The sequence below is a fragment of the Bubalus bubalis genome, chromosome 9 (genome assembly GCF_019923935.1).
Source record: "Bubalus bubalis isolate 160015118507 breed Murrah chromosome 9, NDDB_SH_1, whole genome shotgun sequence".
NCBI classification, from domain to species: domain Eukaryota; kingdom Metazoa; phylum Chordata; class Mammalia; order Artiodactyla; family Bovidae; genus Bubalus; species Bubalus bubalis.
The window spans coordinates 34,871,471-34,943,559 of NC_059165.1; the positions used below are offsets into that span (position 1 = coordinate 34,871,471).

Sequence of the window (72,089 nt, forward strand, 5' to 3'; positions counted from 1 at the left end):
CCCCCCTGCCACAAACACAGTTTGTGTTTTTGATGTCATATTTTACAATTTCATGTTTATCCCTTTAGTGAGTAGTTTAGTTATAGTTGGTTTTACATTTTTTGTCTTTTAATGTTCATACTAGTTTATTTACATGGTTACACTAGACTTTACTGTATATTTGCCTTTACTAGTGAGATTTTTCCCTTCCTATAGATGCTTAACTTTTGTTACAGACCTGCCCACTTATAGAAAATCCTTGAACATTTCTTCCAGAATTGGTTTAGTATTGATGAACTCTCGTAATTTTTGCTTGCCTGAGAAGTTCTTGATCTCTCCTTCTACTCTAAATCATAATCGTAGAGGGTGGAGTATCCCCAGGTTGCAGATTTTCCCCTTTCAACACTTGAACTATATCATGCTACTCCCTCTGGCCTGCAAAGTTTCTGAAGAAAAATCAATTTATAATCTCATGGGGGTTCCTTTGTACATGACTTTTTTTTTCCTCGTGCCTTTAGAATAATCTCTTTACATTTGCCATTTTAATTATGATATGTCTTGGTGTTGGTTTGTTTGGGTTCCTCTTGATTGGGACTCTCTGTGCTTCCTGTGCCTGGATATGTTTCCTTCTGTGGAGGTTTATAGCCACAATTCTTTTTCTTTAATCTAGTTTTTAAAATTTTATTTATTAAAAAAAATTATTTAAATTGAAGTATAGTTACTTTACAATGTTGTGTTAGTTTCTATTGTACAGCAAAGTGAGTTAGATATATATGTGTGTGTGTGTGTGTGTGTGTGTGTGTGTGTGTGTGTGTGTGTATATATATATCCCCTCTTTTTTGCATTTCCTTCCCATTTAGGTCAGGAAGGAAGGTTGAGTAGAGAATACAGAGCACTGAGCAGAGTTCCCTGAGCTATATACAGTAGGTTCTCATTAGTCATCTATTTTACACATATACATAGCATTAATACTGTATATATGTCAATTCTTCTTTGTAAATAAGATAATCTATATGAATTTTTCAGATTCCATATATATGCATTACCATGCAATATGTAGTATTTGTTTTTCTCTTTATTTCTTCACCATGTATGACCAACTCTAGTTCCATCCACATCTCTACAAATGACCCAATTTCTTTCCTTTTTATGGTACAGCCATATTTTCATCAAACACATTTTTACTCCTCTCTTCACCTTCTGGGACACTTCTAGTGTGAATTTTGGTATGCTTAATGTTGTTGTAGAGGTCCCTTAAACTGCTCCCATTTTAAAAAATTTGTTTTTCTTTATGCTGTTCTGATTGGGTCCAATATTCTATCTTCTAGATAACTTATGAGTTATTTTGTATCGCCTGCTGCTGCTGCTGCTGCTGCTAAGTCACTTCAGTCGTGTCCAACTCTGTGCGACCCCATAGACGGCAGCCCACCAGGCTCCCCCATCCCTGGGATTCTCCAGGCAAGAACACTGAAGTGGGTTGCCATTTCCTTCTCCAATGCAGGAAAGTGAAAAGTGAAAGTGAAGTCGCTCAGTCGTGTTCAACTCTTAGCGACTCCATGGACTGCAGCCTACCAGGCTCCTCCGTCCATGGGATTTTCCAGGCAAGAGTACTGGAGTGGGGTGCCATTGCCTTCTCCTTTGTATCGCCTAGTCTATGTTAATTCCTTCTAGTGTGCCTTTCATTTCAGTTATGGTATTTTCAGTTCATTGTTAATATTTTCACTCTGTTAATTTTTTCTTTTCCCTAATTCAGTTAGCATTCTTACTTATAATCCTTTGAACTATTTATCAGAATTATTTGTTTCCATTTCATTAGTTGTTTTTTCTGCAATTTTTCTCTTCTTTCAATTGGAACAAATTTTTCTGTCCTCTCATTTTGATTAACTTTGTCTCTGTCAAATGAGGTGAAACAGTTACCTATTGCAGTCTTAAAAGGGTATACTTGTGTGGGAGCATCCTTATATAGTCTGCATGTGCACAGTGGCTTTGGTGGGTGACATGGATCTGACATAAGTGTGAGTCATGTCTTTCCCTAGGTTGCTATCACCTTGGAGGAGGTAGGATTGGAGATGGACTGGCTAGAGCCAGAGCCAGGTATGGGTCAGAGCTTTCCCTGCTCAAGAGGCAGTGCCACTCTATTGGGGGTAGGGGCAAGTACTAAGTTGCTGGGGCTGAAGCCCTGAGAGTGGGTCCAAGCTGGCTCTGTTCCCTTGAAGTGCTTGCTCTCCCTACTCCTAGCACTGGGACCCTTGACCTAGAAGGGATCAGTGCTTGAACAAGAGGGGCTGGTGCAGAGGTTTGGCATACATTTGAGTATGAGTTCTGGTGGCCCTGGCTGCTATCAGTAATGGCTGTCCCTTCCCCCAATGCCAGCTCAGATGCCACTTCAAGCCTGAGTTGCCTTGTCCTCACAATGGAGCTCTCCCCTTGGATGAAGCAAGCACGGCTGGAATGCTGAGGTGCCTGGGCAGTTGCCAGAAACTGGCCAGTGTCTTGTGCAATTTCAATTCACACTCTCCACCTTGTTCCAGGAGAAAGCAAGCATGTGCTCCTCACAGGCAAAGTCTAGGCTTCCCCTAGCCCTTCTGTTAGTCTCACCAGCCCTCCAACTAGCCAAGGGGATTCATCTTCCTGGTGTTGGATTCCAGCGCTGGAGAGCCCAATATTTGGCTCAAATCACTCATTCCCCAGGGAGGATCTCTGCCCATGTAATCTCCCTCCTCTTCTGAGTCCCATTCAAGAGGCTTGACCTGATGGGTATTTTCACCTTGATACCAATTCCATGTGGATATTCCTTACAGCCTTGGTAGAAGAAGAGTCTTTCTGTCAGTCTCCAGTTATTTTTCACTGAGGATTGTTCCAGTGAACAATATAGATGTATTTTTAATGTGTTCCTGGAGGGAGGTGAGTCCTACATCCTCCTGCTCCAACTTGATCTTGCCCCCTATTGTGATACATCACTTTTACTACTCAGGCTCTGTTAAAGCTTTGTTTTCATGTACTTCTGAAAGGCCTGGGAGTAGGGAACAAATACTTCTATAAATTCAAAGAAAAGGATCTTAAAATGTCCCATTTGGGGTTTGCTGTTATAGTGCAAAGCATTCTTTAGTTTGTATGTCCACATAAAATTTGAGGTGCCTTGAAGGAAATCTGGAGCATTGAAATGATGCTCTGTGTGTATCACTCTGTAATACAGATCTCAGAGCTTAGGACCTGGAGAATATGAAACATTTGAGGGAAGTATCTGTACATTGAGCCCTGAGCATAAGGGAAGAAGAATCATGTTGACTAGATAGTCTCCTTTGTCAAGAATCTGGACCATTAACATTTGGTACCAAAGTAAGGCTCTACTATTCACTGTGTGACATGGAGAAGCGTCAAAAATTCTCTGGAAGAGTCTACTGTGGTATCAACTCACAATAACGATACAGGCTTTTCCCTAGGATCAACAGAATCTGAGTATACAGACAACATGGTTTAATGGTTTCGGGCTTCAGCTCTGGAGTTAGACTGGCAAGATTAAAGCCATACTCTATACTTAAGAGTTGTATGACTTTGAGAAAGCAATTTAATCTCTCTGTGGGCCTGGTTTTTCTTATCTAGAAATTGAGGATTGTTTTTATTTTTACAGAGTTATGAAAATGAAATGAGGTAATGCATTTAAAAAGCCAAGGCAAATACTAGGGTATAATGAATGTTCTGTAGATGTATTTCTGTTCATTTTACATAAGAAAATGCTTTATGAAAGGAAGGACTTTATTAGTGAAAAATATTATTAGTTAAGACATTTATTGATTCTTATTCCAGTCAGGAATACAATGTACAATATAATACTATTTGTCACATGCTAAGATTAGAAAATATTTTCTCCAAATACTTGTTTCTTCAAGTACAAAAACGCATTTAGAATGAATTTCAGAGGAAGAGTTTTCATTTAAATTTAATGTGATGCAGCCACATGTTTTCTTGTTGGCAATATCTTATTTTCATTTTTAGGTTCCACCTAATTCGTTATACTTTATTTTGTGGATTCATTACTATGCAAATACATATGAACTATATTCAAGTACATGCTTTGAGGATTATGTTATTTTATATCATTTCACAATTAAATAGCTTACATCCAGTTTTCTCAAATTACAAGTGTTTTATATAGGTTGGTTCAAGTTACTGAGTTCAGCCAATAACCAAGATCTTTTCTGTGAATTAAGAAAGCACTATAATAATTCTCCATGAGTATTAATGATAAAAAGTTTGTAAAAAAAATTGCGTTACTAAAAAGATATATATTGGCTATTTATTTGCATAAAAATATAACTTAAAATCAACTTAAAATATGCTTAAAATTAATATTATCTGATTTTTTTTTGTCAATCATCTAAAATTCTCATTTCTTCATCCTGGTGGTGTTTTTGTGCCATTTTTAATTATTTAGTAATATCCCCAGATTGTATAAAATAGAAAAGAATTAGAAATGAAAGAAATAATGCTAAAAACTATTTCATTTTTACTTTCATCAGGACAGATAAAATGTTGAAAGGAAAGGAGCTTGAAACAAATTGTTTTAAAGACTTAATTATTGATTTCATTTTTCACAGCTTTAGGTAAAAAGGTGTTCAGAATAGATAACTATTCATCCATTTATTCTGAGGCAAAAATTAAGTTATTTTGCCTCCACTGACAAGATTTCAAATACTAAACACCAGCATATTGAGATTTCTTAGATAATTCAAAGTTTATTAGAATAGAATGGAATAGACTACCTGAAGTGAGAATATTTAAGACATGTAGTCTCTTTAGCTAAATAGCAATTAATTTTAATGAATTACTTTTGAAACCAAGACTGGCAACATATTTAAAATTATATGATGTTTCTTTTTAATTCTACCAATATGAAGAAATACCAGCATACACTTAAAAATATGTAGAAGATCTTAATGCATAGGCTTTTATTGACTCCTTTTGCCCATTACTGAAAGCAGCATCAGGCACATAGTAAGTGCCAACTAAATATTTGTCTAATTGAAAGAATAAATATAGACTGTAGCCAAGTGCACATGACTTACTTCCCACCATGGGAAAGTGACTCATGGAAGTTCAGGCTAGGTCTGCACCATACTACGAGACATTACATTTTCTTAGAAATTCAAGACTCATCTCAGCTAGTGGGGGTAAGGCCATCTATTATTATTCCTAATGAACATTATTAGGAGTTGTTTTGTTTGGGTGGATTTTGTTTTGCTGTTGTCATTGTTGCTCTTTTATTTAACCCAGTAAAAAGTTACATTTCAGGGAACAGGAATATCTATAAAACTACATGAGATGATACCACCTATCATTTAAATGTTTCCTCTTTTGGGGCTTCCTTTTCCGTGCACCTCCTCCCTGGTGGCTCAGACAGTAAAAGCGTCTGCCTACAATGCAGGAGACCTGGGTTTGATCCCTGGGTCGGGAAGATCCCTTGGAGAAGGAAATGGCAACCCGCTCCAGTACTCTTGCCTGGAAAATCCCATGGACGGAGGAGCCTGGTAGGCTACAGTCCATGGGGTGGCAGAGAGTCAGACACGGCTGAGCGACTTCACTTTCACTTTCTGTGCACGCAGTATAGCTGTTATTACTACTACTGACCTTTAGTTATCTTTTGCTATATAAGTAGTGAGCTAAGTACTTCACCAGTTACCTGATTTTATGTTCAATCTCAGTTTAGTGGATGTTTATGTACAGTATACATTTTTATATATGCTTGGAAAATTTAAACTTAAGGATGTTATATGCTGGATTGAACCTCTCTTCACAAAATTCCTATGTTGAAATTGTAAATCCTAATACCTCAGACTATAACCATATTTGGACATGGGGTATTGACAGAGTTAAACTTAAATAAGGTCATTAGGGTAGGCCTTAATCCATTATGTCTAATGTAATTAAAAGAAGGCAATTTGGACACGTAGATGCATACAGGGAATACTAAGTGAAGACACAGCAGCCAAGAAGAGGGTTCTAAGGAACAGAACCTTCTTTCATGGCTCTCAGAAAGAACCAACTCTGCTGACACTTTGATCTCAAACTCCTAGCTTCCAGGCCTGTGAGAAAATAAATTTCTGCAGTTTAGCCATCCAGTCTGCAGCACTTTGTTAAAGCACCCCTAGCAAACTAAAATAGAAAAAAAAAGTCATTTTACCTATGAATATATAAATTTATATACATGTACATATATAGATAGATAGATAGTTGTTCGGTTGCTCAGTTGTGTCCAACTCTTTGTGACCACATGGACTGAGCATGCCAGGCTTCCCTGTCCTTCATCTCCCAGAGTTTGCTCAAACTCCTCTCTATTGAGTTGATAATACCATCCAACCATCCCATCCTCTGTTGCCCCCCTTCTCCTCTTGCTCTCAATCTTTCCCAGCATCAGGGTCTTTTCCAATGAGTCGGTTCTTTGCATCACATAGCCAAAGTATTGGCAGTTCAGGTTCAACATCAGTCCTTCCAATGAATATATTCAGGGTTGATTTCTTTTAGGATTGAAGGTTTGATCTTCTTGCTGTTCAAGGGACTCTCAAGAGCCTTCTCCAACACCACAGTTTGAAAACATCAATTCTTCAGCACTTAGTCTTTTTTATGGTCACACTCTTATATCCATACATGACTACTGGAAAAACCATAGCTTTGACTATACAGACCTTTGTCAGAAAAGTAATGTCTCTGCTTTAATAATACATTGTCTAGGTTCCTCATAGCTTTTCTTCCAAGGAACAGGAATCTTTTAATTTCATAAATATATATATTTCATATATATAATATATATATAATGTTATTTTTCATTTTATATATATGAAATGTCATTTTATATATGTGTGTGTGTATACACACATATATATGCTGTGTTGCACTGTGCTTAGTCGCTCAGTCATGCCTGACTCTTTGTGACCCCATGGACTACATGTAGCTCGCTAGGCTCCTCTGTCCATGAAATTCTCCAGGCAATAATACTGGAATGGGGAGCCATTCCCTTCTCTAGGGGATCTTCCCAACTCAGGGCTTGAACCCACATCTCTCACATTGCAGGCAGATTCTTTACCATCTCAGTCACCAGGGAATATGCACACACATATATACTATATATAATTCATGTTTAAATTTTCTTTCCATGCTTTGTTCTCTTTCTTAACCTAGTTCCAGGTTAAGGATGCTTAGCTGATAGACATTCCTTGTTAGTTCCAGTGTGTAGAATTTTCCTTTGTTGGTGACTTCTGCTCAGTCACTGGCAGATGTATGCAGAGGTAATGTGATAGCAATGGCGTGCACATACAGTAAGTGACATTATCAAGCAGTCAATAAATGACAGCTTTTTTAATGTAATAGAAATTTGGGGATATAAGGACATTGTTAATATAATAGAAGAACCATTAGCACATACAAAAGCTTTACTTTATTAACATCCCTGTTCATGTTAGCAATTTTGTTCTAATTTAAGTGATGTCCCCATTATAGTGGCAAATTGTGTTTTCATTAATACAGTGGAAAATCCATTAATATGAAAATTGCTCATTCAGAATCACATTAGTGAAGTGCTTATCTTATTATCAGCAAGCCGATTCTAACCTAGGCGCTAAGCAATCTGAGTTGAAGCATCCCATAGCAAAGGGTTAGAAGGAGGCTGTCACTGGCTTTCTTATGGTTTCTCGACACCTTTTACTGCATTACTTTAAAATGTATACCTGTGGCGGATTCATTTTGATATTTGGCAAAACTAATACAGTTATGTAAAGTTTAAAAATAAAATAAAATTAAAAAAAAACAAAAAAAGTTATATACATTAATGCCAACACTATTATTAGCTTAGTTCTGAATCTTCTATAAATTTTATATAAAGACACAAACATCCTACAACTTTACAAAGCAGTGTGTATAGGTTTGGGTTCTTTTGTTTTAAGCAACAGAATTTAACTTTACTACCTTATGAAAAGAAACATATTGAAATGTTTACAGGGGAGTCCACAAAATAAATGGGTGGTACTTGCTTAGAAATAGGAAACGATTTTCAGAGGGACCTAGAAAGTGAATCAGAGCAGTGATCATTGTAACAACAATGTTTGGGCCAGTTTACTCTGTCAGGATGGTTATTTTCACCCTTCTTCCAGTTTTTGTTATCAATCCACAGTCCTCTAGTTCCGTGGAACATCACCTGAATGTACATCTGCACATTGTGTATCAGGTGTACAGGTCCAGAATGTACATCTGAATGTACATCTGGACCTGAATTGTATATCTGGGCTACATGCTGCCTAAGGTAACAGGGCGGGTCTGTTCCTTTTTGCATCCATCCTGTAAAATAAAAGAGAGGAAATCTTACCTCACTAATAACTGTGGTACTATTGAGAAGGAATAATTGAAATAAGTAGCCAAAAACTAAACTATTCCACTGCAGTTATAAACATATGAGTATTCTAAGTTGGACATGACTTGGTGACTGAACAACAACAAATTTCTACCTTATAAGGAAATTGTGATAGGCATTCAGTTCAGTTCAGTCACTCAGTTGTGCCTGTTTGCGACCCCATGGACTGCAGCACACCAGGCTTCCCTGTCCATCACCAACCCCAGGAGCCTACTCAAACTCATGTCCATCACGTCGGTGATGCCATCCAACATCTCATCCTCTGTTGTCCCCTTCTCCTCCCGCCTTCAATCTTTCCCAGCATCAGCGTATTTTCAAATGAGTCAGCTCTTCACATCAGGTGGCCAAAGTATTGGAGTTTCAGCTTCAGCATCAGTCCTTCCAATGAATATTCAGGACTGATTTCCTTTAGGATGGATTGGTGGGATCTCCTTGCAGTCCAAGGGACTCTCAAGAGTCTTCTCCAACACCACAGTTCAAAAGCATAAATTCTTCAGTGCTCAGCTTTCTTTATGGTCCAAACTCATATCCATAGCTTTGACTAGACGGACCTTTGTTGGTAAAGTAATGTCTCTGCTTTTTAATATGCTGTCTAGGTTGCTCATAGCTTTTCTTCCAAGGAGCAAGCATCTTTTTTTCATGGCTGCAGTCACCATCTGCAGTCATTTTGGAGCCCAAGAAAATAAAGCCTGTCACTGTTTCAGCTGTTTCTCCATCTATTTGCCATGAAGTGGGACTGGATGCCATGGCCTCAGTTTTCAGAATGTTGAGTTTTAAGCCAACTTTTTCACTCTCCTCTTTCACTTTCATCAAGAGGCCCTTAATTCTTCCCTTTGTGCCATAACGGTGGTGTCATATACGTATCTGAGGTTATTGATATTTCTCTCGGCAATCTTGATTCCAGCTAGTGCTTCCTCCAGCCCAGGATTTCTCATGATGTACTCTGCATATAAGTTAAATAAGCAGGGTGACAATATATAGCCTTGATGTATCCCTTTCCCTATTTGGAACCAGTCTGTTATTCCATGTCCAGTTTGAACTGTTGCTTCCTGACCTACATACAGGTTTATCAAGAGGCAGGTCAGGTGGTCTGGTATTCCCATCTCTTTCAGAATTTTCCACAGTTTGTTGTGATCCACACAGTCAAAGACTTTGGCATAGTCAATAAAGCAGAAGTTTCTCTGGAACTCTCTTGCTTTTTTGATGATCCAGCAAATGTTGGCAATTTGATCTCTGTTTCCTCTGCCTTTTCTAAATCCAGCTTGAACATCTGGAATTTCATGGTTCATGTGCTGTTAAAGCCTGGCTTGGAGAATTTTAAGCATTACCTTGCTAGTGTGTGATATAAGTGCAATTGTGTGGTAATTTGAACATTCTTTGGCATTACCTTTCTTTGGGATTGGAATGAAACCTGACCTTCCACTCATAATTACCTGGCTCTCCTAAACTTTCATTCTCTGGGATAACGACCATATGAGTCACTTCAGCCAAAGATATATAAGCAAAAGTGAGTTGTGTTTCATATCTCCATTTCAGTTTTTAATTATTGATGCTCAACTTGTTAATTTTCCTTTCCCTATCACCAAAACCTGCAGCCTTCTAGATGGTAAAGCCTATGTCCATTGTTGTCCCAGTAAGCAGCCGTGTCGAGTTCTTCACTAAAGGTTGAGACACAACAAAAACAAAAACAGCATTGTCAAAGTCAGAGATATTGTGGGTTTTGCTGCCCAGCCAATCCTAGGGACATAAGTGGTGCGACAGAAGAAAAGTCAATATTGTTAAAATAAAAGCTGTGATTCTTACTGAGTATATGATCTTCAGAAATTTATTAGTTCCCATGTAAGAAAGGCAATGCCAAAGAATGCTCAAACTACCACACAATTGCACTCATCTCACATGCTAGTAAAGTAATGCTCAAAATTCTCCAAGCCAGGCTTCAGCGATATGTGAACCGTGAACTTCCTGATGTTCAAGCTGGTTTTAGAAAAGGCAGAGGAACCAGAGATCAAATTGCCAACATCCACTGGATCATGGAAAAAGCAAGAGAGTACCAGAAAAGCATCTATTTCTGCTTTATTGACTATGCCACAGCCTTTGACTGTGTGGATCACACTAAACTGTGGAAAATTCTGAAAGAGATGGGAATACCAGACCACCTGACCTGCCTCTTGAGAAACCTATATGCAGGTCAGGAAACAACAGTTAGAACTGGACATAGAATAACAGACTGGTTCCAAATAGGAAAAGGAGTACATCAAGGCTATATATTGTCACCCTGTTTATTTAACTTATATGCAGAGACAATCATGAGAATCGCTGGGCTGGAAGAAGCACAAGCTGGAATCAAGATTGCTGGGAGAAATATCAATAACCTCAGATATGCAGATGACACCACCCTTATGGCAGAAAGTGAAGAGGAATTAAAAAGCCTCTTGATGAAAGTGAAGGTGGAGAGTGAAAAAGTTGGCTTAAAGCTCAACATTCAGAAAACGAAGATCATGGCATCTGGTCCCCTCACTTCATGGGAAATAGATGGGGAACCAGTGGAAACAGTGTCAGACTTTATTTTTTTGGGCTCCAAAATCACTGCAGATGGTGACTGCAGCCATGAAATTAAAGATGCTTACTCCTTGGAAGGAAAATTATGACCAACCTAGATAGCATATTGAAAAGCAGAGACATTACTTTGCCAGCAAAGGTTCGTCTAGTCAATGCTATGGTTTTTCCTGTGGTCATGTATGGATGTGAGAGTTGGACTGTGAAGAAGGCTGAGTGCTGAAGAATGGGTGCTTTTGAACTGTGGTGTTGGAGAAGACTCTTCAGAGTCCCTTGGACTGCAAGGAGATCCAACCAGTCCATTCTAAAGGAGATCAGTCCTGGGTGTTCATTGGAAGGAATGATGCTAAGGCTGAAACTCCAGTACTTTGGCCACCTCACGCAAAGGGTTGACTCATTGAAAAAGACTCTGATGCTGGGAGGGATTGGGGGCAGGAGGAGAAGGGGACGATAGAGGATGAGATGGCTGGATGGCATCACTGACTCAATGGACGTGAGTCTGGGTGAACTCTGGGAGTTGGTGATGGACAGGGAGGCCTGGCATGCTGCGATTCATGGGGTTGCAAAGAGTTGGACACGACTGAGCAACTGAACTGAACTGAACTGATGTATCACTGTCTTCATTTATAAAATTGGAGAATAGATATCAACAGCATAGGTTTTATAATACAGCTTACAGAGTAAGAAGAAAGCTAAAGTCAGGACACTGGGAAATATTAGTAAAGTAAGTGTAGAAAAAAATGGTTGTTTAAGGAGACTGGAGATGAACACTTAGAGAGCTAAGAGTAAAATTAGAGAGAAGAGCTATAGAATAGAAAGAAAGAAATGCTGCAGAAACAAGATATGAAATGTGTCCATCATATGGCAAGGAAGAGAAAACTGATGAATTTATTGGTAGCAATAGATTACTTTCCATTTGTTCCAAGAGCATATGAAGTTACTACATAAGAACACCTTGAAAACGGGGAAAATGGAAAATATTTAAGCTGTAGCGGGCTTGCGGGGGGCAGTGGGGAAAGCATGCAAAGGAAGGATGGAAAGCTGAGACTATAGCTGATCAATATCTCTGAGCATTTTGATAAACCTGTTGGAAAATAAATATGATATATTACCATATGTCATGCAAGTTAAACAAGAAAAAATTTGTGGAAGTATTTTCACACTGATCTCTACCATAGGGACCCTAGAGTAACTTAAAAGAGGGTGGTGTTTGCCACATGACTCTTACTACTAGTTTTTCTGAAAATGTGTGTGTGTTAAGTGGAAATCAGCATTATGTGGTAGCATTTCAGTGTGGAGTAGTAGATTTAATTGTAAAGGTTCCAATTCCCTGTGAATTCCGAGATATGCCGAACTAAGTATGTTAAAAACTAAGATGTGTTTGACATTAAAAAAAAAAAGTTTTCAGCATCTCCAGAATGAATCTGGGTGTATATTATCTTGGCCAGACAACTTAGTTATTCTAAAAATAATAGATCAATTTCTTTAAAAAAACTTAAAATTCTAAAATCTTCATATTTAATATACTGTGTGCCAGAATTAGGTAAATAACTTGTTTGAATTCTTCCTGGATGGATAATGGTCTGGGAACAGTACGTTTTATGACTCATTTTCTCCACTTCTAAAATGGGAAAATGATTTCAATTTCTTTTGAATAAAAGATCAAGAACACTCCCTGAGTATAAATTGCCCAATCTTGAAGAATATAAGTTCAATAATGAAGAAATGCATAAGACCACCTACAACTTCTTATGCCTCTTGTCCTTCAAAAGAGAGCTAATTTATGATAGTTTGTGATTGTCCTTCTTTTGAACAAACTTAATTTTTTTTCTCTATACTTCAATACAATCTCTTCTCCTTCCCCCTTAAAGGATTTAGTTTTGGATTAAAATCTTCCAGGTGTGTGTGTGTGTGTGTGTAAGTGTTGCACTGAGTTAACAGCAGTGCTACCTTACCATCTATGAAAGTGAACAGAGCTGTAAGAATTAGGTGAAATATGTCCCTCTGCATATTTATTTCCAACTTAGATTGGAGTTCTTTCTTTCATCTTTTTTTACCATGTGCACACACATTGCATGCTATGGAACAAGACTGATCCAACCAACCTATTAGACACACACTGTGTTTTCAATGCAGCCACCATAAGATTGCAAGGTTTCAGTTTGGAGCCTTGACGAGGATCACCCCAGGGTGGGGTGTAGGGGTGGGGGGATGGCAATCACTATGTCAAGTACTGGAACTTGACTGCAGATCACTGAAGGACATCACACAAGACCCTGGGAGCTTAAGAGTTTCCCGTTTTTAGGGGACAGATGTGTCATCCAAGCCCCAGGAATAACGATGAACATAAACTACAGATCAGGGTAGCTTTGTTTAGAAAGAATGAATCTACATCAGCATCATATCCAGCACAGTCAAGACCACCCACAGGTCATTCTCTCCTCCCTCTCTGGATTGCCTCCAAACATATTTTTTAATGAGATTTTCATTGAATTTCAAATCAACGTGTCAACTTAAGAAAGCAGAGAGTAAAAAAAAAAAAAAAAAACCAGAATGTAATGGAATTTCAAAGTGGAACGTGTAATAGTCATTGGCTGTTGAAATTAGATTTTATTACTATGTTTGTTTTTTGTAGGTGGCAGAAGATATGATATATATTCTTCTTTTGAAATTAAAGTAAAATATGAACACACTATTGGCAGGGGATAGGGTAGAGGAGCATTTTTCAGTTAATGTCCTGTTGACCAATAAAGATAATCTTTTCCTTTAGGCAGTATGTTCTTGTTTGTTTTTTTTTCCTGTTGCTAATATTATTATTCTATGGTGAATGTTTCCCATCTAGGATTTAGCCTATTATTCCTGAGGACAGGTATTCAAATTTCTGCTTATTTCAAACATAGATATTTTGGGGCTCTTTTACTCATCTGGGATTTTCTTACCAACTTCCTAAAAATTGGGAACTTAGCATGCATTGCTCTTGTGAGTCCTATAGCAGAAAGTTACCCAGCAAAACTGATTACTGGAAAGACATTATGGTTTACAAGTTATTAAACTTCAGGCTGAGGTTTCTTGACAGTTTTTCCAGATTCTTGACAGCAAAGTTGGCCTAAGTTTATTGAAACTCTTTGACTATTATCTCCTGGAAAAGGTATATCCTTCTACTACAGATAATATTATTGGACAGTTTTGCAAAAATACAAGCTGCCTTTGTCAGTTTCTTTGTTGTTGTTTAGTGGCTCAGTTGTGCCCGACTCTTTGCGACCCCCTGGACTGCGGCACACCAGGCTTTCCTATCCTTCACCATCTCCTGGAGTTTGTTCAAGCTCATGTCCATTGAGTCGGTGATGCCATCCAACCATCTCATCCTCTGTCATCCCTCTCTCCTCCTGCCTTTTATCTCCCCAGAATCATTGACTCATTTTCCAATGAGTCAGTGCTTCACATCAGGTGGCCAAAGTATTGAAGCTTCAGTTTCAGCATCAGTTCTTTAAGTGAATTAAAGTCAGTTTATTTAACTGAGACCAAATTCTAGAACTATGGAATAAGACGGAATATGAGTAAGAAAATAAAGTGTGAGTGGTTGCATATTTGGGTGTCTGTTCACTGAAGGTATCTTAAGTAGGTATTTTTACTTAAAAGACATAGCTTTTCGTGTGAGGACTAGCTTTTGAACTTTCCAGCTTCACTTAAATTGTCTTCAGGCTTCTCTTACCATAATCTTTGTTGTGTCTCCTGTGATGGCACCTGTTACTTCTTCTGTTTCCATATATTCATTTACTTTGGTTACCCACATAATAATAGAATCAGACTCAGGGGCAAGGATTTGAGAGTAAGAAATTTTTTTTGGAGGTGATTTCAGGAGCAGTGGTAGGAAAATAAGAACTGAGACCATGAGATATGAAAGGGAATTAAGGCCAAAAAGGGATGAATTAGTTACTGTGTTATTGATGACTGAAGCTAAAGCCTGTTGGGGACCTCAGGGAGATGGAATAGAAGTGCTTCAGAATTGTCACCACAACAGTGCAGAATTGGGGGCATTTATCCTCTTGTTCCTTTCTATCATTGCTTGAGGATTGCTTCTTGATTCCCTAACCCTTTAATCTTTTCTCGTGATTGAGCTCAGGATGCCAGATAAAGCCTGTAGGTGGAGAGCCGCAGTTATTTGGTAAAAGCAGTTATCACTGTGCACAGCAACAGTGAAAATCAGCAAAAATGGGTGGAGACACAGACAACTTTGCAATGGTTACCAACACTAGGATTCCCTTTTCCACACCTGTGATTCTAAGCTATTGGAAGCAAAGTATAACGCATCAGCTGAGGATCTGGCCTGCAGAAACGTAAGAGAATGTATTGATTTTGGGGAGACTGATGTTTCCCACTTAGCCCAATAATGGGCATGCCAGTGTAGGCAGTGTGTTCAAGAATCCCTAATGAACAAACACAGAAATCTGTGCTCAACACCTAGAACTTTTCATCCACACAGCCTATTTTGAATAAAGCATTCTTCCCACATTTCTCAGAGCCCAATATTAGATGTTTCCCTGATCAACCTATCAAGGGTTTTGCTGTTCTTTTCTCACACATATATTGGTTGGATTTCTTTTATAGAAGAGTGTACTGGAAGATACAACTTGAACTGGCTTAAGTAATAAGGATTTTTTTAATTCAAAAAACTAGAATGTGCTATGAGAGTTCTAACTTTAGGTATGGCTGAAGCACAGTAAGTCAGAGTTGTCCTTCAGTGGATGATTGGGATGGAAAGCTTTGTATTTGCTTAGATCTATTTGTATGTGTTGATAGAGGTAAGAAAGCAAAAAGAAGAGGGCAGAGGATGAGATGGTTGGATAGCATCACTGACTCAATGGACATGAATTTTTGCAAACAACAGGAGATAGTGGAGGACAGAGGAGCCTGGTGTGCTTCAGTCCATGAGCTCGCAGAGTCAGACATGATTGAGCGACTGAATAACAAGAGGTAAGAAAGGGGAAGAAGCAATACAGTGGTCCACTAAAGAACAACTCTGGCTTCTAAGTTCTACCTCTAATTTGGAAATGGTCCTCCCAGTGTAGCTGTGTTTAGAGTTTCATTTTAACTATTTGTGGGAATGAAGTTTTTTATGGCAATTCAGAGTTGTGAGTATAATGCCTAGAGCTCATGGTTGCCATTTTGGCATTGGGAGGAGATAGTTTGTCTGAGACACACACTATCACTTGCAAAAAGGATTTCTTACTATCTATACCAGGGTCATGAGCCTACTCTGATAATGACTGGGTGTGTAGGGGGCAGTAAGGGAAAGGAGGGGTCAAGTTTAGCTTTTCCAGTTATCATGGATTGAGAAGGGGAGCAGGGCTCAGGTTGAACTGTATTTTCTGTCATTTGATTCTCCATATGAAGACAGTGTGGATTCTGACTAATAAGTGTCGGTCTATCCAACAGTAGAGTCAATAGACAATAGAGTAAAGCATGCAGGAAACATAAAGTAAGTTTTTGGGTGAGGACTTCCCTGGTGGCTCAGTGGTAAAGAACCAACCTGCCAATGCAGAAGATGCTGGCTCAGTCTCTGCCTAGGGAAGATCCCCTGGAGTAGGAAATGGTAATCCTCTCCAGTATTATTACTCGGAGCATTCCATGGAGAGAGGAGCCTGATGGGTTATATTCCATAGGATCTCAAGAGTCAGATATGATTTAGCGACTAAGCAACAACAAAGTTCTTGGGTTCAACCTGAAGTAAGTGTTGTGTCTATCTCTGCAATTGAGACAAAAGCAAAAAAAGCTTTCATATTAAGGTGATATCATTAGTCAATCCATCATTTAAGACTTATAAACTTATCTCAAATCCCTGTCACACAGAATTGGGTAAACTCAGAGTGCCTCACAATATGTTTGGAAAGTGACACGTATCATTGACTTGAACACCTCATTGCTGTCAGCTCTTTCCCTGATCCTGGGTGAATTCTTTTTCCTTTACTTTGCATCTCACTTCTTGCTTATGACACCTCTGATGGACTGTGACTCAGTTTCTTCATTTCCTGAAGTACCACACGAGGCTGAGGAAATATTAATAGCAGACTTTGGCTAAGTTTAGGGCAGATGTTCTCAAGCTTGAGCACACATTATAATCCTCTGGTGAGCTTGCTAAATCCAGATTCCTGAACCCTATGCCCAGAATTTCAGATTCAGTAGGTTCGGGGTGGTTCTTGAGAACTGTCATTTCTAATAGGGTTTTGCATATTGCTGGGTCTGCTGGTCACAGAAATGCCCTTTGGGAAACACTCATTTAGAGTAATAAGGCAGAGTCAAGGAAGGGTTGTTTTACCATGCAGGTAACTTAAAATTGATAAAACAGATTTTCTGATTTTCAAAGTCCTCAATCATTTCTACCTTCAAAAATTTCTCAGTTGTCATATTCCAAGTAGGACTAGGTATTCTCATTCTGTTTTCCCTTACCCTGGTTCCTTTACCTCTCTCTGAAGGACTGACTTAGGAAACCCCAAACCCCTCTTTCTTTATTACTTAAAACATTTGAGTTATTGCTGTCTTTTGCCTCAAATCTAGTGTTTTCTGGTCAAGCGTATGAGATGTGTTTTTTTCTGAACTCTCTTGCTAAACAAAGATAGTTCTTTCCTATTTATGTATTTCTGTGACTGGCTCTTTAGTAGTTTTAGCCTTTCAGGTACATTATATTTTGTAATATATTTATGAAACATAAAGCTGAGGTTCTCAATAACTTAAGTACTCATATGTGTCTTTAGTTAGTTTAGAATTTCTTATTTTCATTGCACAGATTATTTATTGTATGACTATGATCATGATAGTAGTAAATATTGACTAAATTAATATGCAGGCTTCCCAGGTAGCTCAGTGGTAAAGAATCTGCCTGACAAACAGGAGACACAGGTTTGATCCCTGGGTGGTGAAGATCCCCTGGAGAAGGAAATGGCAACTCATTCCAGTATTCTTGCCTGGGAAATCTCAGGGACAGAGGAGCCTGGCAGGCTAGAACCCAAGGAGTTGCAAAAAGAGTTGGACTTAGCAGCCAAACAACAAAATTAATATACACGTGAACTTTAAAAAACTTTTAAAATATTGTAATATAGTTGACAATGTTATATAAGTTTCTGGTGTACAGCAAAATAATTCAGTTATTCATACACACGTATCTATTTTTCAAATTCTTTTCCCATTTAGTTTATTTCAGAATATTGAGCAGAATTCCCTGTGCTATACAGTAGGTCCTTGTTGGCTAACTGTTTTACATATAGCAGTGTATATATGTCTAGCCCAAACTCCCAATCTATCCCTCACTCTACCCTTACTCTTGGTAAGCATAAATGCATTCTGTAAGTCTGTGAGTCTGTTTCTGTTTTAGAAATAAATTCATTTATGTCATTTTTTTTTAGATTTTGCATATAAGTAATATCATATGATCGGATAAGGCAATGGCACCCCACTCCAGTACTCTTGCCTGGAAAATCCCATGGACGGAGGAGCCTGGTAGGCTGCAGTCCATGGGGTCACTAAGAATCAGACACGACTGAGCGACTTCACTTTCACTTTTCACTTTCATACATTGGAGAAGGAAATGGCAACCCACTCCACTGTTCTTGCCTGGAGAATCCCAGGGACAGCGGAGCCTGACAGAGTCAGACGCGACTGAAGCGACTTAGCAGCAGCAGCAGCAGCAGCAATATCATATGATACTTGTCTTTTTCTGCCTGACTTACTTCACTTAGTATGATGATCTCCAGGTTCATTCATGTTGCTGCAAATGGCATTATTTCATTTTTTTGTGGCTAACATCCCACTGTATGTATGTACCACAACCTCTTTACCCAGTTCTTCTGTTAGTGGATATTTAGACTGCTTCCATGCTTTGGCTATTGTAAATAGTACTGCAGTGATCATTGTAGTGCATGTATTTTTTTTTTGACATATGGTTTTCTCTGGATATATGCGTGTCAGCAGAATTGCTGGATCATATGGCAGCTCTATTTTTAGATTTTGGAGAAAAAGGAACCCTCCTACCCTGTTCATGGGCATGAAAATTGTTATAGCCATTATGAAGAACAATGGCTATAACAATTTTCATGCCCATGAACAGGGTAGGAGGGTTCCTTTTTCTCCAAACCCTCTCTAGCATTTACCATTTGTAGACTTTTTGATGATGGTCATTCTGACTGGTGTGAGGTGATTGATACCTCATTGTAGTTTTGATTTGCATTTCTCTAGGAAGTAGTGATGTTGAGTAACTTTCCATGTGCCTTTTGTCCATCTGAATACATATCGATGTCCATTCCTCCAGCTCTGTGTTTTCTTTCTCAAGATTCCTTTGACTTCTTAGTGTCTTTTGTGTCTCCACCCAAATTTTAAGAATTTTGTTCTAGCTTTGTGAAAAAATGCCATCAGTAATTTAATAGGGATTACATTAATCTATAGATTACCTTGGTACGATAGTCATTTTGAAAATAATGATTCTTCTAATCCAATAACATGATATATCTTTCCATGTGTTTGCATAATCTTTGATTTCTTTAATCAGCATCTTACAGTTTTTGGAATACAGGTCTTTTGCCTCCTAGTTAGGTTTATTCCTAGGTATTTTATTCTCTTTGGTGTGATGATAAATGGTATGTTTTGTTCCCTTTTCTGATTTTTTAGTGTTATTGTCTCAGAGAAGACAACGGCACCCCACTCCAGTACTCTTGCCTGGAAAATCCCATGGACAGAGGAGCCTGGTGGGCTGCGGTCCATGGGGTTGCTAAGAGTCCGACATGACTGAGCAACTTCACTTTCACTTTTCACTTTCATGCATTGGAGAAGGAAATGGCAACCCACTCCAGTGTTCTTGCCTGGAGAATCCCAGGGACAGGGGAGCCTGGTGGGCTGCAGTCTATGGGGTCGCACAGAGTCAGACACAACTGAAGCAACTTAGAAGCAGCAGCCGTGTTATTGTCTAGACATTGAAGTGACTTCTTGTTTCTGCTCTCTGCCCTCTGGTGGATGAGGCTGGTCTAAGAAGCTGTGCAGGCTTCCCTGTGGGAGGGACTGCTTCCAGCCCACTGGTAGGTCGAGCTGGGTCTTGTCCCTCTGGTGGCAGGGATGTGTCAAGGGTGTGTTTAGCAGGCACCTGTGTGATAAGGATGCAGTCTCAAAAACGACAGAATCATCTCTGTTCGTTTCCAAGGCAAACCATTCAATATCACAGTAATCCAAGTCTAAGTCCCAACCAGTAATGCTTAAGAAGTTGACGTTGAACAGTTCTATGAAGACCTACAAGACCATTTAGAAATAACACCCAAAAAAGATGTCCTTTTCATTGTAGGGGATTGGAATGCAAAAGTAGGAAGTCAAGAGATACCTGGAGTAACAGGCAAATTTGGCCTTGGACTACAAAATGAAGCAGGGCAAAGGCTAACAGAGCTTTGCCAAGAAAATGCACTGGTCATAGCAAACACCTTCGTCCAACAACACAAGACTCTACACATGCACATCACCAGATGGTAAATACAGAAATCACATTGATTATATTCTTTGCAGCCAAAGAAGGAGAAGCTCTATACAGTCAACAAAAACAAGACCAGGAGCTGACTGTGGCTCAGATCATGAACTCCTTATTGCCAAATTCAGACTTAAATTGAAGAAAGTAGGGAAAACCACTAGACCATTCAGGTATGACCTAAATCAAATCCCTTACGATTATACAGTGGAAGTAACAAATAGATTCAAGGGATTAGATCTGATAGACAAAGTGCCTGAAGAACTATGGACAGAGGTTCGTGACTTGGTATATAAGTCAGTGATCAAGACCATCCCCAAGAAAAATGAATGCAACAAGGCAAAATGGTTGTCTGAGGAGACCTTACAAATAGCTGAGAAAAGAAAAGATGAGGAAGACAAAGAAGAAAAGGAAAGATACACCCATTTGAATGCAGAGTTCCAAAGAATAGCAAGGAGGAATAAGAAAGCATTCCTCAGTGATCAATGCAAAGAAATAGAGGAAAATAATAGAATGGGAAAGACTAGAGATCTCGTCAAGAAAATTAGAGATACCAAGGGAACATTTCATGCAAAAATGGGCTCGATAAAGGACAGAAATGGTATGGACCTAACAGAAGCAGATGATATTAGAAGAGGTAGCAAGAATACACAGAAGAGCTGTACAAAAAAGATCTTCACAACCAAGTGACAGACTTCATATTTTTGGGCTCCAAAATCACTGCAGATGGTGACTGCAGCCATGAAATTAAAAGATGCTTGCTCATTGGAAGAAAAGTTATGAGAAACCTAGACAGCATATTAAAAAGCAGAGACATTACTTTACCAACCAAGGTGCATCTAGTCAAAGCTATGGTTTTTCCAGTAGTCATGTATGGATGTGAGAGTTAGACTATAAAGAAAGCTAAGTGCTGAAGAATTGATGCTTTTGAACTGTGGTGTTAGAGAAGACTCTTGAGAGTCCCTTGGACTGCAAGATCAAACCAGTCAATCCTCAAGAAATCAGTCCTGAATATTCATTGGAAGGACTGATGCTGAAGCTGAAGCTCCAATACTTTGGCCATGTGATGCGAAGAACTGACTGATTGGAAAAGACCCTGATGCTGGGAGGGATTAGGGGCAGGAGGAGAAGGGGACAACAGAGGATGAGATGGCTGGATGGCATCACCAACTCGATGGACGTGAGTTTGAGTGAACTCCAGGAGTTGGTGATGGACAGGGAGGCCTGGTGTGCTGCGATTCATGGGGTTGCAAAGAGTCGGACACAACTGAACTGAACTGAATTGAAGTTTCCACAATCCAAATTTTAGAGATGAATGAGCAGTGAGATTATTTTGACTTATCTCTTTCTTCTCTTTTTTTACGGGCATGGTCTTCCTTCCCACATATATACATACATAAAAATACACATTTAAACTATTTTATTGTCCTCTATCGGTCATGGTGGCTCAGACAGTGAAGAATCAGCATACAATGTGGGTTTGATCTCTCTCTGGGTTGGGAAGATCCCCTGGAGGAGGGCATGGCAACCCACTCCAGTATTCTTGCCTGGAGAATCCCATGGACAGACATACCTGGCAGGCTATAGTCCATGGAGTCGCAGAGAGTCAGACATGACTGAGCAACAAACACACACTGGTCATCAATGTTAGCAATTGCCTTGTGTTAGCAATCTCTTGTGATAAAGAGATCAAAAGTTCTATTTTTACATGTTCTAAATAGTTTAATTTTAAATGATATCTGATACCTTTTACCTCAGTGCCTAATTTTTATATGTAAAAATAACTAAGAAAGTGTTTGTTACCTGTGAATTCTATACCAGGTAAATGATGCAAAACCCATAATCACTAAATATCTTTAGAATCTCTGAATATTTTCATTTCATTTTTGCTGACTGTGGCAAACTAAGTACGCTATTTCATTTCTTTCATAAGTTGTAGCAAGCTGGAAAAGGCTGTAATGAAGGCAGGGGATCTTTGATGGTGCTGGTGGACCTTTTTAAAGAAACCCCCCGCCCTTTTTTTTTAACAGTGTTTATGATGATTGGGAGCAGAGCACATAAATTCCTGGTAAATAGCTATAGTTTCCAAAGATGAAGAAATGATCTCACAAAAGAAATCAGGCAAAATGTCCACATCTCCTGTTCATTACTTCCCCATTCCCAACTATCTCTTAATCTAAGCCTGCAGAGTAACCCCTGACTGAGTCAGCTCACTCAGATGTCCTGAAACCATGCTGACTCCCTTTTTAGCCTCTTTCCCTTCAGCAGATGTAGTAATGCCACTGGTAGGTCTTTGGGGAATTTTCCTTTCTGCTCTCCACCCTCATTACTTCTGCCATCTGGTCTGTTTCTGTTTTACTTCCATTCAGCAGATGGGTCCTCCCCACCCCTCCTACACTGACCTGAATGAATCTCTTGTGGTTTAGCACACCCCTGAGTCTGGACAGGTACAATGACAGACGATGCGGCAGTACCAGGTTCCCAAACCTAGATAGATATGAAAGAGAAGACCTGTGACCGTTCCAAGCAAGGAGAATTAGGTCAAGCTATTTCTTTTCTTTTGGCTCTATAAAGGCAATGTGAAAAAAAATCCTCATTTGTTGCCAAATGAAGGTCATGTTCTATAGAAGTCAAACTTATGCTGTTGTTTTGGTTAAAACATTGCGGCTCATATCGCTGAAATTTGTCCAGCATTTGATATTCACGGAGTACAAGTGGATACTTGGTTATAATTTATTGCGTTACCTGTTTCTGTTGAATATATTACATTGTTTAAATACATACATTATGTGAGCTCAATAATGTACTCATTTTTATAGGGACATCAATGTATAAGGTAAATTCCATCCTCAAGTAGATAGTAGGTCTATTGAAAAACATTACTCAGCTGTGAAATAACTATCTTCAGTGTAAAGCCACATTTTTTAGTCCTGAATGATGAAGTACATATTATGAAATACAATAGAATTCAAAGAATGAAGACTCAGTACTTGGAAGAAGAGGAAAGTGATGAAAGTGAATAATGAGAACAGTTTGCCCCTTGAGAGGAAGACACTATATGTCTGTTTGAATAATAAATTCCTTTTAAGTGTTATTCTAGTTAAAATATTCTGAGATAAAGTTTTAAAAAGTATTCCACAATAAAATCAGCTAAGATGACAAGCATTAGATTAAGCAGTAATTGATAAAAGTTAAGATTACACTTCAGTGCCTAACTTTTTTACAGAAAGATTCTTCTATAAAAAATAAAATTCTGCATGTATATTAGCATAAATTATTTATGAATTTTGTGGTATATAGCAGTGAAGAAATGAATACTTTATAAAAATATATGTGAACTTATGTGAAACATATTTTGAAGTTTCTGCTAACCTTTTGGGGCCTTTGCCAACAGGGTAGGTGCAAAGATTTGGGGTGGACAAAGAATAGCAGTAGGACTCTATTCCCTGCATGATGAAGATTTTCTTGTCCATGAGATGGTGTTCCATTGATTCTGGGGTCAAGTATACTCTCTTTGAAAATATTTAAAATAAATTATGCATGAGAAGAATCTGAGGGAGTCCCTCAGTGTAAAGAAATACTGAAAGGCAAATGAACTTTGGGGTCAAAATAGGATTCCCGTATCATCTTGCTGAAAGGATGTAGTTTGTAATAAATAAATGTATATAATGAAGTTATACAAAAATAGTTAATAATTATAAACATATTAGAAATCAGTTTTATTTCATAAAATAAGTTTTGTACCTAACCTTTATCCTCAAATTATATATTTTTCAAATTAATATTTCTCAAAAAATGGTATATAACATGCCAAAAAGCATCTCCTACATTTTAAAATATTTTATGAAAAATATTACATATAACTCTGAGTTAAGAGTTTTGGACTAACCTGCCCTTTAATTTTTTGTAACATGAACTAACCATTATATAAATTCATACTTAAGGACAGAGTACTGAGAAACATTGTATTGAGTTATAGGGGTAAGAGGCGTCTGAATCCTCGTCATGTCCACCAAAATTTTATTGCTTTTAGAGTCAGTTTAACAGTATCAAATAGAAAATTCTGTCATCTTTTAACGGTAATTATATGCACACAAAATCTAGAAGTTCAGAAATCTGGAAGAAACCAAGGCTTACCTGTCTGTAGCATCTTAAAATCAGAGTTAAAACCAGATACAGTAGTGAGTTGGCAATTTAATATCTTTAATTACTAAACCAGATGTTTTGCATGATAGAACCATCCTGTGTATGTTGACTCAGAAAGTATGGAAAACTGAAATGTCTGAGGCATAGTGGGAATATTAACTTGAGTGAAGTGACTAGAGCTTAGATTTTAGACTTGAGTGAGGTTAACTTGGGAATCAGAAAATAACTTGGACTTATATGTAGTTCTTAATAGAATTTTGGGCAAGCAAGAAAGTCATCATTAATACAGGAGGGAGTCGTTGTCAATTAGTTTCACAGGAAATATGTTCTAAGAGTGTTCACATGCCACAAAGATAGGAGAATGAGTGTAAGAACAGCAGGGAAAGTGGAAGTGTGTCTGAAGCCAATAGCTTTTGCTCCAGTTAAGGGAGAACTTGAGCTCAAAACCAGAAGGGTTAGAATGGTAGCAGAGTGCCTCTGGAGTTGGGCCATGATGGAATCTGAGGTCAGAAAGGAAGGTTTGACTCTTGACATAAAGAGAGATGAAGAATTTTCTGAGACCTGAGAGGAAGATGAAAGGGTAGGTGCAAACAGTATGTTGAGTTGGGACAAAGATGCAAACTGAAACTCATGAACTCAGCCTCCACAAGCACATGGGAGAAGGACCACAAGCTCAGAAGAACAAGATCTTAGATCCTAGGGGAGAGAAAAGGGATGAAACATCTTAGGGTGGACACGCACTGAGGAGCCAGCAGGAGATAAAAGGATTGCTTAGCAGAAATAAATACCTTGTCCCTCCTGGATTATTATCCTTTATAAGACAGAGTAAAAACACTTTGTTTTACATGTAAAGACTTTGTCTTGTATTCAGGTATCATAATAGGGTTTCCCAGGTGACCCTAGTGGTAAAGAATCCACCTGCCAATGCAGGAGACATAAGAGACACAGGTTCAACCCCTGGGTCAGGAAGATCCCTTGCAGGAGGAAATGGCAACCCATTCCAATATTCTTGCCTTGGGAAATCCCATGGATAGAGGAGCTGGGCAGGCTACAGTCCGTAGGGTCACAAAAAGTCAGACACCACTAAAGAGACTTAGCACACACACACTGGTATCATCATAATTTGGCCAAACCGTTTAGTGGTGGTATTGAGATTCAATGCATTCCTGAGTGTGTACAATGAATAGGTGATGTCCTCATCAGAAGAAAAATGTGCTCATCACTAACATTTACTAGCCGCCCCCCCCCCAATTCCTTACACTACCTTGATTAACTTTATTTTTATAAACAGCATCACTATTCAGGTGTGTTTGACTCATTTTTATCACAGATCCGAGAAAAAAGAAAATCTTGGAAAAGCAGTGTTTTCCCCAGCTGAGTTCAAAATGAAGCAAAAAAGCATCTGCAAAACCTGGGCAACTGAAAAGTAAGGAAATCCAGACTGCTTCCATATAAGAAACAATGACAGTGCTGAATCTGAAGGTAACAATAGAAATGAGGTTTCCCTGCTATTATCTCAAAAAGACATTTTCTGTTCAATGGGATTTTTAAAATTTGTTTATGTACTGGGCATCGGAAATGAAGAGGAAAAAAAAGATTATGCAACTGAACATGCTTTTATGTTTTAAAGTCATACAACATTGCTAAACCCCAACATACTATTCATTTTCTATGTCCTGGTATACAGACACAAATATGTAAGTGGCAGGGAGATGTAAATAGGATGAAGCCCTTATAAATGTGTGACTTACAGAATGATAAAATGAACATTCAGTAAGTAAACAGAGACCAGGTTTCTGAAAATTTTTCTAAGATATTATATAATTAAAGTCATATGAATTTCTGATAAGAAAATGTCTTTTTCTACAAAATGAACTCTACAATATGATCTGGCATACTGGCTGCTAAACTGAAGCAAAAGAGAAAAGGTAATTAAGTGATGTTTACCATGAACATTGAACTAGAGTTCAAGATAGGTTGAAAGGTTCAAGTCAAACATGGCTGGCCAGGGGATTACCATTATTGCTATGCTAAGCAGACAGATACACATGGGCTGCAGGGCTTACTGATTTTCAACTTACAAGCATCAACAACCAAACTTCTCCAAATTCCATATGCAAAACCTTAAATCACCATCAATGTGAGAGCCATTAGATAACATTATATTCAGATTCTACTTTTTTCTCCCTCAGGTTTAAAGCCAATGCTGTTTTAGATCACTGTATAAAATCAATTTACTTTCTATAACACTGTTCTGTTATATCTTCTTTTTTCATTTGTATTATTAAAATTAAACATAAATGATATAGAACACGAACACACTGCAAAGAAAACTCAACTACATGCTAGTTTAAATGTAGAAGTAAACAGGTCGATAATCATAAATAACTTATGTCTTAATTATGTCTTGGCTCTATTATTTTAATGATTATGGTTTAAGAGATGTCCAATAGAATTGGACTGTGATGCTTTTGCATACATACAAAGATTTTTTTAAAGCATTGGAAAAAATATATTTACTCTGTTTAATTGCAAAGCTATTCCCCTTAATTTCCTACGCTGGGGGTGGGGAGAGGGATAAAGAGGAAGGAAGGGAGGGAGAGGGAGGGAAAGAAATTAGCCCCAGTCAACTGAATGATGAATTAATTTCCAATATCATACAAGAAGCTGACTGAGGACAGACTGAAAACTTAGTAACTGGCTTCATAATCTTCCAATTTATCCCCTACCACCTAGTGTGTCTTTTCCACGTTTCACTTAACATGCACACACCCACACAGATTTTTGGACACATTTTTATAAAATGACATATTTTGTAGAACACTTGTGGAAAATATTGAGATGTTATATGAGAAAAATATCCTGCAATCAAATAGTTTTGGGAAACACTGGATCACAAAAATTGAATATGGTTATCTACTGCCAGACTTCTAAGTGCATTTATGTATGCAAGCTATGTATTCCTCCAAATCATTTGACAATGAAGCTCTTAAAGGGGAAATTAGTGTATTGCTGTTCTGAGGGACAGACTTTGGAAACACTTGACCAAACTTGCCATGAATTTCATTTACTCTTTAACTGTAAATTCAGCTTTCATCCATTTGGATAGCAGGTATATTCTAACTCAAGGGGCCAAGAAGCCACATATTAATATTAACTCTACTGTAGCTTCTTATTTTGCATACAGAGCCTGGGTTCTTATCCTCTTGCCTTATAACCAAGCCTTCTGTCTAAAACCTAAGAATCAGAAACCAGGCATCTATCTTAGTTTCCTGTCCTAGTCTTTGACATGAATTGTCCTCCTAAGACCTGGAAGTACTGACCTGAAACCCAAGTGGTTTACATACAGTTCAGTTCAGTTTAGTCATTCAGTCATATCTGACTCTTTGTGACCCCGTGGACCGCAGCACACCAGGCCTCCCTGTCCATTACCAACTCTCAGAGTTTACCCAAACTCATATCCATTGAGTTGGTGATGTCATACAACCATCTCATCCTTTATTGTCCCTTTCTCCTCCTGCCCCCAGTCTTTACCAAAATCAGGTCTTATTCAAATGAGTCAGCTCTTTGTATCAGGTGGCCAAAGTACTGGATTTTCAGCTTCAGCATCAGTCCTTCCAATGAATATTCAGGACTGATTTCTTTTGGATGGACTGGTTGGATCTCCTTGCAGTCCAAGGGACTGTCAAGAGTCTTCTCCAACACCACAGTTCAAAAGCATCAATTCTTCAGCGCTCAGCCTTCTTCACAGTCCAACTCTCACATCCATATGTGACTACTGGAAAAACCATAGCCTTGACCAGACAGACCTTTATTGGCAAAGTAATGTCTCTGCTTTTTAATATGCTGTCTAGATTGGTCATAACTTTCTTTCCAAGGAAAAGCTTTTCTTAATCTGCAGTGATTTTGGAGCCCCCCAAAATAAAGTCTGCCACTGTTTCCACTGTTTGCCCATCTATTTCCCAGGAAGTGATGGGACCGGATGCCATGATCTTCGTTTTCTGAATGTTGAGCTTTAAGCCAACTTTTTCACTCTCCTCTTTCACTTTCATCAAGAGGCTCTTTACTTCTTCACTTTCTGCCATAAGGGTGGTGCCATCTGCCTATCTGAGGTTATTGATATTTCTCCTGGCAATCTTGATTCCAACTTGTGCTTCATCAAGTCCAGCATTTTTCCTGATGTACTCGGTATATAAGTTAAACTAGCAGGGTGACAATATACGGCCTTGACATACTCCTTTCTCGATTTGGAACCAGTCTGTTGTTCCATGTCCAGTTCTAACTGTTGCTTCCTGACCTGCATGCAGATTTCTCAAGAGACAGGTCAGGTGGTCTGGTATTCTCATCTCTTTCAGAATTTTCCAGTTTATTGTGATCCACACAGTCAAAGGCTTTGGCATAGTCAATAAAGCAGAAATAGATGTTTTGCTGGAACTCTCTTGCTTTTCCCATGATCCATCGGATGTTGGCAATTTGATCTCTGGTTCCTCTGCCTTTTTAAAAACCAGCTTGAACATCAGGAGGTTCACGGTTCACATATTGCTGAAGCCTGGCTTGGAGAATTTTGAGCATTACTTTACTAGCATGTGAGATGAGTGCAATTGTGCGGTAGTTTGAGCATTCCTTGGCATTGCCTTTCTTTGGGATTGGAATGAAAACTGACCTTTTCCAGACCTGTGGCCACTGCTGAGTTTTCCAAATTTGCTGACAAATTGAGTGCAGCACTTTCACAGCATCATCTTTCAGGATTTGGAATAGTTCAACTGGAATTCCATCACCTCCACTAACTTTGTTCGTAGTGATGCTTCCTAAGGCCCACTTGACTTTGCATTCCAGGATGTCTGGCTCTAGGTGAGTGATCACACCATTGTGATGATCTGGGTCATGAAGATTTTTTTTGTAAAGTTCTTATGTGTATGCTTGCCACCTTGTCTTAATATCATCTGCTTCTGTTAGGTCCATACCAATTCTGTCCTTTATTGTGCCCATTTTTGCATGAAATGTTTTCTTGGTATCTCTAGTTTTCCTGAAGAGATCTCTAGTCTTTCCCATTCAATTATTTTCCTCAATTTCTTTGCACTGATCACTGAGGAAGGCTTTCTTATCTCTCCTTGCCATTCTTTGAACTTTGGATTCAAATGGGTATATCTTTCCCTTCTCCTTTGCTTTTCACAGCTATTTGTAAGGCCTCCTCAGAAAACCATTTTGCTTTTTTGCATTTCTTTTTCTTGGAGATGGTCTTGATCACTGTCTCCTGTACAATGTCATGAACTGCCATCCATAGTTCATCAGGCACTCTGTCAATCAGATCTAATCCCTTCAATCTACTTCTCACTTCCACTGTATAATCGTAAGGGATTTGATTTAGGTCATACCTGAATGGTCTAGTGGTTTTCCCTACTTTCTTCAGTTTAAGTCTGAATTTAGCCTTAATTTCATAATTTACATAATTTCAGAAGAGAGTATAAAATTGATTAAAGAGGAAAAATATAGGGTCATAGAGGAAGTACATTTTGCCTTGGGTATTTATTGAAATAGGGAAATATCCTGAGTTAAAAGGTTTTTCCTTTTTAGCTATCTTTAGTCTTTCTTATATTTGATTTCCAGATTAAATGAATTAAAATATAAGGGCATGCTGGTACAGTATAGGCAACAAATCTTAGCTCACATTTCAATCTTTAAACAAACTTAAATAGCCAGTATTTATTTATAATATTGAGCCTGGCAACATGGTGGGACCACATAAAAACCTGTGATACTTTTACAGATCAATTCACATCTCTTAAAGTATAATTATGTTTAGCAGTAACCTAATATACCTCCAAGTAGCATGCAAACTTGAACAGTGAAGTGTTCCAAATCTTATGGATCGTATATTAGATGCCAACCACTGCCCTAGGTATCTTACATACTTAGGCTATGTAATAATCACAAAAATCCTATGAAGTTGCCTAGGGTCACATACCTAGTATATGAAAGTGATGGTATTCAAATCCTGAAAGCTGATAAAGAGCCCTTATTCTACTCCCTAAGCTATACTTCTTCCATATCAACTCTCACTTAATAGGAGATATGCATGTAATATAAGGGGTTTGTTATAATTAAGAGAAGCCATATCACATTCTAAGCAGGTAGACACTACCTGTCTTCTCGTGCTGTCTCCAGTCTCTACAAGAGTGACTGCATCAAACATGTCATTACTTTTTCAAGAAAATATTCTGATCATATTTTAAGTTTGGTATTTTTGTATGGTCAACAATATTTAGAGAATATTCTCTTCAAGCAAAGGAGAAATGGAGGTGCTAGATAATGATCTGGGTAGCAGGCAAATACTCAAAATTTCTTGCAGAAACTGAGGTCAATCAGTTCAGTTCAATCACTCAGTCATGTCCAACTCTTTGAGACTCCATGGACTGCAGCATGCCAGGCTTCCCTGTCCATCACCAACTCCCGGAGTTTGCTCAAACTCGTCCATCAAGTTGGTGATGCCATCTAAACATCTCTCCTGTCGTCCGCTTCTCCTCCTGGCCTCAATCTTTCCCAGCTTCAGGGTATTTTCCAATGAGTCAGTTCTTCGCATCATGTGGCCAAAGTATTGGAGCTTCAGCTTCAGCATCAAATCTTCCAATGAATATCCAGGACTGATTTCCTTTAGGATTGACTGGTTTGATCTTCTTGAAGTCCAAGGGAATCTCAAGATTCTTCTCCAACGTCACAGTTCAAAAATATCAATTCTCCAGTGCTCAGCTTTCTTCACAGTCCAACTCTCACATCCATACATGACTACTGGAAAAACCATAGCTTTACTAGATGGATCTTTGTTGGCAAAGTAAGGTCTAATTTTTAATATGCTGTCTAGGTTGCTCATAGCTTTTCTTCCAAGAACCAAGCATTTTTTTACTTCATGGCTGTAGTCACCATCTGCAGTGATTTTGGAGCCCAAGAAAATAAAGTCTGTCACTGTTTCCATTGTTTCTCCATCTATTTGCCATAGAGTGATGGGACTGGATGCCCTGATCTTGGTTTTCTGAATGTTGAGCTTTAAGCCAGCTTTCTCACTCCTCTTTCACTTTCATCAAGAGGCTCTTTAGTGCTTCTTCACTTTCTGCCATAAGCGTGGTGTCATCTGAGTATCTGAGGTTATTGATATTTCTCCTAGCAATCTTGATTTCAGCTTCTACTTCATCCAGCCCAACATTTCGCCTGATGTACTCTGCATAGAAGTTAAATAAGCAGGGTGACAATATACAGCCTTGACATACTCCTTTCCCGATTTGGAACCAGTCTGTTGTTCCATGTCCAGTTCTAATTGTTGCTTCTTGACCTGAATACAGATTTCTCAGGAGCCAGTCTGGTGGTCTCGTATTCCTATCTTCTGAAGAATTTTCCATAGTTCGTTGTGACTGACACAGTCAAAGTCTTTGGTGTAGTCATTGAAGCAGAGATAGATGTTTTTTCTGGAACTCTCTTGCTTTTTTGATGATCCAATGTATGTTGGCAATTTGATCTCTGGTTCGTCTGTCTTTTCTAAATCCTGCTTGAACATCTGGCAGTTCATGGTTCACATACTGTTGAAACCTGGCTTGGAGAATTTTGAACATTACTTTGTTGGCATGTGAGATGAGTGTAATCGTGCAGTAGTTTGAACATTTTTGGTATTGCCTTTCTTTGGGATTGGAATGAAAACTGACATTTTCCAGTCCTGTGGCCACTGCTGAGTTTTCCAGATTTGCTGTCACATTGACTATAGCACTTGAACAGCATCATCTTTTAGGATCTGAAATAGCTCAACTATTTATAAGCGCAGTAAATTCCAAGAAATATAGACTGGTCAATTACAAAATGTGTTCCTCTGTCAAGTGTACATTTCTCACCTTTGAACGTGAGACTTTGGACTACAGGGAAGCAAGGATGCTTAAAAAATAATTAACTAGCAGTGCAAATAAGTAGTATCTCAACAATAGACAATTTAGACACAAAACTCAGTACAAGTTTTGCCATAGATGGGGGGATAACAAACTACTGGTACAATTAAGAATGCAGCATTAAGTTTTGTTATTGTTTAAAAGATGAAGCAGGAAGGTAAATCGGAACAAAGCTTTGCATACTGCATAGTGATAGAAAGTCATATATTCCTCAGGATTGTTACTCCCACATGATTACATCCACATATAAGCCTAATTGAGCTGTCTTCAAAATGATCAATAAATCTGAAAGAGATGCATTTGCCAATTATTCCCAATCAATGCAAGACAATGTGTTAGAATAGAACAAGCAAACTATCAAACTTCCCTTCTCTCCTCAACACTACAGTTCTAATTTTTCAAAACAATTCTCAATCCTTTCTCAACAGGGTCTTTCACTTTGTCATTAAAATCTAATATATGTTAAAATCACAGAACTTTAACAATTCCCTAAGAAATCACGTGGAGTCTAGACAGACAACCCAATCAAAAAATGGGCAGAAGATCTAAATAGACACTTCTCAAAAGAAGACATACAGATGGCCAAGAAGCACATGAAAAGATGCTCAGCATAACTATCAGATAAATGCATATCAAAGCTTTAATATCACTTCACACCAGTCAGAACCTAAATGTCCATCAACAGAGAAATGGGTTAAAAAACTATGTGGTAAGTATACACAATGGAATATTTGTGGTTGTTTAGTCACTAAGTCTTGTCTGACTCTGTGATCCTAGAGTCACAGAGTGACTACAGTGAACTAGTCCACTGGATTCCTTGTCCGTGGGATTTCCCAGCCAAGAATACTGGAGTGGGTTTCCATTTCCTTCTCCAGGGGATCTTCACCACCCAGGGATCGAACCTGAGCCTCCTGCATTTCCGGCAGATGCTTTACCACTGAGCCACCTGGAAAGCTCAATGGAATATTACTCAGCCATAAAAAGAATTTAATAATGCTATTTGTAGCAACATGGATAGACATAGAGATTGTCATACTAAGTGAAGTAATATAGAGAAGACAAATATAATATGATATTGCTTATATCCAGAATCTTTAAAAAATGATACAAATGAACTTACTTACAAAACAGAAACAGATGCACAGACTTAGAGAACAAATTTATGATTACCAGGGTAGACAGGAGGAACAGATGGGGAGTTTAGGATTGATATTACACACTGCTATATTTAAAACAAAAAACCAACAGGGACCTACTGTATAGCACAGGGAATGCTGCTCAATATTCTGTAATAAGCTAAATGGGAAAATAACTTGAGATACATGCATCAGTTTGCTGTACACCTGAAACTAACAACACTGTTAATCAACTATACTCCAATATAAAATAAAATTTTTTAAATGAATAAAAAAAGTCAACCAAAAAGTATGGCCAAGAAAAATATTAATAAAAATTTATTCCAGCCAGATGAAATAAATTTCATAGAGCTTCTGAAAAAGTCTATAAAACAGTAAACTAAGGGGTAATATCCCTTTAAAAGGACAAGAATTTGTGACACTAACAGAGGCAGAAGTAAAAGTAGTAGGATGTGGAAAAAACAATTAGAAAAAACAATTCCTTATTGGCAAAGGAAAAAATACTGAAGTTATAAAGTTACACTAGTTATGATAAACTCTAGTTTGCAGCCAAAGAAAGATTAATGAATTGAGACATATTATTGAGAAATTTATACTATTCTTTTCTAAATGTTTCATAAATGATTCTTCTAACTACCCTATGAGGTAGGCACTGTATAGAGGTTAATTAACTTGCTCAAAATTGTACAGGTAGTAAGTGAAGAATTCACCCAGAGCACTGCTCACAGAGACAAAGAAATAAAAAGCAAGAGAGAGCAATTGAAAGATTTAAGGTACAGATTGACAGGAACTTGGGGACTGAAACCTCTAATTTCCAAAAATGGTTAATTCTAAAAAGCAGGGTATAGTTAGTTATTAAGAATGGTGTTTAATGGTATCTGTAGCTACAGGTAGGAAGGCGGCAACAATGTTAAATTTGAGTGATAGGTATTTGAGTCTCCTGATGTTCAGAAAAAAATCATGAAAATTAAAGTTTAAAAAAACCTCAAAGTGAAATGCAGAACATAATGTATATATTTTTTTGGTCAAAACATATTACATGTACACAAGAACTACAGAAACATCTTTTTTTTTTTTCATTTGGTAGATGCTTTTTTATAAGATGCTTCTGTAAAGAACATTTGGTATGGCTTTAGTATTCCATCCATAACTCAAGGTATGTTTTTTGATTCAGACATATTATATTTCTGAGCATCAATTCCAGTTTGGCTAGATTGTAGAAAACTTTATGTATCACTTTGGGGAAGTATTAAGAGATCCTTTGAGCCAATTTACAATTCACTCATGGAATATGGTATATCTTCCTTGTAACTTCCACTTTCATGATTTTTACCACTACATATCCTAAACTTCTCGTTTCAAAAACTAGAAACTGAGTTTATCTATCTTTGGAACATTAGTTTAAAAGAAGCAAATATTTTCATTAAAATCTCCTTGATAAGATTTTACTTATTTACACTTAAAATAGTATCTGATAATGTTTTTCTTTTTACAGATTTCACTGTTTTAAGTATGTCTATCACCAAATATTAATACAACCAGTTTCCAAATGGCCACCCTTTAAGAGAACTGTGTGCAATTGCTGAAAAGATCACTTTGGATAAACTTAGGTTCTTCTCATGAAATGTTCTCCACGGGCTACAGAAAATAGATATGGAAATGGGTAAACACAGGTAAAGTGTTCTTACCTGTTTGAAAAAAAAATTTTATTTTAATTCCATAGACAGGTGGTAGAAGAAGGGGAGCAGATAAAAACAGTCTCTGGCTCTTAATGTTTATTTTATACTATACCTTTTACAACAGAATTTCACATTATTGATCCTTATTGCCCGATTCCATTTCACTGAGTCCCATGAGAGTTGAAATTGCAGACTGAGATAAACTAAAAGTACCAAGTTCATCATGTTTAAAACTGCTTTTTCAGGGTATTGCTTTCTCTCTGCTACTTCAGTGCTGTTCCTCTACCACTGAGAGGTTGTAATTGCAAAATGGATGGGGGGAAAAGAAAAAAAGGCAGTTATGATCTGATGTACTATAGTCTGTGATGTGTGTCTGAAAGATTTATGTTCTGATTAAAGAATCCTTGATTGAATTTTTTGATAGAAAATTGTTTTGTTCATTGGCACATGTGCCGCATATTCTTTGATCCAAAGTCTGTTTCATTTATTGCTTGAGAAAGTAAAGAAGGCCTAGGAAAGAAAACTACTATAAACAGAAAGAAGATTAAATGTAGTCCACATTATAAGGCATGCATTGGAATTTAGTGACCAGTAAATCGTCAAGAGGAGAAGGCAATGGCACCCCACTCCAGTACTTTTGCCTGGAAAATCCCATGGACGGAGGAGCCTGGTAGGCTGCAGTCCATGGGGTAGCTGGGAGTCAGACACGACTGAGCAACTTCACTTTCACTTTTCACTTACATGCACTGGAGAAGGAAATGGCAACCCACTCCACTGTTCTTGCCTGGAGAATCCCAGGGACGGGGAAGCCTGGTGGGCTGCCGTTTATGAGATCGCACAGAGTCGGACACGACTGAAGTGACTTAGCAGCAGCAGCAAATCATCAAGAAAGACTTTCCAATGCATTGTCTTTTTCAGTTGATCTTTCAGTCACTCACTCATTCATCCATTGATTTATTCATTCATCATGTATTTGTTGATTTAACACATAGGAGTGAACACTCCTATGTGCTAGGCATGGTTTTAGGTACAAAGGATATATCGGTGAAGAATATGACAGGGACAGTATTCTCTAGTTTGTAGTGATGACTGTCCACCTCAAGCAAAGGACTGACTGAATGAGGATTTCCAATAGCAACAGATACCATAAAGCAAATAATACAGGGCTTGAAGTGATACAATGTAATGTGGAGGGGTAATGTTCTTAGATTATACATAGGCAACAAATAGCCTCTCAGGAGGTGACATTAAAGAGACAACCATGTAACTGTCCACTAGGGGTAAGAGGGGTGAAAGGAAAGAGTAATCAGTGTCCAAACATTCCAAGCAAAAAGTCCTAAGGTAGAAGTGAGCTTGGCTTGGTCTAACATTAAATGAACTAGTGAAAGATGGAATATTGTGGGCGTGGTGATTATGAGATTAGAGAGAATCAAGACTTCTATTATGGCAGGCAGTACTGCTCAGTCCTTTCCGCACGTTTGAACCATCGGGGGGACTTTTAAAACTAGCAACACCTAGTTACACTGCATTTGAATCACTACTGTGGGGCTTTGCAGGTCATGGAATGGACTCTGCATTTCATCCCAGATGTAATGGCAACACCTCTCCCCTTCAATGTCTTCTGGCTTATAGCCAACAGTAAATGATAACCCGCTTGCTGAACACATTGACAAACACTGTCTCATCAGATCAACAGCTTGTATAACAAAACTTAAGAAATTACATTCCCCATAACCAAAATTTAACAAATTACATTATCCATAACCCATTACCAAATATTTAAACAATGCATTTTGCCTTTCGTAATTCACTTTCACATTTCCCTACTTGCTATCAAACTACTACTACCCCTTCAACCTCTGAAGAAGGTCCTTTCCTCTATTATCTCACCTTTGCCTAATCACAGTACCCCCAGTGATTTCAGTTACAAGCAGCTCATTCCTTAAAGCATCTAGACTCAGATGACATGTAACAGGGTGAGTTGACTCCTTGAGCAGAAGCTATTTTTTCCCAACATTGAATGGAAGAATTTTAAATATGCCATTAATTATTTTGACTTCAGTGATGCAAACTTGTTTCCAGCTGAACCCATCATCAATCTTAACTTTCAATTCAGAATGCTTGTCCTGAAAGTCCTGAGTGCTCCTTAGTCCAAACATGTACTCAGGGCTTTTGTAAGAGTTGCATTAGAATTGCTAAAAGTATGGCATCCTTTAAAAATCAAGTTCAAAATGTTATATGTGATCATACTTCTCAGCCTTCTCTCAACTGGCCTTCTGTTTGCTGCCAAAACTTTCCTTTTCCGGAATGGGCTGTTATTCAGGGAGCTATTGATGATAATGCATTGGGGGCTGAGAACTGTTAGAAAGGACAGATATGGGGTGGTCTCATCACCTTTTGTCTGAAATTAATAAAGGTCTAAGGAAATGGAAGAGAAGAGATGTGTTAGTTCAATTTGGGGCTGAGAAGAAGAGATTTGAAAAATTAGAAAAATTTTGATGACATTGATAACCTTTGAAAATAATGTGCTATCAACTCTGTCTCCTGTTCTTTTGATTAAGGGCACTAGGTAGTGTTTTCTGGGCCAGAAGTGAATAATGCAGATTTTATGTATTTGATTACCTTGGTGTTGAATGAAATGTATGGCAGAAAGGACAATGAAGCCAAATAAGATTCAACTACACTGCGTCCATTTATCAGATCCTGTGAGATTAACACCACTGAAATATAATTTTCATTAGAAGGTTTTGTTTCCCTCAAGGACATTGACTCCCTGGTGCCCTGATCCTAAATAGAAGTTTTATGAATCTTGATTACCTTGTGGAAAATGAAATGTATCAGAGAATTCAGATTTGCATTTATTTGTGTGGGGGAGTTAAATTTATTTCCTGCCAACATCAGCAAGTCTGATTTTAGAGAATGCAGCTCATTAGAATAAGCTAACCGCATTAGAATATATGCTGCTCCATTCCTCTCTGCCAGCTGCTCTGGATAGTACATCCTGAGAAGCCATAGAGAAAACAGACCCCAACCCCAGCCCTCATTGAACCTAATTCACTGATTTTGTCCAGATTAGGTAATGGATCAAACAATCCTTTCTAATAGCTAGACTGTAGACAAGTCCTATATCAGGTCCTAGGCAAGAGAAATTCCTATTAAAAAAAAAAAAAAAAAAAAAAAAAAAAACTGGAGGACTGTCATGCAATCTGTGTAGTTCCTAAAGGAAAGCACCCAAATTGAAGCCATAAGAAGCATATGGTGAGTTGGTATGTAGAAAGACACCATGGTACTGCAGCCAGTTTCCAACAGATATATTTGAACTCTCTTTTCTTTCCCCAACATGAAACTACAGAAAGATTTTGCTTATGGGCTCAAGATCTATTCCATTTTTAGTTTTTTTTCTAATCCTTCCCTCCACATATATACCATCTATCCCACTTCCATTCCCAGTGTTATCAGTGTTTTTCAGGCCAATGGCATACTTATTGCTTTAGTCTCCAAATTCATCTCTTCCCTCAAATCCACAGAGAGCAGTTCTCATTTTCCCAACACAGACACAGATGCACACTTATTCTCACGTATGAAAAAAATCAATTATTCCCAACCATATTAGTCTTAACAAAAGTATTTTAAAAATTTCACTAATAGTCACTAAAACATATGTCTACAGAATGAAATATTGGCATCAAACTACTGGTAAGTTTTATTGTATCATTCCACTACTTGACAGTCTTAACTATCTCTTCATTTCAGATGACTGTGAAGTACCTTAATCTGGCTGTGAGGGTCCCCCAGCTACCTGCTGTAAGGGTAATTCAGAGCTCTGCACAATGCGGATCACAAAGGTGACGTGAGGCGTCAATGAGACTTTACACATGAAGCATTCACCACAGTGCCAAACACACTGAAAGAATTCGAGCAAAGACTGTGGTCATCATCATCATGTCAATACAAGGTAGCCTTAGGCTCATCAGGCTGTTCACACTTGGCTTTCCAAATATTTAAAATTGTGAATTTTCATGTCCACACTAGGAATTCTGTTGCCTCTCTCCTTTCACCTACATGCTGCCTTTTCTTTAAGACTCAAGAAGGACACACAGGTAGTAGGTAGTAACAAAGGGCTTTGTCATCTGAATACCTGATTTTGAATCCTGTATCTCCTATTTCTGTGGAAGTTGTTAACCTTTGTAAACCTCAGTCGTCCCATCAGTCAAATAGGATAATCCCAATACTCACCTCCTAGACATATGAGAATTAAAATAAATAATGCATATCAACTATGTTACATGGTACACTGTAGACATTCAACTGATATTTTTTGAACCATTAAGTCCAAGTTCCATACTCTCCAAAAATCTTTTCTCAAACAGCCCCACCCCTGGTGGCTCAAGTCTTTATTTAAAAATGGTCTGTGCCACTCAGCACAGAATCTTTGCCTTGTTACAGCATTGCCATTGTCTTGAATTATTTGTTATTATGCACTTTTGTCCCCCAAAGGGCTTTGACTTTTAGAAAAGACAAAGAATTACACTCTGCCTCCCCTACTCAAAGTGTGTACCACGTGATTTGCCTTCATTTGCACTCACTTATTCACTCACACATTCCTTCAATAAACATGCTCTGTCATGTTGATGTGCTTACTAAAACTACGTCTATTACTGAGTCCTTGATCTCATGGGATTAAGAGTTTTATAGGAAAAAAAAACAAACAATGTTAGAAAGAGTAAAAGTCATTAATAAAGCAAACCAATATTGTCGATTTTAGATAATTAGTAAAGTATGTATTATACATGTATATATTGTATGCACATGTGCAGAGGCTAACACTAGGAAAAGAAGTGAGCTTATATCATACTATAGTTAAGAATCAATGAGTCAGTGCTTTTGAAATTTTAGAATGTTAACTTCTTACCTTCTCATCTTTAGGTGATATGAAGTATTAGGGGCAATGCTCATTGCTCAGTTTCTCTGGCTTTGGAAATTATTCCCATTAAGAATTAGTGTTTTATTCAAAGTGTGAGCATGATTCAGACAGACTAATATCATCTGGTGGCTAATGTTATCTATTAATTCCTATCAAAATAATTTTATGTTTTCAGCACACGGTTGGGTACTAAGACTGTTGCTGAGCTGCTGAACAGGAAACAGGACATTTAGGATGGAAGAGTGTGTCAGCAACAGCTGCTCAAACCTAATATGTAGAATCTGTTTGTTAGGAAAGCGGCAAGAAGTAGCATTTACCAAGAGCATTTACCCAGCGTGGGGTGGTGGGGGGACGAGCACATGAGAGAGTAGTGTTTCATTGATCTGTGAGAAGTTTATTTTTCCATTCTACACTGCTAAAGTAATCAATTTCTTAAATAAAGCAAAAGTACCGGTATTGATAATCCCAATGATGGTTTAAGTTTTCTAGGACCACAGAGGTATCATATTGATGTTATAATAACACAAATGCCAGGCTTGATTGTGTTTGTCACATTCACTGGTGGGATTTGATTGCTAGAATTAATTCCTCACTGTGAAAAAGATGTTTTCAAAATGTTTGGTTTAGGGCTGTTGAATTAGAAGGATATAAAGAACTTTTTATTTCATCCTCTCTTGGCTGTAATAGACATTTTGTGATCACAGAAAGTGGGACCATAAAAGTAACAGAGCATTAAAAGAAAAAAAAAAAAAAACAGAAAACAGAAAACTGACCATTTTTAGTCTGTTATTTAACAATATATTCATGAATGGTTTATTTTATCATTAGTATTTATGATAATACGTATTTAAAATATTGTACAGGGCAGTTCAACATGGTTGTATAGGAAGATCCTGAACTCACCTCCTACCATATAAACAACAAATTTACAACTACATACGAAACAGTTCTCTCTGAAAAAGACCTGAAGACTGAACAGCTCCTGTACAACAAAGGATGAGAGCCACATGAAAAGATGAAAGGGTAGATGAATTTGAGATACAGTATCAGCAAAATTCTCACTTCTAGTGTGGTCATCCAAAATCAAGGGATAACTCTCAAATACAAGGCATCTCTGAGGAGCAAAGAGTTTGTCCCCATATCAGGTACCCCACTCTGACAGCTGCACCAGAGAAGTGAGCCCCCAAAATATCTGACTTTGAAACCAAATGGGCTTAGATCCAGGAGAACCAGAGATGTGTAGGGAATGAAGATTTCTCTATTAAAAGGCTTGCATACAAACACACTTACCTTGGACACCAGTGCAGAGTAGCATTTTGAAACGTGCCTAAACTGTATGTGAAGGAGATTCATTTGTTAATCTTAAAAAAATAAAACATCTTCCACATGAGAAGAAGTATGTTGGACTTCTCTCAGGATATAAGGTGCAGGAGGCATTGTATTTTTGTCATTCTCCCTCTACCTTGGTAGCACCTGCCTAGAAAAGCACCACGTTTGTACTCTCACTCAAACTTCCAGCACCAATGGGGACACAGACCTCCTGTGATCTCACTGAAGCTGGCAGGCATGTGCGCCTACCCAGGAGTCACCCCTTGAGTGGCCAGGGATAATCACATGTCTGGACCCCATGGGTATGAAAGAATCAGAAAGAGAGTTCTTGGTGGGCCACCATCCCCAGGGCACAGCACCAACACCAGACTGAAACACACCCTCAGTCTTCTGTGAACAGGCCTATTTCCTGGTCCTGAAGCTTCCATCTGAGGGGCAGGCTTCAGGCTGACAACATAGCTAGAGGCTACAGAAGTCCTCCAAGGGAACAGAGGCCAGGGAATACATCTTTGCATTTTTACTTGACCTCACTACAGATTGACAGTATCTCTCAGAAGGGAGTTTATACATTTATCTAGAGCCCAGATATTTTCAACTGTTGCTAAGCAGACACCTCCAGATTGCCTGGTCTGGCTACCAGCAGGGTCAAAGATTGTGGAACCACAGGACTGTACACACTTGTAAACCTTAAGCTCCTGCCTGTGGGTCTGGCCTCCAATCAGCATGAACTAATAGCTAACTGAGGTCTTTCCCTCTGGAACACTCAAAGAAAGTATTGGTACATGCTCAACAACTGAGACCTATCAAAAATAAGTCAAGCTGTGAATACTATCACAAAGGTTTAAGAGGCAACCATGAGCTAAGGCAAGGTTATACAATACGGTTCATCTCATACAAAATACTCCTTTAAGAATGAGGAGCATCAGTAACACACAAAATAAACACAGACTCAAACAAAAGAGAAGACAAAAGAATATGTTTCAACCCCAGGGAAAAAATGTAATTAGTCAGAGATAAGTAATTTACATGATAAAGAGTTCAAAATAATGCTTACCAAACTGTGAAGAAGAATGGGTGAACACAGAACTTCAACGAAGATAGAAAATATAAGAAAGTATAAAAAAAGAATTCACAGAGCTAAAGAATGCAATAAGTGAACTGAAAATTAAAAAAAAAAAAAAATACACTAGAGCAGTTCAACAGCCCACTAGATGAAGCAGAAGAACCTATCAATGATTTGGAAGATAGGACAGTGGATGTCACCTAAACAGAGCAGTATAAAGAAACAGGAATTTTAAAAGCGAAGACATATTAAGGACCTGTGGGACAACATCAATCAGAGTAACATTCACATTACAGAGGGAAAGGAGCAGAATTACTTGAAAAAAAAAAAAAAAAAAAAGGCCGAAAACTTCTCTGGGCTTCCTGAATCTGGATGTCTGTTTTCTTCCCCTGTACACAATTTAAAACTTACAATTATTTATTGCTGGAATTTTCCAAATACTTGTGTACTTTTAGCCAGTATTTTTCCAAATAATTCTGCTCCTTTCTCTCTTCTCCCTCTGGCAGGATGTTCCATGTGTACTTGAGGAGAATGTGTATTCTGCTGCTTTTGTATGGAATGTTCTATACAGAGATCTTTTTCAATTTACAAGGAAGTTATGTCCCATAAGTTGAAAACTTAAGTCAAAGATGCATTTAATACGTTCAACCTACTGAACAATCCAATAAAAAAAAATTTAGAGGATCTGAATAGACATTTTTTCTACAGGAGATCTAAACATGTCCATCAAGAACATGAAATATGTTTAACATCACTAATCATTAGGGAAATACAAATCAAAGCCACAATGAGTTATCTCCTCATAAAGGAGACAGCACTTTAATAAAATAGACAAAGGTTGAATCACTGTTTTGTACATCTGATATATAATGTTTTATGTCAGTTATTCATCAATAAAAAATCATGTAGGTATGTATTTTTGAAAGCCTTTCATTAAGTCAGATTTTCATACCAGAGATCACTATGTGGTTAACTACCTACTACCAATTCTCATTGCATTCTTGCTTCTCAAGTTAACCAGACTCACCCTTACTATCTCTTCTTTTGCCAAATTAAGAATAACTGTCAGAATGGTTTTTATACAAAAAGACAAACATTAGGAAGTCTTGGTGAGGATGTGGAGAAAATGGAAAGCTTGAACACTTGTTTGTAGGACTGTAAATTGAAACGCAGTTTGGAGGTTTCTACAAAAAATAAAACTGTCATGTAATTCAGCAATTCCTATTTATGTATTTATCCAAGGAAACAAAACACCAATTAAAAAAATATATACACACCCCCCATGTTCATTGCAACATTTATTTACAACTGCCAAGATATGGAAAGAATCTGTGTTCATCAATATATGAATAGATAAAGAAGATGTGGTAAACATTTGCAATGGAATACTACTTATGACCAACCTAGATAGCAATATTCAAAAGCAGAGACATTACTTTGCCAACAAAGGTTCGTCTAGTCAAGGCTATGGTTTTTCCTGTGGTCATGTATGGATGTGAGAGTTGGACTGTGAAGAAGGCTGAGCACCGAAGAATTGATGCTTTTGAACTGTGGTGTTGGAGAAGATTCTTGAGAGTCCCTTGGACTGCAAGGAGATCCAACCAGTCCATTCTGAAGGAAATCAGCCCTGGGATTTCTTTGGAAGGAATGATGCTAAAGCTGAAACTCCAGTACTCTGGCCACCTCATGAAAAGAGTTGACTCATTGGAAAAGACTCTGATGCTGGGAGGGATCGGGGGCAAGAGGAAAAGGGGACGACAGAGGGTGAGATGGCTGGATGGCATCACTGACTCGATGAACGTGAGTCTGGGTGAACTCCGGGAGTTGGTGATGGACAGGGAGGCCTGGCGTGCTGCGATTCATGGGGTCGCAAAGAGTCGGACATGACTGAGCGACTGATCTGATCTGATCTGATCTGATAACAAAAAATGAAATCTTGCCATTTTGAGACAACATGGATGGACCTTGAGGGTCTTAATCTATAGTGAAATAAGTTAGGCAAAATATAACTACTTTATTATTTCACTTATAATTTGAAACTGCTCAGTCGTGTCCAACTCTTTGCAACTCAATGGCCTATAGCTTGCTAGGCTCCACTGTCCATGGGATTTTCCAGGCAAGAATACTGGAGTAGGTTGCCATTTCCTTCTCCAGAGGATCTTCCTGACCCAGGGATTGAACTCGGGTCTCCTGCACTGTAGGCAGACTCTTTAACATCTGAGCCACCAGGGAAACCTGCTTTCACTTATATGTGAAATCTAAAAAAGAAACAACAAATTAAAACTCAATAGACACACAGAACACAGATTAGTGGTTCCCTGAGGAGAGGGAATTTGGGGGGTTGGGCAAAGTGTTTAAGGGGATCAAAAGGTACAAACTACTAGTTATGACATAAGTAAGTAATGGCAATATAATGCACAGCATGGTGACTATAGGCAATACTACTCTATTGCAAATTTGAAAGTTGCTAAGAAAGTGAATCGTAAAACTCATCAAGGAAAAACAATTTGGTAAAATGATTTACTGTGATCATTTCACAAATTATATAAATGTTGAATCACTATGTTGTACATGTGAAATTAATATGTTAATTATACTTCAATTTTTAAAATATCATGTTGGTGTGTATTTTTGAAAGTCTTACTTTCAATCAGTCTTTCATACCAGAGAGAACTCTATAATAAGCTATCTACTACCAATTCACGTTCCATTCCTACTACTCAGATTAACCAGACCCAACCTCATTGTGTCTCCTGCCAAATTAAAAATACAGTTATAGATGAACATAAGAAGGAGGCGATTGATATTATCAGGTTTTATTTCACCCACAAGCAGACACATGTAATGTCGTTATACTAAGTCGCTTCAGTCATGTCCGACTCTGTGCAACCCCATAGACAGCAACTCACCAGGCTCCCCCGTCCCTGAGATTCTCCAGGCAAGAACACTGGAGTGGGTTGCGATTTCCTTCTCCAATGCATGAAAGTGAAAAGTAAAAGTCGCTCAGTCATGTCCAACTCTTAGCAACCCCATGCACTGCAGCCTACCAGGCTCCTCCGTCCATGGGATTTTCTAGGCAAGAATACTGGAATGGGGTGCCAGTATAGACATTTCTAATTCTAGACATTTTATATATATATATAATTGATTATATGAAAGAAACTGCAAGCTCAAAATGACTGATTATAAATTCTAATCATTTTTCTATTAAAACAGAACTAGTATTTCTGTATATAATGGTTAAGATAAGAACCAAGTAAACCTATTAAAACATAGAGGGAAAAATAACTGAACATATTTTTCAAATCAGTTATAAATCATCATAAAAGAAAAATGTTTTAAATATTGAAAAATTAAAATGAGTTTTTTCCTGAATATAAAGTATAGACAGTAATCTAAGAACTTAAAAAATAAGAAAAAACTTAGCTTGTATAAATCTTTAGTGAACAAGCCCATATAAACACAAATACATATTTAAACAGTTATTCCTTTCTTTAATGAAATGCATACTTGAAATAAGTTTTCAAATATAGATGTTACTGAAAGTCAGTAACATTAAGAATGCCCTTAGGGTGGTGGAATCTCTCATAGTAAAATATTTACCACTGTCTTTTGCAAGATGGTGATGTAAGAAAGAAGATGAAAAACTTTTACATGTTAGAATGTGCTGTGTGATAATACATTTAACACCTTGTTCAGTGAAATTTGTCTTGCAAAAGCAATTTATTTCAGTGAAGGTACAACATATTTTCCCATAATATCCTATCAATAGTTATAAAATTAATCAATTAAATGTTTAATGATAAAAGAAAGATGCAGGTTATTCACCCCTTAGAAGCATAGTACTTGATTATTATTAGGAAAAAGAATGAAGGATGGGAGGTAATGGTGACAAGCAAGGTTAAGGACCTGAAGACACAGAGAAGCAGACATTGTTAGTCTGGGCTGTGAATTGCACTGGAGAGAAGAGGACACCAAAACACAATTGTAGGAAGATTTCCATGTGAAACTATATATAAAATTTATACAATAGCCCTTTAAGGGAAATTATCAGTAACATTTCAAAATATTCTTCAAAATTCTGGAAGAGATACATCTTCTTGAGTGTGACTGCTTAGAAATATTTGCCTTGTATTCTGACTATTGTAGTCTGTGAGGTTTGAACTTTGACAGAGATATTGACTGTTACTGCAACATATCATGTCTTTGAATGAGTTATTTCACTAACCAGTGAGGTATGGGGATCAAGCTGATATCAGAGGTATGTGAAGAATGATGCTTAGTTTAATACTGTGGCTTCATCCAAGTAAATAAGTGTAAAACAGAAATTAAACAAAACATCCTGGTGAAATTACTAGCCAATGAAATAAGCTTCTGGAGAAGGCAATGGCACCCCACTCCAGTACTCTTGCCTGGAAAATCCCATGGGCGGAGGAGCCTGGTGGACTGCAATCCATGGGGTCACAAAGAGTCAGACATGACTGAGTGACTTCACTTTCACTTTTCACTTTCATGCATTGGAGAAGGAAATGGCAACCCACTCCAGTGTTCTTGCCTGGAGAATCCCAGGGACGGGGGAGCCTGGTGGGCTGCCGTCTATGGGGTCGCACAGAGTCGGACACGACTGAAGTGACTTAGCAGCAGTAATAAGCTTCAATTAAATAGTTTCTTAAAAAGAGTTTCTTCTATATTGGAAAAATTAAAAATATCTCTGAGAATACTGGCATCATGAGATGGTGGAAGCAGTCTTTAATGTATAGTGTTGCAGAATCTGACTAGACCTATGTCATCCTGTTTCTCTTCTTGAACACAAAGGAAAATGACACGCATTTCCCAGTCTCCTCAATGATTAAGTTTGGGAAGTGACTAGTTTTCATTAATAGACTATGAGCAGAAGGGGTGTCTGTCACATGTGGGCCAAATCAACATAGGAAGTGGAAATACATTAATGATGATTGTTGTCATTTTTCTTTTGTGTGATTTATTTTGAGAACTTTTAAATTAAATGGGTTTGATTCAAGGAGAGGATGAGGGTACATTGAATTTTCTGAGTTTCAGAATTGTCATCCAAAGACATCATTGGCATCCACTCTGCTACATAATTCTTCATATTGCTTCATTATCTGTTTACAAAAATTAAGCTTAAGCAAGATAATTATATGTGAAGCTATTTTAAACTGAGTAGATGACTAGCATCAGTTCAGTTCAGTTCAGTCGCTCAGTCGTGTCTGACTCTTTGCAGTCTACTAATCTGAATCATTAAAGCAATACAGATAACTTATCGGATAGTAATCTAGGGTCTTCTATTCTGCAATGAGATATGTGTTTCCTATTACCATACATTTATAATTCACTTGCCTCTTTGCTCTGATGTTTCTTCAGGCTGGATTGAATCCTGAAGGATAATCAAAGCCCCATAGATAATACTACCCAGGGAGAAACTAATTGTGCTGTAGCCATCATTTTTATAGGATATCATAAGCTGCTACACTTCTTACAACTATAAATATTAACCATAGAATACACATTATAATTATATTTTAACAAATAAATAAGCTTGATCACTCTTGCAGCTTTTTATTCCACACTGTGTGTTTAACTCCATGACAAGTCAAACTTTGCCTCAATCCATGGCACTGAATGTTTCCCCTGGATAAGACCTTGAACCAAATGAATTAACCTTAAAAGTATGGAAGAGTATTTCACCTAGCATGCAAATTATTGATTTGGAAAATGTTTAAAGCATTTTCAGGGTAATCAAAAAATTACAATTTTAATGCATATTAAAATGCTCAAAAAATTTATAGCCCTGATGACTTAGGTTGCTGGATGTGCCAAAGGAATTTTCATGTACTTGTTTTATCCATGTCACTAATTGGTGCTATTTTTTCAGAAGTGACTTCCTCCAGAGTCACCACCTGAAGTAACTTATTATAGATTCTTCAGTTCCATTATTCATATTTGTGTTCTGCATCTAGATACCACCCTACTGTCATCCACTTTATATGACAAATGGTGCTTAGAACTTGCTACCATCAAATGTTGCAAAATAAAATATGTATCCCAGTCATCTAAAGTTAATACAACTTGGCAACTATCCAACATGGCTTCAGTTCAGTTCAGTTTAGAGCATTGTAACTTCTCAAATACAGTACAGCTATCTGTTTAGAAATCCAGGAGTTAATAAATTATAAAAAGAGTAAGAATACTTAAAGCATATATAATGTATGTTCAAGCTGCATTTAGAAAAGGCAGAGGAACCAGAGAACAAATTGCCAACATCCATTGGATCATAGATAAAAGAAAGAGAATTCCAGAAAAACATCTCCTTGTGCTTCATTGACTATGCCAAAGCCTTTGACTGTGTGGATCACAACAAACTGTTGAAAATTCTTCAAGAGATGGGAATACCAGACCACCTTACCTGCCTCCTGAGAAGTCTGTATGCAGGTCAAGAAGCAACAGTTAGAACCAGACATGGAGCAATAGATTGGCTCCCAATTGGGAGAGGAGTGCGTCAAGGCTGTATATTGTTACTCTGCTTATTTAACTTATATGCAGACTACATCATGTGAAATGCCAGACTGGATGAAGCACAATCTTGAATCAAGATTGCCAGAGAAATATCAATAACCTCAGGTATGCAGATGACACCACCCTTGTGGCAGAAAGTGAAGAGGAACTAAGGAGCCTCTTGATGAAAGTGAAGGATGAGAGAAAAGTGAAAAAACTGGCTTAAAACTCTACATTCAGAAAGCTAAGATGATGGCATCTAGTCTCATCAGTTCAGTTCAGTTCAGTCACTCAGTCGTGTCTAGTTCTTTGCAACGCCATGGACAGCAGCACGCCAGGCCTTCCTGTCCATCACCAACTCCCGGAGTTTAACCAAACTCATCTCCATTGAGTTGGTGATGCCATCCAACCATCTCAACCTCTGTCACCCCCTTCTCCTTCTGCCTTCAATGTTTCCCAGCATCAGGGTCTTTTCAAATGAATCAACTCTAAGCATCAGGTGGCCAAAGTACTGGAGTTTCAGCTTCAGCATCATTCCTTCCAAAGATATCCCAGGGCTGATCTCTTTCAGAATGGACTGATTGGCTCTCCTTGCAGTCCAAGGGACTCTCAAGAGGCTTCTCCAACACCACAGTTCAAAAGCATCAATTCTTCTGCGCTCAGCTTTCTTTATAGTCCAACTCTCACATCCATACATGACCACTGGAAAAACCATAGCCCTGACTAGACAGACCTTTGTTGGCAAAGTACTGTCTCTGCTTTTTAATATGCTGTGTAGGTTGGTCACAGCTTTTCTTCCAAGGAGCAAGCATCTGGTCTCATCACTTCACGGCAAATAAACTTATTAACCGAGACTGTTATTAATGTGCTTCATGAAAATAATTCCTATTAAAAGCCATGGAAGTATTACAGAAGTCTGGCTGGATGGCATCACTGACTCGATGGACGTGAGTCTGGGTGAACTCCGGGAGTTGGTGATGGACAGGGAGGCCTGGCATGCTGCGATTCATGGGGTTGCAAAGAGTCGGACACGACTGAGCAACTGAACTGAACTGAACTGAACTGAGTGAATAAACAGTCTTTGTTAACTACATTGTCTAGTATACTTTTTGGAACTGCATTTACCAAGTCTTCTCAAATCTTTTCAATGTGCTTGTTTTGAAAGTTTTGCTATTTCTAAATTCATCCTTATAAAATACCTGTATATTTGACAATCTTTTAAAATAGTTCAATTTTCCTCTCATGCAATAGATTCTAAACACATTAAAGCCTTGAAATAAATGTGGTACTTCTGAGCAAAGTTTCCTGTAAGAGGTTTTTTGAGTTCTTCATCCAAATAATTTTAATCATAAACATTTCAAATAGACTTTATTATATAATTAAATAACCAAACATGAACCTTAAAGAAATTTCTACAGAGATGCTCCATTGACCTGTAGTCTAATGAAATCACAAAGGGCTGATGCCACATGTAACAGGTGAAATTGACTTTATTGACAGGCTTTTAATGACAAATACTTATCTAACTGTAGAATAGAAATGCCCATCTGATTCCCCCAAGTTCATTTAGCTTTATTACACATTATCTGATTTTTCCCCCAGAATTTTGCAAGCCATGACCTCCAAGGACTGGTCTCCAGATACGTGACAGAGTAAAATAAGATAAATGTTTGATCACAATAAAGAGATAAAAGAATGACTATTCTGAAAAAGATATTTGAGTTTTACTAATTTGTTTTGATGAGTTGAGCACTGTATTATGGGACTCTATTTTAAATAAAATAAAACCAATTCAAATACATTTAACCAAAAGAGGAATTTATTGGGGTCCATATCTAGAAGTCCATGAGTAGATGGAGCTGACTTTACACAAAGAAGATTAAATACTTTAAGCAGTGCCATTTGGCTGGTTCTTTCGCTCTTGGCTGTTTCCCTGTGTATAGGAAATTCATTCTAGGCAAGTTTCTCCATGTGCCATTAAATATAATGAGTGGCAGGTATAGTTTGTGATCATATAAGAAGAGAATCCCATTTTTTTAAAAAGTCATCCAACAAATCTCAGGGAAGATTTTAATAACTGTCCTTATTTCATTAATCTATCATAGACCTAATATCCAACGATAGGAGTGGAATATATATATATATATATATATATATATATATTAACCTGTGATCAGGCAAGTCAATCTGCTTAAGTGACAGCCTTCCCAAGACAATAGGGAAGAGATGCCTGCCCCCATCCCCGATAAAAGGTACTGGCTTTATTTTTTTTAACTATATGACCACTTCTAGTGTTTTCTACATGGTGAAATAACATATATGATGAAAAATGTGTATAGTAAAATACTGGTCATAAAATACCTCACTTTAATCCATTTTTAGCTACATTTTATTTTTGCTTCGGTAATTATATGATAGAGCAAATGTGTATGCCCTAAGTAGATAAATGAAATCTAAAATAAACTTTCTTGAACAGGACTGAATAAAAACACTGTAGGGAGCTGCTCAGAAGCACACTGTCACATCAAAGAAGCCAGCAATGAGAAGAATAATTTTACTTAATTTCAAAATCATGGTTTGTATAATTTTCTTCCTATACATACTATGACTTAGCTTGAGGAGTTCTTCCCTCCCCAAAAGCCATTTTCCTTGTATCTATTCTACCACAGTACCTAGTATATGTTAGCTAAAATAATAGCAATTACAATTTTACCTAAATATGCTTGCTATAAGATTTCAAAGGTGAGAATTTTTCATCCATGATAATGTTCTTAAATACATCAAAGAAGAATATAGCAGACTTTCATATATCTAAATTATCTTGGCTTAGGAAATAGACACAAAATATAAAATATAGTAACTGAACCTGAAAACATTAAATGGCTATTTTTATTCTTTCAAAATTAGTAAAGTTTGGGGTTAATATTCCCAAACACAATATTTTATCAAAGTTGCCAACACACCTCAACCCATAAGTCAGAAACATTTAAGAAACAAGAATTAATACTCTGCATATGTCATACAATGTATATACTTATAGAGGTGAGTCACTCCATTATATTCAAATAGGAGAACAGAAAACACATAAAATGCACGTAGGGCAGTCTCATATGTCCAGATGAGTTGGCATTGGGCTATGTCTGACTTGAAAAATACACAGCAAAGAAAAATTAACCTCAGGGGAACTCCATTGCTTTTCTGTATCACATCATACTCCCCTTCAGAGTCTTAATCCTCTCTAAATAAGCTATAGTTGTGCAAGCAGAAAGCAAAGAATTGTGGTTTAACCATTTGTGACTGACCATTTGTCCACTCTCCTTACTGATCCACTGCACCAGTCATGTTTGTGCAGTTGTCTCCTTTATGGACAAAGGAACTCATACCACTTCTTCTGACAGACGGGCTGCTACGTGGGGAAATCAGCTGTCGGTCAGCAGAGAATTTTATGCTACAAAATTTTCTCCTTGACGATCTTAAAATCTAGATGGTACTGTCATAAATGTAAATATAATTGAGTTTATTTTTAAGAATCTAAAACATGAATAATTAAAAAGAGAAAGGCAAAATGGCACAGGAGTTAAGGGGCAATATATCATGTCTAGCATTTCCTCCATGAAATGTAGCATTCTGTGTACTGTAAAGCTATCTGTTGTTTAGTCATTGTGTCTGACTCTTTGCAACCCCATGAACTGCAGCACACCAGGCTTTCTTGTCCTTCACTAACTCCTGGAATTTGCTTAAACTCATGTCCATTGAGTCAGTGATACCATCCAACCATCTCATCCTCTGTCACCCCCTTCTCCTTCTGCGCTCAATCTTTCCCAGCATCAGCGTCTTTTGCAATGAGTCGACTCTGCGCGTCAGGTGGCCAAAGTATTGGAGCTTCAGCATCAGTCCTTCCAATGAATATTCAGAGTTGATTTTCCTTTAGGATTGACTGGTTTGATCTCTCAAGAGTCTTCTCCAGCACCACAATTATAAAGCATCAATTCAGTTAGAGTATCTTTATAGAGATGAGTCTAGGAAGATGTGGTTAAGTTTGTTGGTGAAAGAATGAGTTTTCCACAAGGAAAAACTGTTATGTAAATCATTAAAAATGTATAGGTATATCTTTACTGATTCATTGATCCAAAAATGTTTGTATACTTGACTCACACACGAATTATGTGTTAGAATATCAGTTTCCTTTTGTTTTGTAACAAGTCACCCTAATAGGCAGTGTCTTTAAGCAACCAGGATTTATCCTCAGCATTCTAAGAGGGCAGAAATTAAAACATCAAGGCCTTTTAAGACCTAGCCTTGGAAATCCCTCCATGTCACTTCTGGGTCATTCTATCCAAAGCAAGTCACAGTGTCTGTCCAGATTGGAAAAGAGGGAACACAGGCTATGAGATGGGAGGGAGGGAAAAGTAGAATTAAAAATAAATGTAAGCAATTTTGTTGTCATGTATGCAAACAATTTGTCATGTTAAAAGTGCTTTTGATACAAAGTCCTTCTAAATTACTGACTGCAACACTATTATAACAAAACACTTGAAATTTTAAAGTGACAAGTCTGCAAGACAAGTCATATTCCATAGTTTAATAAATCCCAATTTATGTAAGGATTTATTAATCTTTGCTGCTAAGTCTGCTGCTAAGTCGCTTCAGTCGTGTCCGACTCGGTGCAACCCCATAGACGGCAGCCCACCAGGCTCTGCCGTCCCTGGGATTCTCCAGGCAAGAACACTGGAGTGGGTTGCCATTGCCTTCTCCATTGTGTGAAAGTGAAAAGTGAAAGTGAAGTCGCTCAGTCGCATCTGACTTGTAGTGACCCCATGGACTGCAGCCTACCAGGCTCCTCCATCCATGGGATTTTCCAGGCAAGAGTACTGGAGTGGCTTGCCATTGCCTTCTCCGTATTAATCTTTAGAATAATGTTAAAATTAGATTCAGGCCTTCTTGTAGACAATACCCTCTGAAATGGGAACAACTAGTGAAATACTCAGGATGTATAGTTCAGTATTAAATCCACTGCTGAGCACCAACACCCCATCTTTTCCCTACAGACAGTTAAGGTAGAGGCTTGTAACTAAGCTAATAGCTCAACTAACCTAACAGGCTCAACTTCACAGAGAAATGCTTGAATTTCAGAGTGGAGTACTTGATGATCTAAAAATCTTCAGGAAAATTGAGGTATAAAGCTAATGGTGACAAGGTTCCTCTACCCAGGAGCGCCTCAATTTTTTCCAACTTATGTTGTAAATTAGAAATGGAACAAGAAAACTTACCAAACTCACCTAAGGCCCAGACTCAAAGCCAGCCTTAACATCAATATAGCACAGAGCCCAGATCTCGAGTTACTTGCATTGTTATTCTCAACTATAGCAAATCTGAATATAATTTCATCTGTATGTGTAAAAGTATTGCACCAGCTCTCTCAGCATGGCCTATATGCTTCAGAGAGATTATCATTTTTACGAATACGTACACATATATGTGTTTATATATGTGTATGTGGCGGTGGTGCTTCAGTCGCTAAGTCGTATCCGACTCTTGTGACCCCATGGACTGTAGCCTGCAAGGCTCCTCTATCCATGGGATTCTCCAGGCAAGGATACTAGAGTGGGTTGCCATTTCCTTCTCCAGGGGATCTTCTGAACCCAGGAATCTAACCCAGGTCTCCTGAACTGCAGGCAAATTCTTAACCAACTGAGCTATGAGGAAAGCTATATATGTTGTATATGTATACCTATATCAATCCAGTCAATCCTAAAGGAATCAAAAAAGGAATCCTAAAGGAAATGAAACCAGTTTCAACCCTGAATATACATTGGAGGGACTGATGCTGAAGCTGCAACACTTTGGCCAGCTGATGCTAAAAGCCGACTCATTGGAAAAGACCCTGATGCTAGGAAAGACTGGAGGCAAAAACAGAAGGGAGTGGCAGAGGATGAGGTGCTTCGAGAGCATCACCAACTCAATGGACATGAATCTGAGAAAACTCCGGCAGATAGTGAAAGACAGGGGAGCCTGGTGTGATGCAGTTCATGGGGTCACAAAGAATCACACTGAACAACAACAGTGTACACCTATATACACAAACCTATATATATTCATTATTTTTCATGTTAATCAGACATAAATTTTTGAGTATTGACATTAAAGTATTAGCACTCTCTCCATTAAATAAAGTTTTCATTCATGTAATAGTGACAGGTCACACAATCAAGTAGTACTCCAACGAATCCTTTTTTTATTTTTCACTTAAAGTGGTCTGGGGCAAAGAGTTGAAATGTTATCTCAAACTTATTAAAAAAATGAAATATTTCTCCCAAATGAGCACCCTTTCTAAGACTTCAGAAACTTTACATTTTTCTTCTCACAGTTAATGTCATACTTCTATAATAAGTTAGAGCTTAAAAAACATTTTTATAAGCATCATCTCACTTAATTCTCACAACAATCTTCTAAATATTATTGTTCTCATTTGATGAAGTAAAGCCTCAGAAGCATTACAGTGACTAATCAATATTAAAGAGATTTTGAGTTATGAAGCTAGGAATGTGTAATAAATTATTCAATAGTACAGATTTTCCTTTAAAAAATCTTCCACATGTGCATTGTTTTTTTTCTGTTTCCATATTTATACAATAGGTCCACACCTGGTTCATCTTTTTATAAAGTGATATTCAGCAGGTGTTGAATATCTTTTATGCACTAGGCACTCTGCTGGATATTGGAAGCATAAGGATAAATTTGATAGGATCTATGGCTATAAATAGCCCAAAGTCTACTGCCTACCACACTCACCTCAACTGTTCATTTCATCCTAGGTTCTTCTCCTTGCAAGTTATCTTTCATGCCACTGGCTGATGAAGTCTATCTCCACAGAATGGGTAACCCACTTTTATTGAATTCCAACCATATCCAAGCTCTGTCTAAATGCTTTAAGTGCATTTAGACTTTAAGTGCATTAAGTGACTTAGGCTTTATCATAACACTAGGAGTAGTGTTCTTGCCTGGAGAATCCCAGGGATGGGGGAGCCCGGTGGGCTGCCGTCTATGGGGTCACACAGAGTCGGACACAACTGAAGTGACTTAGCAGCAGTAGCAGCAGCAGGAGTAGGAATCATTTTTATCTTTTGGATTCAGAAACTAAGACAAGCCCACCACAAGCATGTGTACACATACAAACACATATACGTCTACAGGAGGAACATGTTTGTTTTGAACCAGGAAGTCTGATTCCAGAGTGTGTGCTCTTAATCACTCCTGTAAAATGCCTCTCAGTGGTGTGGCCAGTCGGGGAAGTATAAAAACCCTGAGCTCCCCTCCTCCCACTGGCACACCAAATTACAACTATCTATCATAACAACACCAAAACTAATAGAAAAGGTTGTCTACCACTAAAGATATAAAGAAAGAATCACAAAAAGATGGAGAGGAGGGGTGGTGATGTCGTATAGTCAAAATCCATACCACTGAGGGGTGATCCATAAAACAGGAGATTTATCACAACTGCATAAGTTCTTCCTAAGTTCTTCCCCACATCAGGCTCCCTCTCAGCCTGCTACAGAAAATATGCCCCTAGAACTTCTGGCTTTGAAGGCCAGCAGGGTTTGCATATGGGAAAGCTGGAGGGCTACAGGAGAGATAGACTCTGTTTTTCAAGAGCATTTATAAAAATCTTACACATTCCAAGTCCCAGCACAGATGCAGTAATTTGAAAAGAGCCTGGTTCAGACACATGTGTTGATCTGAAAGAGACTCACAAAGAGAAAAGGGAGGCACCTGGAACTTCTGCTGGACATAGACGCTTATGGCATTCATTTGGGGTAGCTTGTTCCATGAGGAGGAGGCTGATGCTGATGACTGCCATTTTGAAGCCTACCTCCTAGTCTATTAGCAACAGTATCTTATCTGCCAACCAGCAGGCTGACCTCAAACCTGGCACCCTCAGGTCTGTGCAGCCATGGTTCCACCCATGAGCAGGCTGCCAGACACTGAATAAAGCTAATAAGTGACCACAGTTAAGGGCCCTGCCACAACAGAAGGGCCCACATAGCCAACATTGGAGGCAACCCTAAAACATGCTGGTCTTGTGACCAGAAGGGAGGGTGCTGCCAAGGCCCAATAGGATGTCTCCTATATAAAGCCACTTTTCCAAGACTGGAAAATGTAACTGACCTACCTAAAACATAGACATAAACACAGAAAATTAGGCAAAAAGAGGAGATACGGGAATATGTCCCAAAGGAACAAATCTCAGAAAAAGAATGAAACAGTGGAGGTAAGCAATCTACCCAATAAGAAGCTCAAGGTAATAATCACAGAGATGCTCAATGACCTCAGGAAAAGAATACATGAATAAAGTGAGAATTTTAAGAGAGTTAGAAAATATAAAGAAAAACCAAAAAGATGTGAAGAACATAATAACTGAAAATTTAAAATATATGATAAGGAATCAGGGCTTCCCTGATGACTGATAAAGAATCTGTCTGCAGTGCAGGAAATGCAGGTTTGATCCTGCAGGTAAGATCCCCTGAAGAAAGAAATGGCAACCCTCTCCAGTATTCTTTCCTGGGAAATCTCATGGACAGGGGAGCCTGAGGGCTACAGTCTGTGGGTTTGAACAGAGTTGACACAACTGACCACACACACACGATGACAAGAAGGAACCAGCAATAGGCTAGTTGAGCCAAAGAAAAGCAACTAATTACATACAAGGGAACTCCCAGAAGACTATGTGCTGCCTTTTAAGGAGGAACTACAGGTTAGAAAGGAGTGGCACTATATACTTAAAGTTATGAAAGGGAAAGCCTGCAGTTACGAAATCTATCAGAAGGGGTAGATTGACAAAATTCAACATGCATTTATCATAAAAACTTACACCAAAGTGGGTATAGAGGTAACATACCTCAATATAATAAAGACCATATATGACAAATCCATAGCCAATATTATACTCAGCAGTGAAAAACTGGAAGCATTTCCTCTAAGAACCGGAAGCAGAATTATTCAACTTTGTTATCCCCGCAACTGGACAACAAAAAGAAATAAAAGGAATCCAAATTAGAAATAAAATTGTCACTGTTTGCAGATGACGTGACACTATACATGGAAAATCCTAAAGATTCCCCCTAAAACTATTAGAACTAATAAATGAATTCAGTAAAATTGTAAGGCACAAAATTAATATACAGAAATCTACTGTGTTTCTATACACTGCTAACAAACTATTGGAAAGAGAAGTGAAGAAAACAATATGTAATTGTATCAAAAAGAATAAACTACTAGGAACAAATCTAAGGGAATAAAATATCTGTACTTGGAATATTAAGGCTGATGGAAGAAACTGAAGATGACACAAAAAAAATGGAGTGCTGTACCATGCTCATGAAAAGAAGAGTTAGTATCACTAAAATGACCATACTACTCAAGACAATATACAGATTCAATGCAATCCCCAAGAAAATACCAGTGGCATTTTTCACAGAACTAGAGCAAATAATCTTAAAGTTTGTGTGGAAATACAAACTACCTCAAATAGAAAAGACGATTTTTTAGAAGAACAAAGCTAGAGGTATCATGCTCCCTGATTTCAAACTATACTACAAAGCTACAGTAATCAAAATAGGGCACAAAAATAGACACAAAGATTAATGGAACAGAATAGAGAGCCAGAAATGAGCCCACATTTACATGCTCAATTAATTTATAACAAAGAAGGCAAGAATATAAAATGGGAAAAAAGAGCCTCTTTTATAAATGCTATTAGGAAAGTGGGACAGCTACATGCAAAAGAACTGAATTGACTACTGTCTTATACCATATAAACTCAAAATGAATAAAGAATTAAATGTAAGAACTAAAACCATGAAATTCCTAGGATATAGCATAGGTAATATGACTTTGGTCACAGAAATATTTTTTGCCTATGTGTCCTCAGACAAGAGAAATGAAACTAAAAATACACAGATTGGACAACATCAAACTAAAAAGCTTTTTGCACAGTTAACAAACTCATTAACAAAATGGAAAGGCAGCTTACTCAACAGGAGAAGATACTTGTAAGTGGTATATATATTACGGGGTTTACATTCAAAGTATGTATGGAACTCATACAATCTAATATCAAAAAGACGACCCAGTTAAAAATGGGCAGAGGACCTGGATAGACATTTTTTGAAAGAAAAGGTACAGATGGCCAGCAGGTATGCAAAAGATTCTCAACATCACTAGCCATCAGGGAGACACAAATCAAAACCACAATGCGATATACCTCACACCTGTCAAAATGCTGCTGCTGCTGCTAAGTCACTTCAGTCGTGTTCAACTCTCTGCGACCCCATAGATGGCAGCCCACCAAGGCTCCTCCATCCCTGGGATTTTCCAGGCAAGAACACTGGAGTGGGAATGCATGCATGCATGGTAAGTCGCTTCAGTCGTGTCTGACTCTGTGTGACCCCACAGACGGCAGCTCACCAGGCTCCTCTGTCCACAGGATTTTTTAGGCAAGAATGATGGAGTGGGTTGCTGTTTCCTTCTCCACTTGTCAAAATGATTATCATCACAAAGAGTTGTTCTTGTGGATGTGGAAAAAAGGGAATCTTTGTACACTGCTGATAGGATTATATACTGGTGCCACCACTATGGGAAATGGTATGGAAGTTCACATGTAAACCCGTGGCGGATTCATTTTGATATTTGACAAAACTAATACAATTATGTAAAGTTTAAAAATAAAATTAAAAAAAAAATAAAATAAAAAATTAAAAACAGAACTTTCATATGATCCAACAATTTTACTTCTGGGTATTTACCTGAAAAAAAAAAAAAAAACACTAATTTGAAAAGATATACACTCAAATCTTCCCTGCAGCTTTATTCACAATTGCCAGGATACGGAAGCAAGATAACCATCTCATCAATAGACAAATTGATACAGAAGTTGTGATATATACACACACATACATAAATACATAAAATGCAGCCACTAAAAAATGTAGTCTTTCCATTTGCAACAACATCAGATCAGATCAGATCAGGTCAGTCGCTCAGTCATGTCCGACTCTGCGACCCCATGAATCGCAGCACGCCAGGCCTCCCTGTCCATCACCAACTCCCGGAGCTCACTCAAACTCACGTCCATCGAGTCGGTGATGCCATCCAGCTATCTCATCCTCTGTCGTCCCCTTTTCCTCCTGCCCCCAATCCCGCCCAGCATCAGAGTCTTTCCAACGAGTCAACTCTTCGCATGAGGTGGCCAAAGTACTGGAGTTTCAGCTTTAGCATCATGCCTTCCAAAGAAATCCCAGGGCTGATCTCCTTCAGAATGGACTGGTTGGGTCTCCTTGCAGTCCAAGGGACTCTCAAGAGTCTTCTCCAACACCACAGTTCAAAAGCATCAATTCTTTGGCACTCAGCTTTCTTCGCAGTCCAACTCTCACATCTATACATGACCACAGGAAAAACCATAGCCTTGACTAGATGAACCTTTGTTGGCAAAGTAATGTCTGCTTTTGAATATGCTATCTAGGTTGGTCATAACTTTCCTTCCAAGGAGTAAGCGTCTTTTAATTTCATGGCTGCAGTCACCATCTGTAGTGATTTTGGAGCCCTGAAAAATAAAGTCTGACACTGTTTCCACTGTTTCCCCATCTATTTCCCATGAAGTGATGGGACTGGATGTCCTGATCTTCGTTTTCTGAATGTTGAGCTTTAAGCCAACTTTTTCACTCTCCACTTTCACTTTCATCAAGAGGCTTTTGAGTTCCTCTTCACTTTCTGCCATAAGGGTGGTGTCATCTGCATATCTGAGGTTATTGATATTTCTCCTAGCAATCTTGATTCCAGTCCAGCGTTTCTCATGATGTACTCTACATTTAAGTTAAATAAGCAGGGTGACAATATACAGCCTTGACGTACTCCTTTTCCTATTTGGAACCAGTCTGTTGTTCCATGTCCAGTTCTAACTGGTGCTTCCTGACCTGCATACAAATTTCTCAAGAGGCAGATCACGTGGTCTGGTATTCCCATCTCTTTCAGAATTTTCCACAGTTTATTGTGATCCACACAGTCAAAGGCTTTGGCATAGTCAATAAAGCAGAAATAGATGCTTTTCTGGAACTCTCTTGTTTTTTCCATGATCCATCGGATGTTGGCAATTTAATCTCTGGTTCCTCTGCCTTTTCTAAAACCAGCTTGAACATCAGGAGGTTCACGGTTCACATATTGCTGAAGCCTGGCTTGGAGAATTTTGAGCATTACTTTACTAGCGTGTGAGATGAGTGCAATTGTGTGGTAGTTTGAGCATTCTTTGTCATTGCCTTTCTTTGGGATTGGAATGAAAACTGACCTTTTCCAGTCCTGTGGCCACTGCTGAGTTTTCCAAATTTGCTGGCATATTGAGTGCAGCATAGATGGATCTAACAATAACAAATAGAGCTGAAATTTAAACAGGGAAGGACAAGTATTGCACAATATCACTTACATGTGGAATCTAAGGAAAGAAATGAAAAGAAAAGGAACTCAGAGAGAACAAATGGATAGCTTCCAGAAGGGATGGGTTTGATGATTGGGCAAAACAGGTGAAAGGGATTACGAGGTATGAACCTCAGTTATATAACAAATAATTTACATGGATATAACACACAGCATAAAGAATAAGTTCAATAATACTGTGGTTACTTTGTGTGGGGATAGACATACTAGACTTTAACACGGTGATCACTTCATAATGTATGGAAATGTCAAATCTCTATGTAATATTCCCAAAACTAACATGATCTTATATGCCAACTACATTTCAATTAAATGGGCCTCACAAAAAATTAATCATTTTCTTATGTCACTCTCTTGAGCAATAAAAACAATGGCTTGCTTTTCCAACAGTGTTACATGTTTGTTCACTTTTTCAGCTTTTTCCTATTACATCTTCTGTCTTTCTTGGTAACCTTCTTTGACTATTTCCCATCCTGAACACTTAACTTCAGACAGGTTTTCTCCCTTTCGAGCTAACACTCTTCTTTAGTCATGCTTTCCCTTTAGCATAAAAACCTGCTCTTCATACCCACACTCCTACTTTGCTGCTTAAAAAAATCTGCCCACATTTGAAATCTCTCTGAACCTGTATCTATCTATCTATCTCCAAATCTCTAGGACTAAGTTTTATCACAGAAAGTGAGCTGTTTCTAGAAGATAGAACAATTTATGATGCATTCTTGTTTACTTATCTCCAATTTTCATGTTTGTCTAACTTATTTTTCCAAACAAAATCTCGGCTTGCACAAGCATGTACCACATAAACTAGCATATTAGTCAGTACTGACTGTTAATTTATATTTTAGTCATGGACTAACTCCAAAGTTGCATAAATTAATACTTTCTGAAAAAGTACAAATACCTGCATAAAATATTCTGATCAAAGGAGCATAAAGCACGAAGTCAGGGAGGGATGTGGGAGGGGGGTTCAGGATGGGGAACGCATGTACACCCATGGTGGATTCATGTCAATGTATGGCAAAACCACTACAATATTGTAAAGTAGCCTCCAATTAAAATAAATAAATTTATATTAAAAATAAATAAAGGAGGCATGATTTCTTAAAGCAAAAAAGTGAAAATTAAAGTGTTAGTCTCTCAGTCATGTCCAGCTCTTTGAGAACCCATGGACTGCAGCCTGCCAGAGTCCTCTGTCTATGGGATTCTCCAGGCAAGAATAATGGAGTGGGTAGCCGTTCACTTCTCCAGGGGATCTTCCTGACCCACAGATCGAATCCAGGTCTCTTGCATTGCAGGCATATTTTTTACAGTCTGAGCCACATGGGAAGCCCCAAGATGACAAAAGGGGATGCTTTTAAGAGAATTTGCGTGATTTGAAAAAACATTCATTTACCCAAATAGTTCAGATACTAATATACTTTGTTGAGTACAAAAAAGAGAAACTTTAAGGCAACCATGTTCCCAAGTGGCTGTCCACATTGATTAAGTGGGAAAGGCAATTTAGCTTTCACCTCTGTGAAACTCATGTGTATTCTAGTGAAATTGCTCAATTGAACTCAATAGAGATTTATATCACTTTTCCCATAGCTTGCCAAACATGGTAAATTTAGTATCCAGAATTAGGTATGTTTGACCTCTGACCAAGATATGTGAAAAGTCTCTCATTTCATAGACTGTCTTTCCAGCAAAATATTTCTTTTTAATGCTTTAAGATTTCTGAGGAACAGTGCTGAAATCTAAACATTCCCTTTAATGTCAAGATTTAAATCTTAATTTGTTCAAGTCTTTCCCAGAAGCAAGACACATCCAGGTACTTTTATTGGTATGATCTACTCCTAATTTTACCTTATTGCAATTCTAATGACTTCTCATTTTAAATTTAAAACATCCAATTAGTTTATGGTATCAGGGGAGAATTCTGGAAAACCTGCTTGGCTGGCAAAGTTACTGTTTTGAAGTGGAATGAATAAGAACCAAACAAAGGGCTTTATTGAGCTAGCGTACTTGAAACCAGTGAATAATATAAAATGTATAAAGGACAACTGAGGACACAGAACCTCACTAACTCAAAGGCTTGGAAATATTCTTCCTCCTTGAAGTTACAGCTATTCAAGATTCAGTCTGGAAGTTATCAGACTTGAAGATAGGCAGGGTGGTATATTAGGACAGTAAACTGGTGAAGGTTCTCCATTTTTTTGGCGGCCAATTATCATCAGAAGTTAATTTGGAAGGCTCTATTTTCAATAATAATTAAATTATCATTTATTATTATTTCAATAATAATTATTATAATTAAATAATTATCCTTAAAAGGCCAGGCTAGTCCTGATGATGATTTAAGTGGCAACAAATGATTCTTCAAGGTTTTATACTCTCTGAAACTTCAAGATCTTCTAATAGAAGGGAAAATACCACATTTTGGCTATCTGGCTGTTAATGGGATTATGTCTGAAATGCTTCTATTAGATCATTAAACTAGACCTTACTTCCTAAATCTATCAATATATATGGATTCCCTATAATACTCAAGATGTTAGCCATCTTTATTTATATTACGTCATTTAATTTCAACCAAAAAAAAATGAACATTAATGTCTCCGTTTTACATTTTACTGAGGCTGTAAACAGTTGTGACTTGGAGTCAGTCAATGATAATGACTACAACAACAAAATGCTAATAAATGGTGGTATCTGATATGATTCTGCAATGTATTTTCAAAACCTATGTTTTCTCTTACCTACTGTGGTTACATATTTTCCAAATAATCAAATGTGCCAGTGCTTGATGTTGGTAAGTTTTATTTACAGTTGAAGATTCTAAAGGTACATTGCAAACTTCACCCATTAAAGTTCATCTCATTAAGATATTCTTCAGCCTAGGCAATATATTTTGTTTGGTAAGTAGGGATTTTTACTAAATATGTCTTCAATAACACACTTGAAAAGAAAAGTTTCAAGATGTAAACTTTAGCCGCTTCTTGGTAATTGAACTATTATATCAGTAGTTTTTTTCATCTCTTTCAAAGAAGAAGTGTTCTCCTCATTGGAAGTGAGTCTAGAAGAATGGTGAGGACGTTTATGTTCTTATTGGGCACAAACAAAATGCTTTCTATAACCAAAAGGATTATAACCATGGTTTTAATTCCAGAAATATTTTCTGTTAGAACAAGTATTTTTATCAAAGCATATTGTTTGTTGTTGTGACAGCAACCGGTAAAACAGTTTGATGCACCTATATTAAATTGTTTATAAATTTTCCCCTAAAAACATTTGCTTATGGAAGAAGAGGTAACTCCATGCCAAAATAAACAGGCATGATGAAATGATTGTCTCCTCTATTTTACTGCCCTTTCACCTTCACTACCCAGACACAGACTGCCTGTGAAAAATCAAATAAAACATCTAAACAAGGTCAGCTATCAGTCCATCAGGGTTTGGCATTGCAGTGATAAAACAACCGGGCCATTAAAATTTCAATTTAGAGCTGTATTTCTGATATTGCCTAAAAAAATACCCATGTGAAAATTTCATCTATCATTTATTGGACATCCATAATGTGTAAAACATTATACCAGATCATCAGACTCTTTCTGTAAAGAGCCAGAAACAAATATTTTTGGTTTCTGAGACATAGGGTCTCTTTCTTAGGTACTCGATAGTGTTGACATAGTACAAAAGTGGCTGTAAATAATAATACTTAATGACTGGTACGTTGTGTTACAATAAGACTTTATTCACAAACACAGGTGTTGGGCACTATCGGGTAGTGAACTGGAGCTTTCCTGACTCCTGCTGTGTGTCCTCGGGGCACAGCAAAACTGAGTGACAAACATGTAAAGATCATATAGCACCAAAATATTGTTAGAACTTTTAAACAATTTCAGTAGAGTAACAGGATACAAAATCAATACATATAAATCCGTTGCAGTCTGTAACAAGAAACTATCAGAAACAAACAAACAAAAAAAAAAAATTTAAGAAGATAATCCAACTTGCAAAAGCATCAGAATAATAAAATACATAGAATAAATTTAGCCAGGGAGGTGAAAGATCTATACACTTAAAGTACAAGACATTGATTGAAGAAACTGAAGACAAAGATAAATGGAAATATATTCAGTGCTCATGGATTAGAAGAATATTATTAAAATACCCATATTACAACAAAAAAATGTTAATAAATGGTAGGATCTGATATGACTCTACAATCTATCTTTAAAACCTATATGTATTATCTTACATACTTTGGCTACATATTTTCCAAATAATCAAATGTGATGTGGCTTGATTTACATAAGTTTTATTTACAGTTGAAAATTCTGAAGACAAACTGCAAACTTAAATTTAAATCTAAAATAGTACCATACTACCAAAAGTGATCTACAGATTCAATGCAACCCTTTTCAAAATTTCAATGGCATTTTTTACAGAAATAGACCTTTCTAAAGTGGGTGTGGAACTACAAAAGATGATGAATAGCCAAAGCAACCTTTAAAAATAACAAAAATGCTGAAGGCATCACACTTCCTTATTTCAAGTATATTATAAATGTATGCTAGTCAAAATACTATGGTACTGGCAAAAACAAAATGCCAGACATAGAATAATGGAACAGAATAGAGAGCCCCCAAATAAACCCATGCATAAATGGTAGATTATTATACAACAAAGGAGTGAAGAATGTTCAACGGGGAAGGATAGTATGTTCAAAAAATGGTGCCAGAAAGACATGCAAAATAATGAAACTGGACTCCTATTTTACACCAAACACAGAAATAAACTCTAAATGGTTTCAATACTTGAATATAAGGTCATAACATCAGGTCAGATTCAAAACCTGAAACCATAAAATTCCTAGAAGAAAGCATAGAAGGTAAATTCATTGATATTGGTCTTGACAATGATTTTTTTTTTTAGTTTGACACTGAAAGCAAGGACAACTAAAGCAAAAATAAGTAAGCAGAGGACTTGCCTAGGGTTCAGCTTAAAGAATCTGCCTGCCAACACAGGAGACATGGGTTTGATCCCTGGGTAGGGACAATTCCCTGGAGAAGGAAATGGCAACCCACTCCAATATTTTTGCCTGGGAAATCCCATGGACAGACAGAGAAGCCTGGTGGACTATCATCCATGGGGTTGCAAAAGAGTCAGACACGACTTAGTGACTAAACAAGAAAGCAAGGCTGTGTCAAACTAAAAATGTTTCTGCACAGCAAAAGGAACCATCAAGTAAATGAAAAGGCAATCTGTGGGATGGGAGAAAATATCCACTAATGACATGTCCAAGAAGAATTTAACATCCAAAATATAAACTCAATAGTAGGAAAAAAAAAATAATGAGCAGAGGACATAAATAGACATCTCTCCAAAGAAGACATTCAAATGGCCACCTCACCATCACTAATCATCAGGGAAATGCAAATAAAAACCACCATGAGATATCACCTCATAACTGTAAAGATGTCTACCATCAAAGACAAGAGAGCAAATGCTAGCGAGATTGTGGTAAAAAGGCAAACACTTTCTACATTGTTACCGAGAATGTAAATGGGTGAGGTTTCTATCGTTATAAAGACTCTTCAAAAAATTATTAATAAAAATATAACTATGATTACCTCTAGTAATTTCCTGGGACAAATGGAGAAAGTAGCATCAACATATATAAACTATCAGTGTAAAGTGGATAGCTGGTGAGTAGTTTCTGTATAACACAGGAAGCCCAGTCTAGAACTCTGTGTTAACCTAAAGGGGTTAGGTGGGGGGCAGAGGAAGGAGGCTCAAGACAGAGGGAATACATGTATAATTATGGTTGATTCATGTTGTTGTATAGCAGAAACCAACACAATATTATGAAAAGTAAAAAAAATAGAGAGTAAAATGAAGTAAAGAAAATATAAAAAGAACTATGATATGATCCAAAAAATCCCACTTCAGGGTATATATTCAAAGGAAATGGAGTCATTATCTCTTAAAGTTGCTTCCCTGGTAGCTCAGTGATTAAAAGATATCTCAGCCCCATCTCAAAGAGATATCTGCATTCATATCTCAAAGAGAATAATCTGCATTATTCACTGCAGCATTCTTCATGATAGCCAATGTATGAAAACAACCTGTGTCTGTCAATAAATGAATATATACAGAAAATGGAATATTATTCAGCTTTACAAAAGAAAGAATTCCTGTCATCTGTGACAACATGGATGAACCCACTGGATGACATGACATTCTGTATTATTCACTGCAGCATTCATCATAATAGCCAATGTATGAAAACAACCTAAGTGTTTGTCAATAAATGAATATATACAAAAAGTGGAATATTATTCAGCTTTACAAAAGAAATCCTGTCATCCATGACAACATGGATGAACATAACTATGTTAGTGAAACAAACCAGATATAGAATAATACTGTATGATATCACTTGTGTATGGAATCTTATTTTTTAAAAAGTTGAACTCACAGAACTAAAGATAGGAAAAAAGCAAAGTGGTTGCTACGGGCTGAGGGAATAGGGAGAGTTTGTTAAAATAGTTTAAATTTTCAGTTATAAAATGAATAAGGTCTGATGATTTAATGTATTCCATGATGGGTATAACTAATAACACTGTATTGTATAATTGAAATTTGCAAAGAGAGTAGAATTTAAATGTTCTTACTAAAAAAATTAAATATGCAAGGTGTTTAGTTCAGTTGTTCAGTCGTGTCCGACTCTTTGAGACCCCATGAATTGCAGCACGCCAGGCCTCCCTGTCCATCACCAACTCCCAGAGTTCACCCAAAATCATGTCCATCGAGTCAGTGATGCCATCCAGCCATCTCATCCTCTGTCGTCCCCTTTTCCTCCTGCCCCCAATCCCTCCAAGTATCAGAGTCTTTTCCAATGAGTCAACTCTTCGCATGAGGTGGCCAAAGTATTGGAGTTTCAGCTTTAGCATCAGTCCTTCCAAAGAACACCCAGGACTGATCTCCTTCAGAATGGACTGGTTAGATCTCCTTGCAGTTCAAGGGACTCTCAAGAGTCTTCTCCAACACCACAGTTCAAAAGCATCAATTCTTCAGCACTCAGCTTTCCTCACAGTCCAACTTTCACATCCATACCTGAACACTGGAAAAGCCATAACCTTGACTAGATGGACCCCTTTGTTGGCAAAGTAATGTCTCTGCTTTTGAATATGCTATCTAGGTTGGTCATAACTTTCCTTCCAAGGAGTAAGCATCTTTTAATTTCATGGCTGCAATCACCATCTGCAGTGATTTTTGAGCCTCAGAAAATAAAATCTGACACTGTTTCCACTGTTCCCCCATCTATTTACCATGAAATGATGGGACCAGATGACATGAGATCTTAGTTTTCTGAATGTTGAGCTTTAAGCAACTTTTTCACTCTCATCTTTAACTTTCATCAAGAGGCTTTTTCGTTCCTCTTCACTTTCTGCCATAAGGGTGGTGTCATCTGCATATCTGAGGTTATTGATATTTCTCCCAGCAATCTTGATTCTAGCTTGTGCTTCTTCCAGCCCAGCATTTCTCATGATGTACTCTGCATATAAGTTAAATAAGCAGGTTGACAATATATAGCCTTGACGTACTCCTTTTCCTATTTGGAACCCGTCTGTTGTTCCATGTCCAGTTCTAACTGTTGCTTCCTGACCTGCATATAGGTTTCTCAAGAGGCAGGTCAGGTGGTCTGGTATTCCCATCTCTTTCAGAATTTTCCACAGTTTATTGTGATTCACACAGGAAAAGGCTTTGGCACAGTCAACAAAGCAGAAATAGATATTTTTCTGGAACTCTCTTCCTTTTTCCATGATCCAGCAGATGTTGGCAATTTGATCTCTGGTTCCTCTGAAAGGAGCTACCCCATGTCCGAGGTCAGGGCGGCGGCCAGGAGAAGCTACCCCACATCCAAGGAGCAGTGGCTGGGTGGACGCCGGAGAGCTAAGAGGAGCTATTCCACGTTCAAGGTCAGGAGGGGCGGCGGTGAGGAGATACACCTCATCCAAAATAAGGAGCAGCAGCTGCGCTCTGCTGGAGTAGCCGTGAAGAGATACCCCACATCCAAGGTAAGAGAAACCCAAATAAGACGGTAGGTGTTGCGAGAGGCATCAGAGGGCAGACACACAAACCATAATCACAGAAAACTAGTCAGTCTAATCACACAGACCACAGCCTTTTCTAACTCAATGAAACTAAGCCATGCCGTGTGGGGCCACCAAAGACAGGTGGGTCATGGTGGAGAGGTCTGACAGAATGTGGTCCACTGGAGAAGGGAATGGCAAACCACTTCAGTATTCTTGCCTTGAGAACCCCATGAACAGTATGAAAAGGCAAAATGATAGGATACTGAAAGATGAACTCCCCAGGTCAGTAGGTACCCAATATGCTACTGGAGTTCAGTGGAGAAATAACTCCAGAAAGAATGAAGGGATGCAGCCAAAGCAAAAACAATACCCAGCTGTGGATGTGACTGGTGGTAGAAGCAAGGTCCGATCCTGTAAAGAGCAATATTGCATAGGAACCTGGAATGTTAGGTCCATGAATCTAGGCAAATTGGAAGTAGTCAAACAGGAGATGGCAAGAGTGAACGTCGACATTCTAGGAATCAGTGAACTAAAATGGACTGGAATGGTTTATTTTAACTCAGATGCAAGGTGATGGATATATTAATTAATGATGGGGGAATCCTTTTACAATGTATATGCACATCAAATCATCATGCTGTATACTTCAAATATCTAATAATTTTGTTGATTATACCTCAATAAAACGAGAAAACAAAGAACTTACAACTCAAAACGAGTGATATTCTTACACATTTGAAATAGGAAAATCAAGAAGTGATACATTAAAATTGCAGTAAGTGCTAGGCAGAGCACAGAAAGTAACAGAACTTATGCTGGTTTTCAAAGGATAATAGGATTTTTACCAACTGACTATTCATGTAGAAAGGAACTCTCCACAGTGGAATTAGCATCAGTACCAGAGCTAATGAAGTAAAGTATAAAACACAATCTGGAAAGAGCAAGAAGCCAAGTATAACTGGAGCAGTAGAACCCTTAAGTTCAGTTCAGTTCAGTTCAGTCTCTCAGTCATGTCCGACTCTTCGCGACCCCATGAGTCGCAGCACGCCAGGCTTCCCTGTCCATCACCAACTCCTGAAGCTCACTCAGACTCACGTCCATCGAGTCAGTGATACCATCCAGCCATCTCATCCTCTGTCGTCCCCTTCTCCTCCTGCCCCCAACCCCTCCCAGCATCAGAGTCTTTTCCAATGAATCAACTCTTTGCATGAGGTGGCCAAAGTACTGGAGTTTCAGCTTTAGCATCATTCCTTCCAAAGAAATCCCAGGGCTGATCTCCTTCAGAATGGACTGGTTGGATCTCCTTGCAGTCCAAGGGACTCTCAAGAATATTCTCCAACACCACAGTTCAAAAGCATCAATTCTTCGGTGCTCAGCCTTCTTCACAGTCCAACTCTCACATCCATACATGACCACAGGAAAAACCATAGTCTTGACTAGACAGACCTTTGTTGGTAAAGTAATGTCTCTGCTTTTGAATATGCTATCTAGGTTGGACATAACTTTCCTTCCAAGGAGTAAGCGTCTTTTAATTAGGGGACTATAATAAAAGAAGCTACAAAAGGCATCTCAGGGTTGTGAGGTCTGCCCTTGAATAATACATTGAAAAGTTTAAACTTGATGCTTTAGTTTATGGCATGGTCTAAGTTCAGAAAGAATATATACCAAACTGTGAATACCATGCTAAGCTCTCACTGAAGGAAAAAAGATATGAATGAGAGTATAGAGTACAGATTTTTATCTTTTACTTTTTATATTTCTATATATTTTTGTAACAATATACATACACTACTTCTGAAACAAGACAGAAATAATTTAGTATCATTCTTTATCTTACACTATCTTTTAAAATAGTAGTCGAAGATACATGTACAAATTAGTGTCCTCATACTCAGTATGTATATGCTCCTTGATCTCAGATGATTTATGAGACACAGAAGAATATAAAAATTTCATATAAGTTATTTGCGAGGGGTAACAGTGTGGTGGAAGTGAGCCATGTGGCACTGACCCAGTAGACTGTCACCTTCCTTAGATTAGGACTGTGTCTACAATTCAGTAGGTACTCTAGCATTTTTTAGTGAATAGCTATAAGGTTTTCTCTTCTAGTACTATCAAATCTCCTTGCTGCAATTGGAGGGGGTATAGGTCACTCATATTTTCTAAGTATTCTCTAAGTGAATATCTTATTTTTTATAATTAACACAGAGAATCTCCCTGGCATTTCTTTAAGAAGCCACTCTCCTCTATTATGGGCTTCCCAGGAGACTCAGTGGTAAAGAATCCACCTGCCAATGCAGGAGATGCAGGAGATGAGAGTTCCATCCCTGTGTCAAGAAGATTCCCTGGAGGAAGAAATGGCAGTCCACTCC

The 72,089-nt window shown here is 37.9% G+C and overlaps 1 long non-coding RNA gene across 4 annotated transcripts; it reads left to right on the forward strand.

Annotated features, from left to right (window-relative positions):
• Window positions 1-25,911: 25,911 nt before the first annotated feature.
• LOC123466142 lies at window positions 25,912-41,759 on the forward strand. 4 transcript variants are annotated; one of them, XR_006641380.1, is made up of 5 exons: window positions 25,912-26,060; window positions 34,727-34,795; window positions 35,135-35,312; window positions 39,072-39,273; window positions 41,106-41,759. It is a non-coding gene; the product is annotated as an uncharacterized LOC123466142 (long non-coding RNA). The 4 variants fall into 4 exon arrangements; XR_006641381.1 differs by lacking the exon at window positions 41,106-41,759 and adding an exon at window positions 40,418-41,099; XR_006641378.1 differs by lacking the exon at window positions 41,106-41,759 and having other exon boundaries at window positions 39,072-39,564.
• Window positions 41,760-72,089: the final 30,330 nt, after the last annotated feature.